Consider the following 72,089-nt stretch of genomic DNA (forward strand, 5'->3'; position numbering starts at 1 on the left):
ACCAAAGGGTGCCATCACTCAATTGACCATCCCACAGGGTCTCAACCATGCCTCAGGTAAGTATTAAGGGATATCAACCTCAAGTCCTATAAAATAGATTCGTTTTGTTGGATAATTGCAGTAGATAGTTTGCCACCCCGTTTGCCCCTGAACCTGCATTAACAACGACAGTGGGGCCTCTGGACTTAGTCAAATGGGTTGGCACGCATAGTCGGGTTGCAGTGAGATTTTGGCGTTTTCTTGTGGTCTTGTGTATTGCGGCAAATAGTATGCCATACAGAACCGTTTGCCACTGAACCTGCATTAATGACGACAGTGGGGCTTCTGGCCTTAGTCAAACGGGTTGGCATGCATGGTCGGTTGTGGTGAGATTTGTGGCATTAGAGATTGAGGTTAGGTCATGTCAAGGGTTTATGAACTGAGTTACGAGAAAGGAGCAACCTTAGGAAATGGAAGGGCTGAGGAGTAGTGTGGCAGAGGGTCACTCAATTAACCATCCCACAGAGTCTCATCGGTGCCTGACCTGATACAACAAAATAATTGATAACAATCAATCTATGAAAACCCAGCTACATTTATTTGTTGGGATTTACTGTTTTCTATATAAAATCATTTAGATAATGTAAAGAACATTCTGTGTGATAACTTTGATATTTATGATATTGACTGAGTAAGGTAATGTCAAAGATTGAAATCAATAAGTGAAATCAAAATCATTCAGTACATTTACATGGACAATAATAATATATATTAACTCGATTAAGACACTACTCTGATTAGGAGTAAATGCTAAAGGTGTAATTTGGGATTTTTGGTAGGGTAACCATACGTGCCATTCCTCCCGGACGCATTCTGTCCAGGATTTTGTGTTCGTCTTCCGGAAGTCTTATTTGTCGACCGCATACATCATAGAGGATTATTATTTTTATTACAGAAAAGCAACCGTTACATTTTAAGGTAAGAATGAAACTATGATTGTATATCTTATGTTTTTAACTGAATGGCGTATGCGGTCAACAAATACACACCGAAATCCTGGACGGGATGCGTCCGGGAAGAATGGCACGTATGGTCACCCTATTTTTGGTTACCATAATCTGACCAAAGTCAAAAACAAATTAAACACAAATTGAATTAAGACATGGAGTATTCCAATTTTAGTAAAATTATTAAAGTGCTATTAAAGTGCTAAAGTCTATACACCTTATCACACTATTAAACCTGTTTACCTGCATGTGGACGAAGTGGGTATGAAGCGTTCTTTATTTACATTCACTGTAAAAAAAAAATCTGTAAAAAAACGGTAAATCTCTGGCAGCAAAGTTGCCAGAGAAATTCCGTCAAATTACGGTAAAAAAATGTTTTTCAAAATTACATACAAAAACCGTAAAAAAACAGATAATCTTTTACAGTCCTAATTCATTAAATTACAGAATATTACTGTTAATAATTGTTATAAAACTGTAGAAAAACAGATAAATTATGTGAAAATACATGAAATACAACTACTTTTCAGGTCAATCCCTGTAAATATACGGCTTTTATTAGTTATTTTATTAAATTGCTCTGTACTTATACAGTAATATTATTTTAAAATACAGTTTATCTTTGTAAAATAACAAAAAAACACCTGTATAAAAACGCATTAAGTATGTGAAAATACATGAAGTACGCTGTAAAAAAAAAATCCGTAAAAAAACGGTAAATCTCTGGCAGCAAAGTTGCCAAAGAAATTCCGTCAAATTACGGTAAAAATTTTTTTTCAAAATTACATACAAAAACCGTAAAAATACAGAGAATCTTTTACAGTCCTAATTCATTAAATTACAGAATATTACTGTTAATAATTGTTATAAAACTGTAGAAAAACAGATAAATTATGTGAAAATACACGAAATACAACTACTTTTCAGGTCAATCCCTGTAAATATACGGCTTTTATTCGTTATTTTATTAAATTGCTCTGTATTTATACAGTAATATTATTTTAAAATACAGTTTATCTTTGTAAAATAACTAAAAAACACCTGTATAAAAACGTATTAAATATGTGAAAATACATGAAATACAACTACTTTTCAGGTCAATCCCTGTAAATATACAGCTTTTATTAGTTATTTTATTTAATTGTTCTGTATTTATATAGTAAAATCCTTTTAAAATAACTAAAAAAACTGTATAAAAACGTAATAAGTATGTGAAAATACATGAAAACCATCTACTTTTCAGGTTAATCTCTGTAAATGTACGGCTTTTAATAGTTACTTTATTAAGTTCTCTGTATTTATACAGGAATATTTTTTTAAATACAGTTTATCTTTGTAAAAAAATTAAAAAGACCCGTGTAAAAACGTAGCAAGTATGTGAAAATGCACGAAAAACAACTACTTTTCAGGTTAATCTCTGTAAAGGTATGGTTTTTATTAGTCATTTTATTTAAAAGACGTGTATAAAAGCGTAATAAGTATGTGAAAATACATTGTAAAAAAACAGTTTACTCTTAAATATAGCTTATCTTTACAAAACAACTAAGAACAATGTATAAAACCCAATAAGTACATAAAATCAAAGACTAAAATATTACAGAAATATATTTTAACAGAATTATTGGACAATAGAAAAATAATCATAGTATGTTAAAATACCTCAAAAGCTACATACATAATCTGGAAATTAAGGTATTTAGTTGTCGTTATATAAAACAGCCATGTCTACCAACAATAATTTTGTGTTAAAACATAGCTAATCTCATGCATAGTAACTAAGAAATGTTATTTCTTGCAGTAAAATAAAAACTATAAAAATGTAAAGGGTACCTCCTTTAAAACAGAACAGTCATTTAAGTGAATTGTAAACAAAAATGTAATGTTAATTGGACAGTAGAAATACAAGCAAAGTATGAAAAATAGCTACATTATGATAATTAATAAAATAATTGTGTCAAATAAAAAATTTTACTGGCAAAATAAAAACATTTCATTGAGGAAAACATTTCAGGACTTTTCTCCACTCAATGGACTTTAATTGCAACCAAAATGTTGAAGTCCAAATCAATGCAGTTTCATGGGCTGTGCACAGTCGCACCTGAGAAATAGGGTCTTACAGTATCTGAAACGATCTATCATTTTCTAAAATAATAATAATAATAATAATAATAATAATAATAAACATTTATATACTTTTTAACCACAAATGGTCATCTTGCCTGGCACATTGAAGACCAGTACATTCCGTCATCACGTTGGAAACATTTTAAATAATAATAAAATAAAAAACAAAGATGTTGAAATTGGAGGGAAAATTAGATGGAATTTGCTGCCCTTCCCTGACTTTTTAAATGGAGTACACAGATAAATATATTAGATAAATGACATGACGGGTGACAATTCCAACGTGATGACGTTATGCCTGGCGCATCGCAGACCAGCACAAGCTGAACAATTGTGATAAAAAAAAGTTTATAAAGGTTTTTGTGGGTTTTTTTAGAAAATGACTAAAGAAGATCCTATTCCTCAGCTGGGATTGTGACGTGTACAGCCTCTTGAAACTGCATTAATTTGCTATTGAGGTCCATTGTGTTGAAAAATCCTGAAATGTTTTCCTCAAACTTAACTTCTTTTACACTAAAGAAAGAAAAGACATGGACATCTTGGATGGCATTGGTGAGTTAAAGGAATAGTCTACTCATTTTCAATATTAAACTATGTTATTACCTTAACTAAGAATTGTTGAATCATCCCTCTATCATCTGTGTGCGTGCACGTAAGTGCTGGAGCGCGCTGCGACACTTTGATAGCATTTAGCTTAGCCCTAGGGCTGGGCGATAATTCGATAACGATAATTTTACCGATATAAACTTTTTCGATAAAACGATAAGGACAGTTCGATAAGTGATCGATAATGTTTAAGCACTGTGCGTAATGTTGCGCGAGCATTTCCGGATGCGGCACGCGCTCTTGGTTTACAATCACAGTGACAGTCAGACTTGAAGGAGTGGAAGATGAGGCAAGTTATTTATTTATTAGTAGAGACCTATGAATTTCGCGATGCGGATAACGCGGACGGAATCACGGAATCCAAATGCGCGGAAACATTTTCTTGTGTGTAATGTTGGACGCGCAAACAGGGTTCGTCAAACACAGCAGACACAGGTGCGTGCAGTATACTTTACTTTCATTCAGCGTCCGCCTTGCGCACGCACACGTCCGCCCAGCTTTAAAAGTATATTTACAGGACATTCACAAATTCAGGAAACTGAGGAAAAGCAGCAGATCCACCACTGCAGTGAATATAGTGTTTGCGTATGTGCGCTCCCACAGCAACGTGACACTCTTGACATCCATTTATCAGCGTGTATAGCTCGTATATGTATAACACACGCGTGATCACTGAACTAAGTTTTCTTTCTTGTTTAAGTGAACATAAACAGCTGTTACTCAGTATATTGAAACTTAAAGCAGTCTGTCTTGGGTCTTAAAGGGACAGTAGTCTGCTGCTTTTGTGTCAGAAATGTGTTGATTTCATAACAAATAGATTAACATTTAATACAGATGCATTAAAACAAGATTTTAGTATTTGTATTTGTCATGTTCTGAATAAAAAGTAGTTTAAAACCATTATTAACTGTCTGGTTTTTACAATTTTCATTCAGGAGCAAAAATCTGCCTTTAAATTTGACAGGAGTAAAGATTTGTTATTTATCATGATAATTATCGATATCGACTGATATGGAAAACATTTTCTCGATAATTTTTTGGGTCATATCGCCCAGCCCTACTTAGCCCCATTCATTCAATGGTACCATTTAGAGATAAAGTTAGAAGTGACCAAACACATCAACGTTTTTCCTATTTAAGACGAGTAGTTATACAAGCAAGTTTGTTGGTACAAAATAAAATGTAGCGCTTTTCTAAGTGGATTTAAAAGAGGAACTATATTTTATGGCGTAATAGCACTTTTGGGAGTACTTCGACTCTGCGCAGTAACACCCTCCCTCTCCCATTATGAGAGTGAGAAGTGGAGGGGACTTTTCAGGCGAGTCGAAGTACTCCCAAAAGTGCTATTACGCCATAAAATATAGTTCCTCTTTTAAATCCGCTTAGAAAAGCGCTACTTTTTATTTTGTACCACCAAACTTGGTCGTATAACTACTCGTCTTAAATAGGAAAAACGTTGATGTGTTTGGTCACTTCTAACTTTATCTCTGATTGGTACCATTGAATGAATGGGGCTAAGCTAAATGCTATCGAAGTGTAGCACAGGGTACCCCCAGGATTGTCAAACCTAAATTCAAGGCCTTTTTAAGACCTTTTTAATACCACTTCAAATGAAATTTAATACCTACATCGCGCCCATTCGAGTAGAATAAATTATTTTAAATAACGTAATATAGCTCAAATAATTACTATTTACAAGTGTTTGAACATTCATGACAACATGCCTCTGAAAGGCTGAGTCCAAGGCCCAAACGGCCTAACCCTTATCTTTACCCAACAATCAAAACCAACAATCAAATAGATTTAAATGTACATTTATTGTAAATTTGAAAATCCCTAAATCAGGGATAACTGGAGGGCCAGGGGCCACATGTGGCCCTCCTCTTTATCTTGTGCAGCCCGCCACGTTGTAATATGACCATTATGTCGGATAAGGTAATTTATGTTAAAACAATAGCCTTGTTTGATCCATGAAATAAGCTGCAAACCAAACAATAACACCAATTTTAAGGTATTAATTTTTTGCTGTTTAATATAGTTAAGATAATAACAACATCTAATACCACTCATCAGTAATGCTCCGAACCAGAACAATACTGACAAACAAAATTAACCATATTATGGCAAATGAAACAAAAACCCCTCAAACACAACAACAAATTAAAATGTAATGCTATTTTGACCCTAAAAAGACAAGAGATCTGTTCACTGCACCAAACAAAAAACTGGACACAAGCTCATATATAGATATATTTCTGTCAATCTTTTCTGTTAATCTTTATACAGGACCATACTAAAGTTTTCTAATGCTAACTTAGTATGACAATGTAAATATGTAGCCTATAGTATGTATTGCAAGTTGATATTATCTAATTAAACAGTAAACAAAATATATAATAGCTTTCAAATTTGCGTTATTGTTGCAGCTTATTATTGCATGGATCACACAAGACTATTGTTTAACATATAAATGATCTTCTCCGACATAATGATCATATTAAAACGTGTCTTCTCTACCTAGATTTACTAGAGACGGATTGTGGAACAGAAGATTGTGTGTGTCACTGATTAAATCAAACAACCGATCACAGGTGCTTGGACACCCGTCATTGTCCTGCCCCCACAGTCCCAAAGTCAACTTGATCGAGCAAGTGCGTGTTGTGTTACTGCAAGCGCATAAAGAGAGTCGAACGAGCGCTCATCCCACCCTTTACTTTATCATCCCAGCCTTTTTACTTAACTTTTTACTTTGCTCGCGTGACTGCATTTGTGCGCTTTGAACAGAGGTGCGCTCTCGGGAGGACGTTTTCCAGCGCGCGAATAGTGTTCTGTGAACACGCGAGAATGCTTTCCCGTGCGCGAATAGTGTTCTGTGCGCTCGCTAAGATGCTGTTCCAAACATGGATAGTGTTCTGCGCTCGTATCTATCACTCGCGCGTGGTTTTCGTGCACGTGAGTTTTGTCTCTGAATTAACAGCATATAAATCTATTGATCATTTGAAAAATTAAGACCTCCGTGAAAAATTCAAGACTTTGAGGTGAAATTCAATACCTTTTAAGGCCTTAATATGGGAAAATGAAATTCAATGCTTTTTCAAGACTTTTAAGACTCCGCGGGTACCCTGGTAGCAGCGCGCTCCAGCGCTTACGTGCACGCACACAGATGATAGAGGGATGTATCAACAATTCTTAGTTAAGGTAATAACATAGTTTAATATTGAAAATGAGTAGACTATTCCTTTAATGATCAGGAAATGTTCATTTTTAGGTGAACTAATCCTTTAATAAAGGCCTTCTGAAGCAAATAGATGCATGTGTAAAAACATATAACTTTATAATCTAAATGATCTAGCTTCTGCCAGACGACAGTATGCATTCATATGGTGTCAGAAGAATTGTCCATCTTAGATTACACAGATTTCAGATTAAAAACAGTCTAATATTTCCACACCTGGGTTGCCATGGTCATCCGATGTAGATCCACAAGCACAGGTTTTTCTATAATCTGAAATCACAAAAGGAGGAAATATTTAAAAAAAATTATTAACATTTAGGTTTAGGATTAACTATGAATAACTCTTGCATAGTGCACCTTTAAAGTGTAATGGATTAGTTTAAAGGGACACTCCACTTTTTTAAAAAATATGCTCATTTTCCGGTTCCCCTAGAGTTAAACATTTGATTCTTACCGTTTTGGAATCCATTCAGCCGATTTCCGGGTCTGGCTTTACCACTTTTAGCATAGCTTAACAATCCATTGAATCTGATTAGTCCATTAGCAATGCATGTTTAAAAAAAAACAAAGAGTTCAAATATTTTTCCTATGTAAAACTTGACTTCTGTAGTTACATCGTGTACTAAGACCAACAGAAAATTAAGTTGTGATTTTCTAGGCAGATGTGGTTAGCACTATACTCTCATTCTGGTGTAATAATCAACGACTTTGCTGCCGTAACATGGCTGCAGCAGTGATATTACGCAGTGCCCGAAATTAGTGCAAAATCCTTGATTATTACACCAGAATGAGAGTATAGTCCTAACCATATCAGCCTTAAAAAAGCAACTATTAATTTTCCATTGGTCTTAGTAACCTACACAACGTAACTTACAGAAGAGTCAAGCTTAGAATAGGAAAAATATCGAAACTCTAATTTTTTTAGCGCGATGCTAATGGTGTAATCAGATTAAATGGATTATGCTAAGCTATCCTAAAAGTGGTACAGCCAGACCCAGAGCGTTTAACTCTAGGGGAGCTGGAAAATTAGCATATTTTCAAAAAAGTGGAGTGTCCCTTTATGCATTTTTTTAATTTCCAAACTCATCATGGAGGAAGCATTGATACCCCTTTTCCACCAAGGGAGAGCTGGTGCTGGTTTGGAGCCAGAGCACTCCCAAAAGTGCTATTACGCCATAAAATATAGTTCCTCTTTTAAATCTGCTTAGAAAAGCGCTACGTTTTATTTTGTACCACCAAACTTGCTCTAAAACTACTCATCTTAAATAGGAAAAACGTTGATGTGTTTGGTCACTTCTAACTTTATCTCTAAATGGTACCTTTGGATAAATGGGGCTAAGCTAAATGCTATCAAAGTGTCGCAGCGCGCTCCAGCGCTTACGTGCACACACACAGATGATAGAGGGATGTATCAACAATTCTTAGTTAAGGTAATAACATAGTTTAATATTGAAAATGAGTAGACTATTCCTTTAAGCATTCTTTAAAATTTCCAAACTCATTAATGGAGGAAACACTTAACCTGTTATTATGATTGATATTAAGGTTTGACCACAATACTGTGGTGAATATATCATTTGATTTAAAGAAAAAAAAAGTTTACTTTAATGATACAAAATATTATAATTATTTGACCACAGGATCACTTAACAGTAGCTACGTTTACATGGACACATTTAGCCTCCTATCATAGTGTTTACATGAACACTTAATGTGATCGGAATGATGTGCGTGTTTATATGACACAAGATTTACCTCAGATTTGATCATTTGACATGCGCACATTGCACAAATATAGTTTCACGCTGTTTCAAGATTTGCTTTGTGCCTCACTGATTATAAAGCAGTAGCAAAAACACCCATTCACGTGTGCCCAAAAAACGTATTTCACTTCACGAGAGAAACACATTACGTTTACACCTGGTATTTAAATCCGTCTCTTTTGTCCACTTTCGACCGCTTCTGTCCTGAATGCTGTGAGGGGATGGTCTGTGAGACTGTGGGCGAGTGTCTCTGCTGTCATTCAAACCCGAGCGGGAGTAATTATGAGTTTATATGGACGCAAACTAATATTATGTCGGAGTCCGCTGCTTGTGTTTAAGTAAACATGCTGCACAGTGTTTTGTATATGTATATGTTAGAGCTTTCTCTGAATTTTCAGCGCAATTGATGAAATGGGATCGCGCAACTTTCACACGCTTTCAAAACGAAACTACGGAGATCACCCCCTTAAGTTGTATCAATGAAAGGCTAAAAATAGAGCTGTTCACCCTATGTTCACGCCAGAAGTAAAAAAAAAAAAAGACGTAAAACTTGTGTTTAGTATATTAGATTAGATGAATGGGCAGAGAGAAGGCGGTCGCGTGTGGCTGTTCGAACACATTCAACCACATGTGCGTTCCGCAACTCCAAAGAGATCCGATCGAAAGTGGTTCCGACTACCTCTGGATGTGGTCGAAAGTGGTCGAAAGTGGACGAGCTCAAAACGTTTTGAACACCGTTTACACCTGGCATTAACGTCGTCCCCTTGTGATCCGATCAACGAAAACGCATGTTAATGCCAAGTGTAAACAGCCTCTAAGAAACATCCACTAGAGAAGCAACGTGCATGCACTCGTCAGCCTTGCCCAGGTAAACTGATATTAACTTAGACAATAAAAAATAATAATGAAATGCATGCAAGTAAAGAAAACGGAATACAATATATACATCTCTTATCTTCCTTATAAAACATCACATTAACATTCGTATTAAAGAAGAACTCCAGTCAATTTTAACATTTAGCTCTGTTGTTTGCAGATGTGGAGTGCTGTCCGTACCGAGAACAATGAAAACAATCGCTGTTGCTTACAGTGTTATCCTCCTTTTTAGAATATGCCCCCTGTTTACTGAAACAGGGCCTGGGGCACGTTCAAGTTTAAAACAGTGTGCAACGTTTAGCTACAGTTTCCGGGTTGAACAACATATTTCCTGAAAACGGTGTGCACCGGTATGCAACGCAGTTTGAGATACATTTTCTCTTGTTTGGTGGGTGTGTCATAACTGCAGCAAACACGCGATACTAAAGAGACAGCTCGTACAATGGATTTAAAAAATAACATTTAAAAAGACATAAGGAATGACCTTCTCAGCTACCGTAGTTGCAACTCTTGCGTCATTAGAACAGGGTGTTGCAGGGTGCAACGTTTTGTCGGGGCTGAATGCAGCGCTGTTGTAAATGTGCTTTTAGCTTCTTAACACCGTTGAAATGTCATTACAAGTGCCCAGCAATGTGAAGGGATTTATTCTGTTAAGATATGCATAAAAATTATCAGCTGTCGACTCATGCAATCCACAAAAAAACAATTTGCAGTGGTTATGTATGTCCATAAGTTACGGCCTATTTTACTTGCTACATATTCATTACTATAGACATAACCACGGCAATAGCTTTTTTGTGGAATAAATTTTTTTTTTGACATATTGGATCATTCGAATTCAACAATCGATTAATGTGGACTACACTGGAAAACGGGAAGTAAACCGAGGTATGCGAGCTGGCTGAATTAACATCACTTTTATGCATACCTTTAACATATACTGCAGTCATATTTACAGTGTTCACTCAGAAGAAAACACTTTACATTGCTGGGCACTTGTGATAACTATTTCAGGGTGTTAAAGAGGCTAAAAGAACATAACTGGGCCCATTTTAGTCAACTGGGTGCAAATTTTAAAAGAGGATAACACAGTGTAGCCAACAACAATTGTATTAATTGTTCTCTGTACTGACAGCACTCCATTTACAAACAACAAAGCTAAAATGTTAAAATTGACCAAAGTTCTCCTTTAATGCAGTCTAATAGTGTATTATAAGTAACGTTATATAGCAACATTAAATATACTAGATTACATTGAAATATGTTATTAATTCATATTCTTATGATTTAACCTTCTAATGAAACAACTACAATGACATGAGAAACATCCAAATGAAACATTTACTACATTTAGCACCTACCTACATCATGTGCAGGCCTGACCACGTGCGTCACGCACAGCACAAAATATCATTCAAATGGATTCTTAAAACACGATGTACAATGCATGTTTATTAACAGTTAATCAGATCTATTTTCTTTCATAAAAAATAATTAAACAAACAACATACCTGTAAACAGACCAACATCATCAGTGGATCAACGGCTTCTCTCTCACTGTCTGTCCTGAAGACACAGAGCGTAACATGATTATTATAAGATTATGAAATTCATAATGTGCTTACACTTAAAAACTTCAACACTTCAACACTTCATCACAACCAACACGATCAAATGCTGTTGAGCCCTTGAGCAAAAATATGCATTTGAACGATAAAACTCAGCATACCAGAGACACGTCTACGAGAAAAGCACCATCACACGTTGTACATGGAGAAACCCGGGAGATGTTGCACCGATCCGATGACGTTCCCACCCTAAACGAAGACCCGAAGAAAAGTTCCCTTAATTCAACGTTATATTCTCTTCCTTGTGAACAATGATATGAACAAAATTGTTTGAGGTTCATTAACCCATTTTAATTATAAAACGGAGTATAACCAGTAAATTCAAGAAAATAATACAATATAGGGAAAAAAACCGATTCAAATAATTCACACCAGTTACAAATGCATACTTTTTATATTGAACTGAAAACACTCTTACCTTCGTTCGAAACGCAGGAGAAAACATATTCCTTATTCCAAAATGCAAATGCAGCTCCATGATATCCGAGGATGGCTCACCTAAAGCAGTGAATCGAAGATATCCGCGCAAACCCGTTGAGGAGTCGCATGACATCCGTTTGTGAATTCAAACTTCTAAAACACGTGACCAAATCATTGCTGCTCATTCGACTGTTACGACCTACGACACATTCGACGTTGTGGGCGGGAATTGGCGGCAAATTTGAATCTGTGTCGCACACATACACACACAAACAAGAGATGCATAAAGTGTGCTGTTGAATAAAATTGTGAATGTTAGTTGTATGGAGTTGAAATTAGAATAATGTTATTTTTATTATTCTGTGGAAATATTTTGATCTTTGTCAAAACAAAGTCTGAAAAGGCAACAAAAGTTACAATCACATATATATATATATATATATATATATATATATATATATATATATATATATATATATATATATATATATATATATATATATATATATATATATATATATATATATATATATATATATATATATATATATATACACACACACACACACACACACACACACACACACACACACACACACATACATACATACATATATATATATACATATATACATACATATATAGACCAGTTCAAATGATGTAAACAACACTGGTCCAGAAACACTTCCTGTTACAGTTTGTGAGTTATTTTTTATTTCACATGTATTATTATCTTTAAGATGTTTGTTTAACTTCAGTTAATTCAGGTTTATATGTTCTGTTGGTTTATTTTATCCCAACGTTTATCTAGTGTTAAAAAACGGAAACAGGAAGTGCTTCTGGACCAGTGTTGTTTACATCTTGTGAAATGGTCTATATATATATATATATATATATATATATATATATATACAAAGGTTCTGTTGGGGTTTCTCCTGTAGCCTATGACTGTTGACCCTATACTTCACTACATCATCCACCCTATTTTTCAACATGGACAAATCAATTTCATACAAGATAATTTCATGTATGAGACTTTTCATTAGTCACTAGGTAAACAGCCTGAAAAATAACAAAAGTGTGGTAAACTGTAAAAATTACTTGTGCTTTATGATTATTGTGTGTTTATGATTACACAAACTGTGTAATCACTTGCTGCACAGGTTAAATTAAAATCTCTGAGAACTGTGGGCAGGATAATTAAGTGTATTAGGGATGCTTTGCCCCATGCATTCATGTCCTGTATGAACTCAGCCCTGGTAGATGGTTTTACACCCCAGAACTTGCCTGAGCTGAAGGTGACCCCTAAAAATGGATGAGTTGTAATATAAACCAGACTGCATTGTTGACAGGGATTTGGTTTTTCATAATGTGGCAAAGAAAAACGTTTGTGTGTAAAATCTGTGCATGTTGGACATTTGCAAGGAAAAACAGATACTAAATGAAGGGATAAAATCTCTATTTGTGAAGAAGTACATCCATCATGGAGAGTATTGTGTAAACATTCTATCTCCAAGCGATGTGGAGATCTTCAGTGTAGAGTTGTATTATAGCCTCAAATAGCTCGGTATCAAAGTTTAATAAGATTGTTCTGTCCTGTAATGCTTATGATGTTTTTCATATATTTTTTGAATGTCCAAGACTTCCTTTATTTGTAATACTTGAAAGTTGATCACAAAATTGGGGTTTTCATATAACAATACCTTAGTTTATATTAGGATATAAATATAAAAGTTCATGGCAACAACAATGATTCTTGTAATTTTTTATTGGCCAAGCTAAGGCCTAGTCCACACAGACATGGGTATTTTTATAACTGGAGTTTTTCCTGCTGCGGTTTAAAGAAAATCCCCTCCACACATGCTCGCTTAAAGAAATCTCTGCCTACATGAACATGGAACAACACGAAATTACACGCTGTCAAGAGCATGCCACACTGGCAGGCGGTGATATTACTCAAATCATAAAGCCACCGTGGCCAATCAGAAGCCTAACACAAGTGACGTTGCAAGGCGGTTTTACTGTCTACACAACAACACTGCACTCGGCGTTTCTTAAAATACACACCCTGGCAGGGGTTTTCAAAAATGTTCAGTTTTAGTGACGTGATACTGCGTGTCTGTGTGGATGAAAGGTGTAAAAAAGTCACGGTTATAAAAATACCCGTGTCCGTGTGAACAAGGCCTAAGTTTGCCATTTTGAAATCCCGCCAGTGCAAAAATGCAGGAAAATAAGGCCTAGTCCACATGGACATGGGTATTTCTAACCTGAGTTTTTCCTCCAAACAAATCCTGTTCACACATGCTCAGTTTAAAAGAGATCTCTGTCCACATGAAAAAGCAAAAACACGCTATCAAGCGCTGTCAAGAGCATGCCACACCAGTAGGCAACAATATAACCTCTGATGTCAAATACAGCAGATAACGGTGCACACTCTGACGTCGCAGGGCAAAAACCCTGGTTTAACTGTCTAAATGACAATACTGCATCCATCGTTTTCTTAAAATCCTTACCCTGGCAGGGATTTTCAAAAATGTTTGGTTTTAGTGCCCTGATACTGAATTTTTGCGTGGACAAACGGCCGAACCACGTTTAAAAATGCCACGGCTATAAAAATACTCGGGTCCGTGTGGACTAGGTCTAAGTCTTTAATAGAATCGTGAGTGTCCATTGAGTTTACATATTACAAATACACAGAATGTTGCTTTGTTTGAATGCAGATGGGGTGTGAGAGAGGCTGACTTTTTAATAATGGTTGTTGTGGATCTTGTATCAAATTTGTCTTAAGCCCTGTTTCTCTCTCTCTCTCTCTCTCTCTCTCTCTCTCTCTCTCTCTCTCCTATATAATTTGAAAATTACATTGCTGTAGTTTGCAATGAATTGTGGGAGCATGCTAAATGCAAATTTTACAGTATGTCTGCAATATTGTATTTTTAAAATAGGCTAATATGTAAATGCTACAGGACAACATGTAATGACACTTATTATTTTATTTTATGTATTTATTGAAAATGTCAGCTGTGGTACTAGTTTGGAAATAAAAGCTTTGGCACTTTACAATAACTGCAATAAATGCAGCCTATTAAATGAATTATAAACATGCATGTAGATTCTTTTAATGTACAAATCTTTGTCAAAAATATTTGATAAGAAACACATTTAGACAACATGTGCATAGCGCAGTACGTGTGATGTCACGACGTCATCAGCAAATTTGCGCGCGGTGCACATGCGCATTGCGAGTATGCGCAGACAGGTGTCTACGGAGTGGAAAGAAGTTGTTGCATCTGATAATTCTTCAATCGTGTAAGTAATATTTTTATTTTGTCACATTGCAAACACAAGACGTTCATCAGAGTTGGGTATTAGCGTTAGTTTCTTTGCTGAATTTATTGGGCGAGTCTATAGCATATCATTAGCCTGGTTAGCCAGACCTACATCAAGATGTAAGGTCTGGCAACTCTTCACACAAACGGCTCAATGCAAGGGGCGGGATATAAGGTTGTCCCTCAAAATGCCTCTGCACGCAATAGGATAGCGCTATGACGGATCAGAGCAACGAAGAAGGTGACGTAGTTACCGTAACCAGTCGGCAAAACTCCAAACACATCTTTCTTGCTTAAAAATGACTTCAGTAGGGTTTATTTGCTCTTCTCTCAAAGAAAAACATAAGTCTAAGTCCTCCAGAGTCGCGGCCAAAGCCGCTTCAAAAGATAGCTGTTCGCCAGCAGCAGCAGCCATTCTCTGTTTTCAAGTAGGAACCGTTGCAGCTCTGTCGTCATCATGTTAATCCCGCCCCACAGACGCTACACACGATGTGATTGGCCTGACCAAATTTTGGTTTTTGGACCGGTTAAGTGTATTGTGAGTGCCTAGACTAAACCCTGGCAGCAAATATATTTTGCGGCCGCTAGGGTGCGTCTAGATTTCTAGGCTAGCATATCATTTGATGTAATATGCGCGTGTTAGTTTGTTGCACATGGCATGCTGGAAGACAGGGCTCTCAAGTCAAGTCTCACGCATTCACCGTGATACACACGCATTTCAGTCAGTTCACACGCTCACACGCCAAACCTTGTATTTCTCAGGCTGAAAAGTAATAGATAAATTGTCCTGCTTCGAGGTTTTTTGTGTACTCAACTTTACGCAGCGCCGCAAGAACTGACAAAGATGACATCAGAGTACCGCGAGAAATGTTGCGGAAGAGGCTGATTTCAAATCGCTCTCGCGTTACTCTGATGTCATCCATATGTCGTTTCTTGCAGCGCCTCGCCTCATGAAGTCAAGTACCTTGATCAATGACAAGTACAATTCTATAATCTACTCAAAGTGCTCTATTTTCATGTACTAATTTTGTACTTAATATAGCCTACATTTTTTGTTCCTTAGTACATATGAAATATGCTAAAATCTAATTTAAAAATGTATTTAGGTACCACTTGTAATACATTTGAACCCATCGTTGTATGAAAGATGAGTACAGCTTTACTTAAATTCATTTTGTAATACAAGATTATAGTATGTTAAATGCATTTCACTTCATATTCATGACATCTCAAACACGGAGGAAGATATTTTGAGGAATGTTTGTAACCCAATCTTTAATGAGCCCCATTCACTTCCAAAATAAGAAAAAGAATACTTAGTCCCTTCTAATTGAAGCTGCCATATTTAGTTTTTTTTATGTCCTGTTTATATGAAATATAGTTTAATTTTTTTTAGGTAGCAGCAACTGCAGCTTACATGGAATGAGGATTATTGGATTCATCTACACTCACTGATCATCCAAGGTAATTTGGATACAATGAATACAAACTATTTTTTGTTTTCTTTTGTAATGATTAATTTTTTTCTAGTGTTATCTGTTTTTTTGTTGTTGTTTACACAAGGTACATACACTGCAATAAAGAGCTCAAGTAAATAAGTAAATTTACTCTTCGTATAGTCGAATAATCCAAAAAAGATCATTTTAAATTATTTTTTATTCACTTAATTTAGATTGAAGCTAGACAAAATTTCTTGTCATTTTTCTTATCTTATATTCTGCATCTTGATTTAAGAATTTTAATATATTTAGACTGGAAAAAAGACAGAAATACTAAGCTCTTCTTTGCAGTGCATGCCATGAACCATACTGTCACAACCATTATTAATCCAAGTTTACTTTATATAGGTGAATTGATGACCTCAAGCAAATGGATGTTGTTGTCATCTGAAGAGAAGGTTGTCCTGGGCCCATGTTTAGAGGCATTTGGGGCATATCTGACACATATCAGAATCAAGCTGCATGCACACTTGAGTTTATTCAGAGGTAATTCAGAGCATAAACTCTTAACAAATATCTATTGTATACTTGCAAGTTTTTTTGACTTCTAGGTTAAGTTTTTTAGTTAGTGACTTCTTTTTTCAGGGGAGCAAATTCAAAATATGTGTTTGTTGCGTCATGTGAACCATGTGCATCATGTGTATTGTCAAAATGAGTGCCTGCTGAACACGCATCAAAAGGGTTTATGATAAAAGTGCAAACTCTAGAGCAGATACTAATAACTATAACACTACAACCACTGCATTATGGGTTGAAATTAGTCAAAATAACAAATACATGGACATTTCTCGGCGAACTTGATGCACGTTACAACTGTATTTTACCATGCACAAACAAATGCCATAAGATTTAAATATATGAAATTCAGAATTTAAATGAATGTGTATTGATTTGTACAAATGGAGACATGTATGTGAATAAAAATGTTAATTTTTTTTGTTATGTATTTATATATATCATAATTTGCCCATGCAAAAAAGGAGATGTGCATTTGTGGATCAGGTGACACGCCTGCATTTATCCCGTTCTGTTCATTTGGATTTTGAGATTTCCATTTTGCCGTTTAAAGCATTTTATGAGCCAAATACAAACAACTATCAATGAATGAACCAAACAAATGCGTTTCATTTTGTGTTGGAATTTAATTATGTGCATCAAACAGGATGAATGCACATGCATTGCCTGGTTCACAAATGCACATTAGTGGTTTTGTTTTTGCATGCACAAATTGGGATATTTGTGAATTTCAGTGATTATATTTTTTATTAGTTTATTACAATTTGTGTATGCAAAAACATCAATGTGCATTTGTGAATTAGGCGATGTACATGCATTCATCCTGTTTGGTTAAATACAAACCACGCAACAAAAGTCGCAAAATTTGAATAAACCAAACATGTGAATTTACATGTATCACCTGATTCACAAATGCACATCAGCATTTTTGCATGCACAAATTGTGATATAATGATACAAAATATAATCACTGAAATTCACAAATGTCTCTGTTTGTACAAATCTATGCACATTCATTGGAATATTGAATTTTACGGACACAAAAATGAAATGCATTTGTTTGGTTTATTCATCGATAGTTGTTTATATTTGGCTCATATATTGCTTTACATGGGGAAATGAGTCTCAAAATCCAAATAAACAGAACGGGATAAATGCAGGCGTGTCACCTGAACCACAAATGCACATCTCATTTTTTGCATTTTTATTCACATACATGTCTCCATTTGTATAAATCAATACACATTAATTTAAATTCTGAATTGTATATATTCAAATTTAAGACATTTGTTCGTGGATGGTAAAATACATTTGTACTGTGCATCAAGTTCACCAGTAAATGTGCATCTATTTGTGAATAATTTTCTAATTTCAACCCATACTGCATTGTTATAAACCCAGTATGAATTAAAGGAACTGCCCTGGACCGTTTTTATGTTTGGCAGAACTAAAACTTTAAAATCTTTTTCTAGCAAATTTTTATTTTATTGTTTTAGTATATGCTGATTTTTTATAATAAGATCTTCTGGTTGTTTTTTTTAACAGAGAAGTTGTGGGCATCAGTCCGGAAACTGGATCAAAAATTTGCTGCTGGAATGTGAGACAAATAAAGGCATGGAATGAACCCAAATGTATGAACACTGCTACGAAAACTAATGGACTTTGAATGGCTTGCCAGTTAATTCCAATGGAATTGAAGAAGAGACTCTGACAAGATTTTCAAGTTTGTGTTTAATTTAAAAGTTTATCTTCATAGATAAGCAATTTAAAGGTAGGCACAGTTAAAACTATTTCTTGTGTGTTTGTTTAAACTGTAAATTTATGACTGAAGTTTGGTCACTATGTAGTAATGTGTTCCTTTGTGGTTAATTAAATGCTGCAGTGCTTAGTGGTATTCGTTGTTGTATTTCCAAGGCTAAAGCCTTATTTTGTGATCTGCATTGTATTGGAGAGTTTTGGAAACTAATACTTATTATCTTAATGCATTGGAAAGTTTTGGACTATTGAACAATAAATGCATTTGGCTACATCTATGATTTTCTGTTATTTTAAGTGTTTTAGTTTACATTACATTAAATGATTTACAGCAGTTAAAAAAAATTACAGTAATTTTTTTTACAGTGTAGGCTACCATGACACAAGTTGCAGCTCCAAAAACATTTCTTAGTCAAGTTGTATAGCTACAAGCAGCACAAAACCAAAGAAGTGGATTTGATGAAGTCATGTTGTAGTATTGCTGAACAATGTTCACCAGTTAGAGATTGAGGTGGAATGTGAGTTAACAGTGGACGTGGTCTTACTTTGCAGCAAGAGCAAAACCCTAAAAGTTTCAATGCTGAAGAGGGATACATTTAAAACACTATAAATTTACTGATTTATGTAATTTTACTTACATTTCTACAGAAAAATAATCAATAAAACATTTACAGAAATTTTCTGTAAAAATAATTTTTAAATCTGTAAAAATGAACGGCAAATTTCTGTGAAAATTAACGGCAAATGTCTGTGGAAATTAACGGCAAATGTCTGAAAATTAACGGCAAATGTCTGTAAAAATTAACGGCAAATGTCTGTGGAAATTAACGGCAAATGTCTGTGGAAATTAACTGCAAATGTCTGGAAATTAACGGCAAATTTCTGTGAAAATTAACGGCAAATGTCTGTGGAAATTAACGGCAAATGTCTGAATATTAACGGCAAATGTCTGTAAAAATTAACGGCAAATGTCTGTGGAAATTAACGGCAAATTTCTGTGGAAATTAACGGCAAATGTCTGAAAATTAACGGCAAATGTCTGTGAAAATTAACGGCAAATGTTTGTGAAAATTAACGGCAAATGTCTGTGAAAATACATTTTTGATCTGTAAAAATAGTATGAATTGCCTTTAAAAAACATAATTTTGATGTGATTGTTAATTACAAGGAAATACTGTCATTTTAATGGTAAATCTTTAAATAACAGAAAATATCTGTAAAACAAAAGCATTTTACTGTTTAATGAAAAAATTGGAAAATTCTGTAAAAATATACAGAATATTACCTGTAAAAAAACGTTTTTTTTTTACAGTGTTAGTTAAAATTTACTGTTAGTTTAAATGTATTTACCTCAAACAACTATACATTATTAAAAAGATTTTAAGACTTTAAGGGCCAATATTCTGTTGCTAAAAAGCACATTGTTTTGTGTGTTTGGTGTAATGCAATGTGTTTGCGTGGTTTATGGTTCAAAAACTATTATTTTCCACATGCTGTACATTATTATAGCTCCTCTGTCCCCTGCCTTTTTGAAATGTCGTCATATCAAATTATGTGTTTGGCGCATTGTGTGAACCTATGTGCATTACGCGTCATGTCAATATACATGCCTGCTGCAGATGCATCAAAAGGGTTTATGATAAAAGAGATGCTCACAAAATACTGATTTAACACTAAACTCTGATTACACATGAGATTATGTGAGTATCTGGAAAACGCGAGCATCTCTTTTATCACAAACCCTTTCGATGCGTCTGCAGCAGGCATGCATTTTGACATGACGCACCGAACACATATTTTGACAAGACGAGCATTCGCTATCCCGTGAGCACCCACAAGAGGAGTTATCCAACGAAGAAGACAGAGGGGCGTTGTTTTATTTAAAAAATGCCCACAAGCAGTAACGGGGCTCTATTTAAATCCAAATACATATATTATACAGCGGTCCCGTGTGCTTAATTTGTGCTGTTTTAACGTCATTCCAGTTAACGACTAACTTGTTGTTATGACGACATATGTCACGTGAAGTATCAAGATGGCAGATGTAGTACGTCTGAATTAATTCATACTATCCATATTCGTACTATAAAGTACCTACTGTTTTAATAGTCGATGAGTAGGTACTTTCTCTAATTCAGTACCTACTGTCACAATGTGAGATTTTAGACGCAGCCATTGTGTCAGAGGTCACGTGGAGATAGTTATTTTGTTCAATAACAGGCAAATAAAGATGTTTTGACTTGATACATGAAGACATTAAACACAATTGAGATGATATATGGTTTATCTGTGTTCAGTTTCATTTAGTTTTTAGATATTTTACATATATGTTTTGTGGAGTTATTAAAATGTATTATTTGAGCTCCTTATAACAACTTTTTCATTATGACAGTAAATAATTTTGACTTCACAATAAACTTTCAAATGACAGCGATTTTAGACAAAGTAATTTGATATGTTTTACCGAGACCAGGCTAAAGGATGAAATCCAGGACATTGACATAAGTGGATATACAATGATAAGAGCGGACAGAAATGTAGCCACATCTCAAAAAGCAGTTGGAGGAGGACTGTGTATCTACGTGGATAATAGGTGGGCTACTCGATTTCGTATTTGTGAACAGGTATGTACTCCGGATTATGAACTCTTGTCTGTGGCTTTTAGACCTTTTTATCTTCCTAGGGAGTTTGGGCAAATAACAATTATTTTAGTATATGTTCCTGGACCGGATCATGTGAAAGCCAGGAACAAAATAGCAGAATGTTTTAATGAAGCACTGGCCCACTCACCTGAGCAACCAGTATTGATTCTGGGGGATATGAAATCATGTGATCCGTCAACTTTTTTACCTGCTCTACATCAATATGTTGACTGCCCGACTAGACTCTCGCGTATCTTGGATAAATGTTATGGCAATATTGCCGAAGGATACAAAGCCATCTGTCGCCCCCCTTTGGGGAAGTCGGACCACAATATTGTACATTTATTTCCCAGATATCGGGCTAAGATTAAACGAGAGAAACCGACTGTGAAACAAGTTCATATGTGGACTGAACGGAGTAAAGAATAACTGAGAGACTGTTTTGAACAGACGGACAGGCAATTGTTTTTTAATGCTAATGACAATGTTCATGATATCATTGAAAGTATTACGTCCTATGTAAATTTTTGTGAGAGCAACTGTGTTGAAACTAAAACCATACGTATATAACCCAAACAATAAGAACTGGTTTACAAAAGATTTAAAAGTATGCCTTAATGAGAGGAAGGTAGCCTTTACGAAGGGGGATAAGGGATTAGTTAGAGAGAAAAATTTAAGAAAGAACTTAGGGGAAAAATTAAAAGTGCTAAACTAGAATACAAAAATAAAATTGAAAGTAAATTCTTTAAAGCTGGGCGTACACGGTGCGAATTCTGACGGTCGGAACGTCGTGAGCTCTCGCACACGACACGAGTGAGTTTATACGAAAATAATTCGGACGCAGTCACACACGACAAGATTTTACTGTACGACTTGACGAGTTCTGACGTAGGCATTTTCACACCTGTGAGGATGAAGTAGGCTACCTTTCGTTGTGGCAGAATGTACAAAAAATAAAACAAAAACGAATAGGGTAAAGATATTGGCTTAGTATATAAAACAGCCTGGAATTTCTGTTCTTTAGAATTTCTATTTATGCATTCCGAAATTGCAATATAGGTCTGCTGTCAGTGGCGGTGAAGGAATTTCTCTCAGTGATTGTTCGTGCTAGCGCATATGCGGTTTTACCGTCTTAATATATCATGTTTTTAGTGCCAAGTAAATATCTATATTGCTATTATTAATGTTACATATATTGTTGCTTTTTTATAAATATGACCGTTCAAAAAACACATTCAGTGGGCCTATTTATTTATTTGTAAATGCAGAATGAGGAGCAATGAGGTAAAACGCAAGCTAACGTTACACGTCTTTCCCTTTATAATTAAATTATTAAGACAACACATCTAAAGCCAAATATTAATTTGTAAAACGAAAATAATTTAATTTAATATAAGCACACTGTCTAGGCTTGTTATGTGCAAATGTTCGGTCATACGGTGTCTTGAAGTAAAAGTGAGACCGCAGCATTTATGCTCCTGTAACTGCACAAAATAAAAGCCATACAGAAGGCATTGCATATTAATATAGGGCATTTTCACAGTAGGCCTATGTAAATTAATACATAGCAATACAAATATAGTATGAAAACAAATTAATCATTATTTAAATAAAGTTTCAGAGATAGCCTACATTTTTAGTCATTTAAATGTTCTCATCATTTCAAAACAAGCTAAGGCTACCATATAACTTACACTGGGCTATATCATTTGTTTCTTTGGTCGAAAATATGTAAAAATATATATATATATATATATATGTGGGTAAAAATACCGAACAAGCTCACTTGTTAAAGCAGAAGCTCCATAATAAGATGGGAAACATCGTCTCCGCATATGATCATCATGTTTATGTACTCTCTCAATAAATGCATATCTTAGCCTATTAAACATGGACATTCCGTTGCTTTTTTCTGTCGCAACAGCCCTTTTAATATCCAATCATTTATAAAACTACAGCAACTTTGGCACAGCTTGGATTACACAAAAATTGCGACATTCTTTGTACATCCTGTACTGTTTAAACCAGTGGTCTCTGCACGGAGTCTAATAATTTTTATATTTATTTATTACATAATTTAGTTGGCTTATTTTATGTTTACATTGTAAATAATGATAAAACATATTAACAAGTAAAGAAAAATCAACAAGTAAAACAAAAAAGTTTTAATATCAAAAAGCCTCGTTTAATGCATTGTGGTAGCACTTATCAGAACAGCGGTATAGCCTAAAACAACTACACTCTCTCCTGTTTCCACACACATCCAAAGCTGTGACCCGACATCACAAAAACACGTATGACAAGTTTTTTCAGGCAAATAAGCTGATCAAGAGGTCGTCACTGAAAGGACCTGTCATATTTGTCATGATGTCCGGTCACCGGAGTGTGTGTGTGCGCGAAACATAGCCAGCTATAGAGTAGTCATCAATATTTGAGGTAGCAGTGCTACATTTGTCTTTCTTCTTCTGCTTTTTGTACATTCTGATTGGTCAAATTCAAGTGCTTTGCCAGATCGTCTCGTACACCCGCACCAACACTACGAATTTATACCGACAGCTCCCGAACTTTTTTGACATGTTTAAAAATTATCGGGAGGTCGTAAGGTGCTCGTAACCTGCTCGGCTCGGCTCGTAATTCCTCTCACACAGTGCGAGCCGCGACCATACGAGCATGAACGATTTGCTCCCGAGGAAAAAAATCGCATGCGAGCCCCTACGACAGCAAAAATCGCACCGTGTACGCCCGCCTTAAGGGTAATGTAAAGCAAGCTTGGGAGGGACTGAATGTGATGATAGGAAGGAAGGGAAAGAAAACGAACCCCACTCACTTTCATAATGCATCTTTTGCTGATGAACTAAATGTATTTTTTGGCAGATTTGACACTGGTGAATGTAGCACCGAGGTTGATAGGATCTGTTCTGATATTCCCTTATATGAAAACATTACCCTTGAAGAACATGAAATTGCATATTGCTTGTCCCGCACAAAATCAAATAAGGCACCTGGACCTGATGGGTTGAATGGGCGTGTACTAAAGGATTGTGTTTATCAATTGACCGGGGTCTTTACACAGTTATTCCAGCTTTTGTTAAATACACGAACAGTACCAAACCTATGGAAGGTATCCACAGTTGTCCCAGTACCCAAAATTACTGAAGCAAAAGGGTTAAATGATTTTAGACCAATATCATTTACATCTGTTTTGGGGAAATGTATTGAAAAGGTAATTATGCGGCACTTAATGTATTTTGTGAGTGATATCTTGGATCCAATGCAATTCGCATACAAAAAAGCAAGAGGTACTGATGATGCAGTTTTAACATTATATAATTCAGTTGCTGAGCATGTACAATTTACTTCAAATTATGCCAGAATATTGATTTTTAGATTTCACATCAGCTTTTAACACGATGAAGATTCACATTTTAATTCACCGACTGATTGATCTTGGGGTAAATGGAGGACTTAACTGGTGGATTAAAGATTTTCTATCTAATCGCCCGCAAAGAGTTGCTATTAATGGCAAATTGTCTGGAATTATCACATTAAATACAGGAGCCCCTCAGGGAGCAATTTTATCACCAATACTATTTTCTTTGTATATTAATGAGTATAAGATAAAAAATGAGGGGGTTAGTCTCCTTAAATATGCTGATGATATGGCACTTGTGGGTCTTATGAAAGTGGGAGAGGTTGGTAGTGCTTCTGCATATTATGAACATGCTAAAGCACTTTTTGAGTGGTGCCAGTCGAGTGCACTAGTGATAAACACAAATAAGACAAAGGAGTTGGTAGTAACTGGAGACAAGCGTAATATTTTGGGGTTGGAACCTGTAGTACTAAATGGAAATCCAATAGAATTTGTCATTAATTTTAAGTATTTGGGGACATATACTGTATTGATGCCCAACTTAATTTTTTAGAAAATACTGATAGCATCTGTAAGAAGGCTCACCAGAGGTTACATTTAATTAGGAGGTTGAATCACTTTGGTGTGAGCAAGATTATACTTGAAATGGTTTATAAAAAATTTGTGGAAAGTATTTTGGTTTTTAATATGACATCATGGTATGGCAACCTGACTGTTGTGAGTAAAGGTAGACTTTCCAAGATTGTGATTGAGGCAAGCAAGATAATTGGCAAGACACAGAGACACTTGAATGATCTTTATCGTGGAAAAAGTAAGGAAAAGGCCTTAAAGAAAGTAGGGGATGTTTCTCATCCTCTACATAGCAAGTTTCAACTGATGCCGTCGGGAAGACGTTATAGGTAACCACGAGTAATTAGGAAGGTTTACCAATTATCCTTTGCGCCAAATGCTGTCAAGATTTTAAATGGTAATGAATGATGTGTACTTTGTTTTTTATTCTCCCTTCTTATTGTATTTTATGTGTTATGTGTTGTTGTATTGATGTATGTGAAGCCAGAGAGAAATTTCCACTACGTGGACAATAAAATAAAGTAAAGTAAAATGTCTGCTTTCAAATGAGACCAAACTTCATAAACTGTACTAGTTTGGCTATGACATTTCTTTTCTTTAAAAAAAGTGGGTGTTCGGCCTAACATCATGTGGGAGTTTTCGTCACATTCTGCAACAGTGTTTTTATGCATTAACAAGTTTACATTAACATGTAATCAATAGGATATAAGATAAAGCATATTTGCCATGCTGTTAAAGGGGAGGGCTCTGAGCTCAGAATTTAGGACCAAACCCAGAGTACTCCCCCTTCTTTAACTGGGATAGATGAGAGTGAGGCGATGGAGTGGAGGAGGGATACTGCAAAAAGTGTCAATGGACAGAGGTAATGCTGCGTTCCAGGCAGGTTTTTGAGCACATAAATTACGACTTCAAAACCACGACTCACGACTCTGAACTGGGAGTACATCGACTCGGGAAGTCACGGGTTTGACTGCCGTTCCAGTGCACTTTCACAGGTAGAAGGTTGTAAATACACGAGTTACAGGCTGTCTGGTATGCATATTCCAGTTCAGAGTCGTAAGTCATGGTTTTGAAGATTTACGGGTTACAAGTTGCTTGAAAAGCAGCATAAGGGACGGCTATATAACGTATAGACAACTCTTTGTGCTGATTGGCTGGATAACATGACCATGCTCCTCCCGAATTTAGGCGGGCATATGCACACAGTCGAACGCACAGCCTTGCAAAGCAAAGTTCATTTGACTCATTTTGCGCAATGCGATAAATTGCAATTTTAAAAATACCAATATTATTCATAGATAGGCTACTGGGTAATTTTATTTTATTTAACCTTTATTTTTCCAGGAAGGTCCCATTGAGATTAAAAGAAATCTCTTCTTCCCGGGAGTCCTGGCCAAGATGGCCTTATTAAAGTTTTACATTACACACAAAACAAATTCTATACAAGCAAAGCTAAAAAAAAGCATTAATTATAAATACAAATGAATTAAAACAGCAACATACTTCACTCGTTTTACATCGCAATATATTTTTAAACACATTCAAAGAAGGAATTATTTCTAGTGGAGAAATGGGTTGAAATGTGTTCTGAGTGTACTCTAGGTACGTCTAGTGTAATGCCAATTGACGATCTGGTGCTTTAGTTCTTTTAACACAAGCATAAAAGCCTAGTAATATAATGTGGAAGCATACAAAGCAGTGCCTTCACAGAAATATATGCATTTTACTTCTTTGATATAAAGAGGTCCAACCTACACAGTTATATAACAAACAATGATGAGTATGTGAACAAGCATTTGCTATAAAATGCAATGCATAAAGCAATATATAAACACAATCTAATCTTTTTAATAAATATATAGAAGCATGCATATATAAATGATATCACCAAAATCTAAAATGGGTAAAAAGTACTCTGTATAATTTTTTTCTAGCTCCAAATGAAAAGCATTTTTTTTTTGCAAAAGAGAAAATCCATTCTTGTTTTTATAGTTTTTACTATGTAATCAATATGAACATCGAATGCCAACTTTTCATCTATCCATATTCCTAAATATTTGTAAGTTGTTACTCTTTTTATATGCACATCATTAATAGTAACGATAGATGGAACAGTGATTATAGAACGACTACGCAAAAATAAAAATAATATTTTTGCATTTAAAACTAATTTTAATTGGAGTAAATTATGCTGAAAAGTTTAAAAAAAATGCTGGAGAATTTCAATAGCTTGTGATAAAGAGGATGCAGTTGAGTAAATAATTGTATCGTCATCATAAAAATGTAACTTTGCAGATTTTATACCCTGGCATAAATCATTTATAATAATAGAAAATAGAAGTGTGGCCAGTCAAGAACCTTGAGGAACACCCTTCTTGACTATTAACACCCTTTTTGACTAATAACACAGATGAAATATAATTATCTAAAGCAACACATTGCATTCGATCAAATAAATAATATTTAAACCAACTTAAAGCTGAATTACAGAGACCTTTGAAGTTTCTATAACAATTAGTCATGATCCACTAAGTCTCATGCTTTTGTCAAATCAACAAACAAGGCCACACAATGCTGTCTTTCATGGAGAGCAGTTATTAAATAATTTGTAATAAGTTGTAGTAGCTGTTATTGTACTATGACCCACTCTAAAACCTGACTGAAATGTGATTAAAATATTATGACTAACTAGGTATTCTTTTATTTAGTCATTTACTATAGATTCCAAAACTTTTGCTAATATTGTGTGATATTGTATTTTGTCTAAAGAAATCTAAAATTATCAATGTTTTCTTTCACTGGCTTTCACTCATTCCCCATCAGCCTTTTTTGTAAAAGTTGCCTTCCAGCCCTCCAAAGTTTCACAAAATGCATTCCAGAAAAAAACTTTAAAAAATATATAAACATACAAATATATCAAATGAAAGAACAGACCCTCTGCTTTCAAAAAAAGAAAAAAAAACTAAACAAAGAAACAAACAAAATGGGAAATAATTCATCATATCTTTCTTTTTTCTTTTTTAATAAACTCTTAAATATGGGTATTTTTCTTAAAAAATACAAAACTTTTAACAAAAAGCAGAAATAACTGCATTTTTATGAAGGAATTTTGTTAGAGATCAGATTCAGAATGATTATCAAAACATACACGGAGTGTAAAATGAATAAATAATAATAAGAGTTGTGGATAATCGCGGTATTACAGATTACCATAAAAATTTATCAGTAACACGTTTTTTTCATGCAAATGTTTTCTCTTAATTGACGAGATAACTTGTCAGTTGGGTGTTTCATTTAAATTTCAGAACATTTCAAAAGAAACACCCAAAACTACTCTGTAAAAAATATTTGTTGATTCAATAAAGTAAGTTACCTAGTTGCCTTCAAATTTTGAGTTAATTCTACTTAAAAATATTAGTTTACTCAAAACAGCTGTGTAAAATGGTTGTGTCGCCTCATATTTTTAAGTTGAATTAACTCAAAATTTTAAGGCTACCATGTAACTTATTTTCTTAAGTTGAGCCAACTTCATTAAGATTGTGTGTGTATTTGGTACCATAATGAAGACAAATGTTGATACGTTAAATTCTGAAGGGAATTAATTGATTTATGTTCTCTAACATGTAAAATGAGAAAATGAAAATAAGGTCAATAATTAGATTTCTGCTGTCCATGTTAACAAAGTAATTGTTTCTTTGTTTTTTATATATTAAACTATTTTTTATAACAGTAAAATCTAGCTTTAAAATAAATCTGCTCATATAAAACAGACAACATCCTGTTCACCGTGAAACTTTATATAATAATATAAAATTATTGTCATATATATGTAGTGAGTTATTTACTTTATATATTACACATTTCACATTGTTGGATTAACAGAAGAAATTGTCATTGTATCTGAATTATTGATATCTCTGTTGACATGAGGATTAAAATATGGACATATTGTTCCATTGAATCTACACTGAGTGAATGTGTAAATATGTGACTGATAGTTCATATTATAGAAGGAGATGAGAGCGTTGTCATAGTCAACAAACACTCCCACCTTCTGAGGTTTGGTGGAGAGATGCAGATGAATGGGATTTTCTTCAAAAGCTCCATACGTGTTTGGACCGCAGAACACAATGGTCCAGTAACCTTCACTGGGTTTGTAGAAGACCGTTCCTCTCCTTTTTGCATTTTTTCTCACTACGCCCAGTTCCCAGCCCGTTCTCTGTCCTACCTCCACCAACCAGAATTCTCTTCCAGATGTGATATGAGACCTTCCCAGGACTCCAGCCACCAGATCAGATCGTCTGGGGCTGATCTGGATGCCTTGAGTGTTTCCTCTGACTCTTACAGATTTGCCATCTTGAGACACTTCCAGAGCTGGATGTGCGGTTTCTTCATCCAGAGTCACATTCACTGTGGAAAGAAAAGAATCTCAGTTAAGAAAAGTTTGAGAGCTTCATAAATCAATATAATGATTCAGGAATTGATTCTTACCTAAAAACCTCTGAATCCTGTTCATTTCTGTAAAAAAGTTAAAAGACTTTGAAGTTACTTTAAAAAATGCCATGACACTATCAGTGATATTTAGATCAGTGAACCCGACACAAAACATCACTACTGTCAATCATCATCATCTCTCACCAATAGAGTGAAGATTCTCCACTTGAGTTCTAATAGAAGTCAAAACAGATGTGGTTATATTTCTCATGGAGCCAAAGTTTAGTTCAGTGTCAATAGAAACTCTCAAATCATCTCTGAGTTCAGCAGGCACAGATGAATACGACTGAAAGAATAACAAAAACAGTACATGACATGTATATACAGTATTATAATTCACATTATATGATTGGTCTGATCTGATCTCTCTGTTGCTTGATGACATGAAATCCTGATTGTTTGAAACAGAAGGAAACCAACAGCAAATCTTGTCTCAAACGTAATGCCAAGTTCAGACTGCATGATTTTCAAACTAGTTAGGTCACAGATTTTTTTCACACTGCGGGACTTTCTGGGGAAGCGTTCAGTCACTGCTATTTCAGACTGCACTCTGGATCGGCGACATGGGGTTTCATGAAACTACGTCTCACAACCAAACTACGTCTCACAACCAAACGCACGTGAAAAGTGACATGATGGAAACAACGCTGATGGAACAGACAACTTTTTAAAAATGTAATTATTTTTTATACCAAAACTTATAGTCATATAATAGTTAACCTCTTAACATTATAAATCAGCATAAATGACAGCTTAATGTATTTTCATGTTTTTACTACATTACATAAAAAAAGTTTGTGCTGCTTTTTTGTCACTGGTGTTACCTATATTTTAGATGACAATTCAGGCTTCCCAGAATGTAATTTGACTATTTAATTTGCATACATAATTCAAGAAAGAATAAGTTAATGTAATATTAAGAAATTGTCTTGATTAGTAATAATTTACTTTAAACAGGCATGTGTAAAGTTCTATTTGTCATGAGTCTGGTTTTCTCTGTCTCCCTCTCTCTCTCTCTCTCTCTCTCTCTCTCTCTCACACACACACACACACACACACACACATATACACACACTCACTCACACACCCCTCATTGCTGGCTCTCATTGACCCGGGAGCCGAGGGCAACTTCATCGATGAGGGGTGGGCCCACCAGCACAAGATCCCATTGGTCGATTTGCCGGATGCTGCTTCTGTTTTTGCCCTGGATGGCAGAGAGCTCACCACTGTTCGCAGCGCCACCTGTCCGGTTAGTCTTACTGTTTCCGGTAATCATCAAGAGACTGTTTCTTTTTTTGTTTTTCAATCTCACTATACCCCCATAGTATTAGGACATCCCTCACTTGTTCTTCATAATCCTCAGATAGACTGGGTCAAGGGGGCCGTTCATTCATGGAAATTGTCTTGTCATACTAATTGTCTGGTGTCTGCTGTGTCTCCCGTTTCCTCCGTTTCTGTTTTTCAGGAGGAGCCAGGTGATTTGTCCCGGAGGAGTACCATGATCTGCGATCAGTCTTCAGCCATTCCCGGGCGGTTTCTCTACCACCTCACCGTCCCTACAATTGCGCTATTGAGCTCCTTCCCAACACCACGCCCCCCCCACGGCAGACTTTACTCTCTCTCTTCGCCCTAGCGAGAGGCTCTGGAGAAATACCTCACAGAGTCTCTTGACGTGGGTATTATTGTTTCCTCTTTGTCTCCCGTCGGCGCTGGGGTTTTTTTCGTCAAGAAGAAGGAAGGGTCTTTGCGTCCGTGTATCGATTATCGGGGGCTGAACGACATAACAGTGAAGAATCGCTATACTCTTATGTCGTCTGCTTGCGAGATCTTACAGGGCGCAAAGATCTTTACTAAATTGGACGTGCGTAACGCCCACCACCTAGTATGCATTAAGGAGGGGGACAAGTGGAAGACCACATTTAACACCCCTGTCGGTCAATTCGAATATCGGGTTTTACCGTTCGGGCTCGTCAACGCCCCCTCCGTCTTTCAGGCTTTAGTTAACGATGTCTTGAGAGACATGCTGAACGTCTTTGTATTTGTGTATATTGATGACATTCTAATTTTCTCACCGTCTCCTCAGGTACACGTACGACACGTTCGCCGGGTCTTACAGCGCTTACTAGAAAATCCCCTTTTTGTTAAGGCTGAGAAGTGTGTCTTTCACGCTCGATCGGTTACGTTTCTCGGTTCGGTCGTTTCTGCGGAGGGGATTCATATGGATCCTGATAAGGTCCAGGCGGTTCTAAATTGGTCGGTTCCCGAGTCTCGAGTCGTGCTTCAGAGATTTCTGGAGTTTATTGGGGTGGGGGCTGTATTGTCGCACCGTCTTTGCCCCACGCAGCGCAACTATGACGTTGGTAACCGAGAGCTTTTGGCGATCCGTCTAGCGCTCGGTGAATGGCGACACTGGCTCGAGAGAGGATCATCGCAACCTGGAGTACATTCGCTCGGCTTGACGTCTGAGCACCCGTCAGGCCCGTTGGGCTTTATTTTTCGACCGTTTTGACTTCTCGATTTCTTTAAGACCCAGCTCGAAGAATGGTAAGCCCGACGCTCTTTCCCGGCAGTTCGACCCTTCATAGGGTGTCCCTACCTACGAGGAGATTTTACCTCAACACTGTGTGGTCGGGGCAGCCATCTGGGGGGTGGAGCGGGCGGTTAAACAAGCGCTTTCTCAGATCAAGACTGAGAACGGAGCATTATTTGTTGTGTATATAAAAATGCGTATTTTGCAGCGATTTTTGTGTGAGCATACCAGTGAACACCCCTGACCACTCGGTGAGTTTCACGTCTTTGTAAACGAAAGTTTAATGCATTTTAGGAAGGATTGTTCCAGTGCACCATTAAACCCATTGTAAAGGTGGGAGGTGAAACACAAACCCCCAAAATTCTCGGGGCAGCCGCATATGTCGAAAATTTCAGTCAAAACCGTTCTATTTCATCATAAACAATCTGAAAACGGCTTTAAGTGTAAAATACCGAACTTGTCCTTTAAGTCCTCGCATGAAATTATCAAATTATTTATCAAATTGCTAAAAGATGAGGAGAAAGTGCACACTCACTATGTGCTTTTCAAAACAGCCATGCCTACAATGAATGTTTGACCCAGGAAGAAGTTGGTAAGGATGTTGATTTTTTCAAAGTGGTGGTTTTTATAAATTGTAACACCAGTGACATGGAATTAAGGGACAGGTAATCCCTGTAAATTATTTATAATATTTAGTTGATATTTTCGTTTTTTAAGTAGTCCACTAAATAACTGTACTACTTCCCTTTCTATTAAGACACTTAAAGGGGGAGAATAATATTTTTTTTCCTCAAAATATGTCACTAAACTACGACTCCTGACCCGAGGGACAAGCCAATTTCATGGTACTGACCGTGTTCTACAATATATATAAAAAATGGTTTGCAATATAGCTGTCTTACATATGGTTTTTTAATAATAAAACACTTCAATTAAAACAAAAAAACATATATTTTGTGTCATTATCTGACAATTTTAAGTGTTTTTCCTGGTGGTTGGGGCTGGGACAGGAAAGCCACCATTTTCATAGAATGACCCTTGACTGTGATTTTGGCCATTTGTCTACGATTTCTCAAAACCTGTCGGCGAATTAAAATCAGGGCTAAAATTATGCAGTATGCATAACTCTCTGTATATGAACTCAAAGCTGTTATGTGAATAAAACTCATAATCAAGCTATAGTATAAATCACTGTCCTGATATTCAGTATAAAAGCACTCTCTCTTGTGTGAAAATGCTTTACACAATATTAGTGTCTGACCCGAAGAAAGAGGACGTCGTCGTCTTCATTCTGAGTTTGATTCAGATGATTGATGGTTTCTCTATGATGTAAATTGTTTCTTAGTATCTTCTGTGTCTTCTCTTCCATCTCTCTCTCCAGACTCCTCCTTCTACTCTCTAGAGGAGCAAGCAGCTCCTCCTCAGCTCTCCTCATAACATTCATCACTGCAGCAAACACCTTATTTATCTCTGTCTGCTCTCTGTTTATCTCAGCCTGTAAAGAGTAGAGAAACGAATGATCATTCTCTGTGACTTTATATAGACTCTTGTTCAGACAATACAGCTAGCAGCTTTCAGAGCTTGTTTCCGAATGTCTGATTTGCATTGCATTTAATTTCATTAGATCTATGACAGTGAAATACCCTAGCAGTTTTACTGCAAAGCTATTACTATACTATATTACTATAGCTTTAACTATAAAGGTGACAACATGTAATCATAGAAATAACTACATACAGTATGTTTTCTTTAAGAGGTGGTTTACATTTGGCATCTTATGGCACTAATATGCTATTATAAATGTAGCCAGGGGGCAAGCACGCTCAAAAAGAAAGTGACGTGGTCGCATCGCTCTTTTTTCCAGGTGTATTGGCACCACAGCGAGTTGAAAATATTTCAACTTTTCACATCTGCACCACATCATGTGACAAGAACCAGACAGATCGGCTTACCCATCCGTCTGTTAGCTGCCTTGACATGTCAAGATCACATATATTCCAGCACATATACACTCTCAGAAATAAAGGGACAAAACTGTACCTTTTCTGTCACTGGGGCTGTACCCTTTCAAAAAATACAGCTTTGCACCTAAGGATTTCATTTTAGTACCTCAGAGGTACATACTGGGACCAAAGAGAGCTTATTAGTACCTCAACAATACATATTAGTATCTCAAAGGTACATATTGGTACTAAATGTTTACATATCTGTACCTAATGGTCCATACAAATACCTTTTTAAAGGGTGCTGCCCCACTGACAGCTAGGGTACATATTTTGACTTTTTTCTAACAATGTAGGTCCTTAAGGTACGGTAATCTACCCAAAATTGTATTCTGTTTTGTAGTCCTGTAAAGGTATCAAACTGAAACTTAGGGTACAGCCCCAGTGACAGAAAAGGACCAGTTTCGTATCTTTATTTCTGACAGTGTAGAGCCTTTTTTACCAGAGTACCAACACATCTCGACTGTGTCTGTTCCTCGAACAAATAAATACAGAGCACCGTTTACCCCGTCTCGTACAAATATTATTAACATAAAATTAGAACATTAACAGATGAAACTCAAAAATTAAAATTAACATTAGATCGCTTACCAACAGTGGTGGACGAATTACACAAATCGTGTACTTGAGTAAAAGTAAAGATACCCAGGGTAAAATATTACTCAAGTGAAAGTAGAAGTACTTGCTTAAAATTTTTACTTGAGTAAAAGTACAAAAGTATCTGCCTCAAAATGTACTTAAGTACAAAAGTACTGTGATTTATTATGGCCGTATCATTTTTGTCACAAAACTCAAATAATGTGAAATAACTCTCTTGGCTTACCAATCAATTAATAAAAGGACATTTATAAATCAGACACTGATGTCTATTAAAATTATCATAATCCTAAAACCTTAAAAACAAAAAATTTCCTTTAGCATCAAATGAAATAACAGGATTTGAGAGCAGTAAGTCTAATTTCAAGATTTATTTGTTAAATAATTTATCAGTTTAAGTGTAATAAAAACTTGACTTAAGCACAGGTTCACAATAGTTTTCAAACATTAAATACATAACGTTATCTAGAAATCAGTCTCCCTTTCTTTGACAAATAAAACAAGCCTTAAAGAATATAATTTCAAAAATGTTTCATGTGCTTTAGCATGTCATATGTATATTGTAATACATAATTAAATGTATTTATATATTTTGGAAGCAAAACTATTATATGAAAATATTAATAACAATAGGGAGCACTCCAATCCACCTGACTGTTTAAGCATCATACACTGCATGGCTAGTCAAAATGTCATTTATATTTTACAACAGTGTTGATAGTGATTAATTGTCATTTCAAAATAACAGAGCACTGAGCTTAATCAAATACAATGAACTTAAGTGAAACAGCTAACTATACGGCTAAAAATAGCTTCAGCCTGTATAGCTTAAAGTTCATTCATGATAACGTCGTATATATTTTAGCAACACAATTAACAGTTTTCTGCAAGCTACTGTTAAGATTGCTCATTTAAAAATATAACCAGAATAAAAATGGCTTACCTCTACGCGTTTCCTTAGATTTGAAAGAGTATTATTTTAAAACGAAATAGCACAGTTTCAAAGCAGGCAGAGAAGACACGAATGACTCGTTCTTTTGTTCAAGGACTTAAAAAAACTCGCGTTAATAAGGCCATTGTTGTTGTGACGGGTCAGTTATCTCCTCCGTTGTTTTTGAATGCAGTTTCATTCTCCAAACGATGCATTGGCTGGCTGCTGCACTCGCGTGACTCGCGTAGCTTACGTGAAACAGCGCGGCAACCAAAACAAGTTCGAAACTAAGCGCATGCTGTACCCTTTTGACGCATCACGTGTGCATCTTAGTTTTTTTGTGCAGCTTTAGTTTGCCCAGTTACGTTTTTTATCCACTGATAAATAAAAAGGAACGACCGATTTTTTAAAATGTAGTGGAGTAAAAAGTAAGATATTTGACTTTAAAATGTAGTAAAGTAAAAGTAAAAGTCTCCCAAAATAAAAGTACTTGAGTAAAGTACAGATACGCGAAAAAACTACTTAAGTACAGTAACGAATTACATTTACTTCGTTACTGTCCACCACTGCTTACCAATAAAGAACCTATTATCAATGAAATAATTACTGACCAAACTTAGATGCACTCTGTTTAACAGAGACCTGGCTTAAAGCAGACGATTACATCAGTTTAAACGAATCCACCCCACAAGACTATTACTATTAACACGTTCCTCGTCTAAAAGGGAGAGGGGGTGGTGTAGCTACAATATACAACAAAATATTTAAAGTAAACCATAAATCCAAACAAAAATTTAATTTGTACTACTATTAAATATGGAAATAATTGATCATAACAACAAACAGCTTTCGTTCATTTTAGCTACCATCTACAGGCCTCCAGGCCACCACACAGATTTTCTTAAAGAAATCTGAGATTTCCTATCTGAGCTTACAGTCACTGTAGATAAAGCTCTTATCGTTGGTGATTTTAATATCCATGTGGATAACCCAAAAGATGCATTAGGAAGTGCGTTTATGGATGTTCTAAATTCTCTCGGTATTAAACAAAACTTGTCAGTGCCCATGCATACGCGTAAGCACACATTAGACTTAATTCTGTCACTCTGACTCAATATTAATGACATCGAAATATCACCTCAGAGCGATGCAGTTTCAGACCATTGCCTTGTGTGTACTTCTAAATAGGATCACTCAGTCTACAACATGCTACAGATTAGCCAGAACAATAATTTCCACCACTAACGATAGCTTTATTAGCACTCTTCCAGACCTGTCTCAAATGAAACATGTAGCAGATAAGCGTGAAGATCTGGATATTATAATAGAAAACCTGCACAATGTTTGTTCTAGCATGTTGGATGCCGTTGCTCCCATTCGAAAAAAGAGAATCAAAGAAAAACGCCAGCTCCATGGTATGACCATCATACTGCAGCCCTTAAAAAAGTAGCTAGAAAGATGGAAAGAAACTACCAAGGCACAAAGAGGTATGGCGTTCAGCATGGAAAGAGACTGTTCAACACTACAGACAGGCTATAAAAACCACCAGATCTACCTATCTCAGTACGCTTATTAAAGAAAATCATAACAACCCTCGTTTCCTCTTTAGCACAGTTGCGAAACTGACTAGAAACAAAGAACAAACAGAAACCAATAGTAAACTCCAACACAATTGTAACGACTTCATGAACTTCTTTACTAACAAAATTACAGTTATCAGGGAAAACATAGAAACTACGCAAGCAGCCACCATTCTACCCAATAGTTTAACACATTTAACACTAGACTACCATACGAACATCTTGAGTCATTTAAACCTACTACAATAAAAGAGCTCTCTAAACTAGTAACATCATCAAAATCATTGTCCTGTATATTAGACCTCGTTCCCACAAAATTACTTAAAGAGGTATTTCATATAGTGTCAGACACAGTACTAAATAACTTTAACTCATCTCTAGAATTAGGATACGTTCCAACAGCTTTCAAACTAGCAGTTATTAGACCGCTCATTAAAAAACCAAACCTTGACCAGGGAGATCATAATAACTTTAGACCAATCTCAAATCTACCTTTTCTTTCCAAAATATTAGAAAAAGTAGTGGCAAGCCAGCTACGCACATTCATAGCGAATAATAATACATATGAAAAGTTCCAATCAGGATTCAGGCCCCACCATAGCACAGAGACAGCGCTGCTTAGAGTTACAAATGACCTCCTTTTAACATCCGAAAGTGGTGAAATATCAATCCTTATATTACTAGACCTTAGTGCAGCCTTTGACACAATAGATCACAGAATCTTACTCAATAGACTAGAAAACTATGCTGGCATCAGTGGGCAGGCGTTAGCCTGGTTTAGATCATATCTAACCAATCGATATCACTTTGTTTATGTAAACGAGGAAGAGTCATATCACTCCTCCGTTAAATACGGGGTACCACAGGGATCAGTTTTAGACCCTATCCTATTCTTGTTATATATGTTACCTCTAGGAGACATTATCAGGAAACATAACATAAGTTTTCACTGCTATGCGGATGATACCCAGCTTTACATCTCGTCACATCTTAGCGAAACCCACCAGTTTGCTAAGCTAACAGACTGCATTAGTGATATTAGGGACTGGATGGCACATAACTTTCTTATGCTAAACTCCAATAAGACTGAGATACTTATTATTGAACCAAATCGCTCCAAACATAATGGGCCCTATTTTAATGATCTGAAACGCAAGTGCTAAGCGCAAAGCGCAAGTGACTTTGTGGGCGGATCGTGGGCGCTGTTGCTATTTTCCCGGCGGGAGAAATAACTCTTGCGCCAGGCGCAAATCAATAAGGGGTTGGTCTGAAGTAGGTTCATTATTCATAGGTGTGGTTTGGGCGTAACGTCAAATAAACCAATCAGAACGCTATCCAACATTCCCTTTAAACGCAAGGGCGCAAGTTCCATGGCGGGTTGCTATTATTATGATGGATTTACCAGGCGCACGGACCCAAGAAACGCAAGCAAGGTCCAACCCGAAAGTACACTTACAAATCAAGTTCATATACATTAAGGTTTCTTATGAAAACATTTTAATTATTATTTACATAAAATAAACGTAATACAGCCACACAACAAACTTATGAAAATATTTTAATAGTTATTTGCATGAGAATTTTTTAACGCAGCCACACAGTAAATAAAAACTATCACCACAATGCTCACCACTATGATTCCCCTTATCTCATGTGTTAATATTTTTTATTGTAACAATTTATGATTTGCAAAAATAGCTGTTGCATCTGTGTAGATTAGATAAGCAAATTGTGTGCACGTTGTGCACGCTATACATTATGGTCAAGCATGCGCCCTTAAAATAGCATAATAGAATAGAATAGAATAGACTTTATTTGTCATTGTGCAGTAGTACTGTACAACGAAATTTACGTGTGCAACCTCTAAAACAATACTCCCTTACATAAACACACACTCACACAATAAATAAAATATAAAATATATAAAAAACATATAAAAAACAGGGCATCCAACTTTACTCTAAAGTCCCATTAAATAAAATCCCTATTTATAAAGTGCAAATGTGCTGACAGGTTGGTAGGGGTACATGGTTATTCAGTTCTGTGATGGCCCTGGGGATAAAACTATTTTGCAGCCTGGAAGTACGTGCTCTGAGAGCACGATACCGTCTGCCAGATGGGAGCAGAGAGAAAAGATGTTTTGAGGGATGTGTCTCATCTTGCAGAATGTTATGTGCTCTGCGGAGGCAGCGGATCGTGTAAATATCGTCCAGTCGGTGGAGAGGAAGTCCAATGATTTTTTCCGCAGATCTTATAACTCTGTCAAGAGATTTCCTATCTTTCCCTGTGCTGTTGGCATACCATGCAGTCATCCCATATGTTATGACACTCTCAATGGCACATTGGTAAAAGACTTTAAGAAGCTCAGCAGACAGGTTGTTCCTCTTAAGTGTTCTTAAAAAGTAAAGTCGCTGTTGCGCCTTTTTAACAATAGCGATTGTATTCATCTCCCATTTGAGGTCCTCTGAGATCAGTATCCCCAAGAATTTAAAACAAGATACCTTTTCCACTTCCTCACCATTAATGATGAGGGGTTGGGGGGACTCCTTACACCATCTGAAGTCCACTATCATCTCCTTTGTTTTTTTGACATTCATAGTCAAGTTGTTGTTTTTGCACCATCCTGTCAGTCTGTCAACTTCATCTCTGTAGGCGTTCTCATCATTATTTGAGATTTCTCCCACCACAGTTGTATCATCTGCAAATTTTATCGTTGTATTTGAAGGGTGGGTGGAGATGCAGTCATACGTGTAGATCAGGGGTGTCAAACATGCGGCCCGCGGGCCGGATACGGCCCGCAAAGGTGTTCAATCCGGCCCACATGATGATTCATACAGTTTTATTAAATATTAAATACATATTTTAAAAACCCTTTTAGGCGGGTGTCTAGTTCGTTTTTAATATGAGAGACTTGCGGAAAGCAGCAAAACGCGGAACATAGAGTAAACACGGTGCCCAAAAATCTTGCCGTTTAATTGTTACCGCTCCCCTAAAGATCCACTGATTCCAGTGATCCACTTCGTGTTTTCCCGCCCGCTCCGCAGCATCTCTGTGTCCACTCTCTGCCTGGAGAGCGAAGACGACAGTTTCCGAAGTTCGTTGCATTAACAGGTAGATTCATTACATTATATCAGTTGTTAAACCGCAGAATTAGTAATTTGTAAGTATGTTTATGTATTTCTTCCGGTAATGATTTGCTGTCAGTGTTCTAAAAGTGCTAACAACTTAGCAAGCAAACAACAAAATATCCACATTCTTATTTACGTTACAATGCTTGTCTAATCGATTTAATGTTCCCGATCAGATCTAAGTTAATATAAACACTAAATTTGCTGTTGTTGGCACACTTTGTAGACAAAAAATACAAAAAACACCAATGCCTTCACAAAATAACGACAGAGAACGGAAAGAGAGGCTTTTAGAAGCAGTTCAACATTGCAAACATGGATTCAAAGCTCCATCAAGCCAGCAGGTAAATCATATTGAATATTTAGCAGATTGTCACACTTTAATTCTTATTATATTTCCCATTATTATCACTTGTCTAAGTTGATGCTAGTAATATAACACATAATATTTATAATACTTTATTAAAACCATAATAATAGTACCACCACCCATAGTGCCATTTTTGGTTTGGGCCACTGCTCCATCTAGCATTTTCAAAATGACTGTTCTCATTACAAATATATTCCAAAGAAAAGTGAATGGTTTATAAATAATTTTGTCATTAAGGCAAAAGAAGTTAAATTAAAGCTTTTCAACCTATAAGGCCAGTGGGTTTTGTTCAGATGTAAATTTGTGTGTATAATATACAGTATGAGTGTGACCTTATGAAATGTAGTTTTCACAGAGCTGCGTGTTTCTCTGGTTTTCTTGCTAAACAAACTAATTAAGTGGTTTGTTTAGTTATTTTTAACACAATTATCAGCACACTAAGGTTTAAAAAAATTATCCGGCCCACACTTCATGGCGTTATTTACCATCCGGCCCACAGCCTAAAATGAGTTTGACACCCCTGGTGTAGATGGAATACAGCAACGGGCTCAACACGCATCCTTGTGGTGCTCCAGTGCTGGTGTACAGGCTTGAGGATTGGTGTGGGCCCAGTTTCACTGTCTGTGAGCGATCTGTCAAAAAATCCTTGATCCACATACACAGGCTGCTGCTGAGGCCCAAGTCAAGAAGTTTGGTGACCAGCTGGTTAGGAATGATAGTGTTGAACGCTGAGCTGTAATCTACAAAAAGTAGTCTCACGTATGTCTTCCCCTTGTCAAGGTGTGTCAACGCTTTATGGAGGACTGTAACGATAGCATCTTCTGTAGACCTATTTTCTCTATAGGCATACTGATGCTGGTCCAAGTTGATGGGAAGGACAGATTTAACGTGCTTCATCACCAGTCTCTCAAAGCACTTTGCGACAATGGGGGTGAGCGCCACAGGTCTGTAATCATTCAGGGTGCTGACGTGACTCTGTTTGGGCACTGGAATGATAGTTGCTGTTTTAAAGCAGGTCGGTACGGTTGATGTGGCCAGAGACATATTAAATATGTCTGCAAAGACATCTGCGAGCTGGTAGGCGCATTCTTTGAGCACTCTCCCCGGAATCGCATCAGGTCCCTCAGCCTTTCTAGTATTTACCGACCTAAAGCTGCATCTCACTTCCTCTACCGTTACCATCAATTTAGGGTCTGTATCAGCAAGGAGAGGAGCAGTTCCATTATCTGATCCTAATGTTTCAAAACGGGTATAGAAATGGTTGAGCTCTTCTGCCAAGGAGGCATTAATGTTTATAGGTGATTCACGACTGCCCCTGTAATTGGTGATTTGTTGTATTCCTTGCCACATACGTGTTGGATCTTTATTGGTAAAGTGGCCCTCTATCTTTTCCTTGTATGCTGCTTTTGCCCGCTTGATGCCCTTTTTCAAGTTGTACCTGGATGTGTTATATAATGCTCTGTCCCCGGATTTAAATGCTGTGTTGCGCTCCCTCAGAAGGACATGGACCTCTGCCGCCATCCAAGGTTTCCTATTGGGAGGGATCCTAATGCTTGTGTTAATAGTGATGTTTTCAACACAGGACCTAATATAACAGAGAACCGTAAAAGCATATTCATTCACATCCTGATTAAAAAACAAAGTCCAGTTTGTTCGTTCAAAACAGTCTTGTAACTGTAGAGATGCATCCTCAGACCACCTCTTAACAGTTCTCACAATAGTCTTCTGCTTTTTAATAACGGGGCGATACGCTGGAATCAGGGATAGTGACAAATGATCAGACTGTCCCAGGTGTGTGAGGGGGAAGGCTCTGTATCCCTTTTTAATATTAGAATATACACAGTCCAGTATATTATTCCCTCGTGTTGCACATTTGACATGCTGATCAAAGCTGGGTAACACTGTTTTAAGATTAACATGGTTAAAATCACCAGCCACAATAAAAATGCCTTCTGGATAATTATTTTCACGGCTCTTACCCGAGTCCTCTGTTCTGTCGCTCCGATGTAATGAGCGACCCGCTAGCTCAACTGCTGCGTCCGGGATTTTCTGGGTTTAGCCAACTTTCAGTAATGATTACCACAGAGCTATCCCGTATGTTTGTCCGGTTTGACAGATCTAGATGTAATTCATCCATCTTATTCACCAGGGATCGCGCATTTGCGACATAAAGGCTAGGAAGTGGTGGTCTGTTAGGAGCCCTCTTTAGCCTAGCCCAGACGCCCGACCTACAGCCACGCTTTTGTTTTCGTTCCCTTCGCCGCCTTCGGTGCTTGACATTTGGTGAAACAATCCATGTAGACGACGGTGCTCTTGCTATTCCTGGTAAGATATTATGCGAGTGTTGGAAGGCACTCGTTATAGGTACTTTGAATGTTCTCCCGATATACAGTAATTCCTCTCTGTTGTAGAATATATATGGTGTAGCCCGAGTAGACTTGACAACAAAAAATATTACAAACAGCAACCACATACAGCATTGTTTTAAGGAGCACTGAGCCGCTGCGACTATGCGCGCCGCCATCTTGCAAATACATTGAAAATAATGAACCACGCGCCACTGACTTTAGACTAGTTTTTTTTGGTCAGTGGCGCAATTGTTTTTTGAAACTGCAAAATAGCATCAGGTATGGTTTGCGCTGCAACACGCCTCCTTTTTTGCGTTGAACCGCCCAGGGAGCGCAAGTTCATTCCCTAGTTTGCCGACGTGCGTCTGTGGAGGGAAAAACCCGCTGTGCGCCGGTGCAAAATACGAATGATACATGCGTCACTGACAAAGTCAATTGCGCTGGGTGCAAGATAGGGCCCAATATGTCAGATTACAAGTTGCCCATAGATGGCTGCACGGTGGTGCCATCTTCCACAGTTAAGAATTTAGGCGTAATGTTCGACAGCAATCTATCTTTCAATAGTCATATCTCCAACGTCTGCAGCACAGCATTCTTCCATCTTAGAAATATCTCAAAAATATGCCATATGCTGTCTCCATCAGATGCAGAAAAGCTTATCCATGCTTTTATGACCTCTAGAATAGACTATGGTAACTCGTTACTCGGGGGATGTCATGCAAATCAGGTAAACAAGCTACAGCTGGTTCAAAACGCCGCCGCAAGAATGCTTACTCGATCTAAAAAGTATGACCACATTAGTCCAATTCTGGCATCTTTACAGTAAAATATCGCATACAATTTAAAATACTATTAATCACCTACAAAGTATTAAATGGCCTAGCACCCTTAAAGTATCTTAAAGAATTACTATCAGAACACAATCCACCACGTAAACTGCGATCACAAAATTGTGACCACTTAATTATCCCTAGACTATCAAAAGTGTCTACAGGTGGTAGATCCTTTTAATATCTAGCCCCTAAGCTCTGGAATGATTGACAAAATAATGTTCGAGTATCAGACACAGTCGATCAATTTAAAGCTAAACTTAAGACATTCTTCTTTAACAAAGCATTCACATAAAATGTCCAGTAAATGTACTTATCCCGCAATAGTTATTTTGTCTAGAACAAAGCACTCACATACCTTGTATGGGAAATATACTATTGCTGCAATAGGTAGCCTGTCTGGAACAGAGCGGATTTTAAACCACAATACTGTATGACACTTGCATTACATGCAATCCGCCCCTATGCTAATAGAATTCTGTTTTTTCTCCCTGCTCGTCCTCGACCCCGAGGACAATGAGACAAACAGACCCAGTTCCTGCTGCTGTGAAGGTCATCTCACCACTGATCTACTGGCTGTCCTTCTATGACCAGCCAATGCGCGACCAACGACCACCGGCTGAACTAGTTTAATCCGCTTACCCGCTTCCTATCCCTACCGTGTTTATATATATAAATATATATTAATCTCTCCCAAGGGGTTTTGTCCTTCTAAGAGTTTTTCCCACTGGGTTTTCTCCTAGGGTTTTTTTTTTACATTATTACTACGCTCACTTGTACGGTTTATCCTTAGCCGCTATATTCTAATTATTATATTATCTATTGATTTTCTGTGTTTTCCCCTACATCTACTCATGTAAAGCTGCTTTGAAACAATTAACAATTGTGAAAAGCGCTATATAAATCAAATTTAATTTAATTTATTTGAAGAACCAACAAATCAGCTTCACTCTTTACATATTACCATTGGGCCATGTAAACATTGGATCATTCTGTATTAACTCAAGATGAAGAAACAGCTGATCATAGCTGTACAGGAATACACAGAACGAATGAATTGTCAGTTTTGACGCAAATAGAAAAAACAATGAATGGTGGAGAGTGCGGAGAGTCACACGCCATCGGAGCGCAACCGGCCAAACGAGTTGGAAAGGACAAAAAGCAGTGCGGTTTTAGACATAAAATGGAACCGTCCCTACAGACACGTTCTCATCCATATTTCGCTATACAGTATCTGTACCGATATACTGACCTGATAGTTTGTCACTGTGTTCTGAAAATCCCCAAGTTGGTTTTCTCTTTGACTGATTATGCTTTCCAATCTTTTAATAGTATTTTGCTGTTCGGCATGTAGAAACACACACAAAGCTGTCAGAATACATGAATACCAAACTCAAACATATATATATTTTTTAATTATTTAATCAGATTTACATAAATTCACATTACTTCTGTGTTTGACGTTTATTAGATTTTATAGGTAATACCATTTCATACATTGAGACTATGTGCAATTAAAAGGTTCAACAAAGATGCTTAAAAAGTATAAAAATAAAAGAATGTAGACAGAATTATGCTTTTTTATATTTTTATGGTTAAAATATGGTTAAAAATTTAATCCAGGGGGCCATATATTACCCACTGTATTATTTTATATAAAAGTTTGTTACCTCTCTCCTCTGTCTCTCTCTCTCCACAGGTATGACATCTAGACCAGGTTTCACACATAAGGCACAGATGCAGCGTTGGTCTCGGGTTGAGTAGAAATCCAAGGGTCTGCCGTGGACACTGCACAATCTCTCATCCCATCTCTCCACTGGTTTTACCAGTCTATGACCCTTCAGCCTCTCCAAAGACTGATGCGGCCTCAGATGATGCTCACAGTATGAGAGTAAACAGGTCAAGCAGGACTTCACAGCTCTGAAAGACTGGTTTTCCTCACAGTTGTCGCAGGGGATCTCACCTCTTTGACCAGTGTAGAAATGCAGGTCAACCATCTGTGCCCGCTGAAGAACCTCGAGACTCATGTTTACGTGCTGATCCGAACAGCTCTGGATTAACAGATGGGGCACTGAAGTTGGTGAAAGATTGGGATTGTGTGAAAAGTTAAACCTGATGATTTTAATACTATACTATACTATACTGTACTATAAAACATACTGTAAAGTTTTACGATTCTCCTCTTTAGTTTAAAACAACTTTTACGCAACGCTGACTAATCATACAGTAAACCTTAAGTACTCTTGTCATTTGAATGTGTTCATTTGCTGATGGCTCATAGCAAGCATGCTGAGCTACAAATATTCTTCATTCCTCTCACTGATAGACTTTCCACCATGAGCAGGGTTGCCAGGTCCAAGAAAAATTTCCAGCCCAATGACAACTTAAAACCCGCCCCAAAAGGAATGAAAACTAGCCCAATTTTTACATTTGTCCAATCACAGTTGAAAACTGTGGGATTACAACAAAAGTCTGTAAAATAAACTCTTTCTATTGCTTTTAATGTACTTTCCAGATGAAATTTTTCTTAATGCACTTAAAGTGCTCTATTTTCACACACTATTCTGTTCTGTTCATACAAAAAAAATTAGTACTTTAGTACTTCTAAGTGTACCTAACCGTGCCACTTTGAGACAGTTTATAAACTCTGCCCTTTTAACTATCTCTGTATTTAAAAAAATATTTAACTTAAAAAAGATCATACAAAGATGGGTTCACAGGGTCTGTAGACATCCTCTCAGTATAGATGTAACTTCTCACATAAAGTAATTTCTTGTTTCTGACGTGATATTAAGAGCAAAATGCGCCCCTCTACTCACTTTTCCACTGACTTCCTGACGTTGCAGCGGTCTTTGGGTTGACAGGTATTGCTTATGGGATTAATGCACATTAGGAAAATAAAGAATGTTCATTTTATAAGTCTACAGATAAACATTTTCGCGGCCGCGGCACATTATAAAACTAGCCCAAAAAAACGCAACCCTCGGCTCCGAATTTTTTCCCGCAACTGTATTTTCAAAATAGCCTAATTGTGCAGGAAACCGTGACCCTGGCAACACTGACCATGAGAATTTTAACAAACACATCCTTTTTTTACTCTCTTATTTTAAATGGAAAGTAGCTTTTTAGTTAAATATGCATTTAAAACGGGTGCTGTTCTTTCTCTCTCTCTCTCTCTCTCTCTCTCTCTCTCTCTCTCTCCTTCACAATTTACTTTCAACTTTGCTCCATCAAACCTGGTTGCATTTTTCAAGTAACCATGAACAACTTTATAAGTTGGTTTTGATTGGACTGAACTCTGCAGGACCAGGAACAGGGCAGGAGATCCCTAAGGCTATTGCAATAAAATTGAATTTGGCAAATGTTTGCGACATCCTGTTATCGTTAGGTTTTATGTATTGGAATATCATCATAGCATTTTAAAACTTTTTTAGTAGGATGTGTAGTTAATTTTAATTCTTTTAAACCAACAAATATTTCCTAGACATTACAAAGGTAAATGTTTCTAGAAAAATCTGATGCACAATTGGTAAAACAATGAGCTGGGTCAACGAAACATTCAGAATGCCACAAAGGATTTATGCCAATCCATTCATTTTAGAGACTGACTTTAAGAAATTCAAGATTTGGCATTGCACAGGGAATCCAGATAAGTTGATTGTTTTATATACCACACATGTACTATAATAAAAGTGATGCATAATTCAGACTTACCTTTTCAAAGGTGTGTATTCTTCAGGTTGTGCAGTATCTGATTGTCATATGTACAGTGGTTATTTCTTTCTAGTATTGTTAAGTTTCAATTCCAAAGACAAAAGCCACACCTTATTTACGCAAAGTCATTTGCATGAATTTGCAAACCAATGCTCTAGGCTTTTGTGCGACCAACACTGATTATCAAAAACACCAGGTAGTTACTAACCTACATACTTCACAGTAAACATTTCTTAATAAGCATATTTGTGTTCTTATGAACACTCCTCAGTCGCTGCCCAAGTAGACAGTAAAAATCCCTGCATGTATTCTTGCCTAGCTCCTTTAATTGGACATGCAACGTGAGGTGACATCTGTGCTGAAAAGTCAAGCCAAAACATTTTGATTCCCCCTCTTCACTCTGTACTGCTACCCATACAATATATGCAGGGTTTCAATTGGGTGCACGTACAGTTTGTGCGCCCTCTTCTGGTGCGTATGCATAAAAAGTGGATTAGAGGTCTGCGCGGGACACAATTTTCAGTCCCGCTCCCCACCCGCACCCGCAAAGTTCAGTCCCACTCCCGCATGCTCCCGCAAAGATTTGTAATTTTTAGTCCCGCTCCCGCCCGCATCTGTGATATTTTGTCCCGCTCCCACCCGCAAATGCCCGCAGGCAGGATGGATGGATGTTTACTTTCTGTCTCAGGTAAAGTCTTAAAAAAACGTGCGTGCATATATAATTCCTTACCAATACTTGGTAACAGGCCAAGATGGCTAATTGGACCAGGAGAATTCCCGGTGGGCCGGTCTGTTTTTTGGCAACGAGGCCGGTTGTTGTCATGCCACCAGGTTGAAGGTTGATGTCATAGGCTGCCTGCAGTCACAGCAGCCCCACCACTTTATGCCCAAATTGATTGTGTCCCGAGTCCCGACCACTTATTGAAATAATTTTTGCATTCGAGTCCATTAACCTAACATCTAAAATGAATGGAAAACACAGGACGCGCTGAATTTCTTATTCTTTTCAAAGCGTTCGCCTGTAAATACGAGTTTTGTTTCAGACGCGTCCATATTTGAGTGTGCTTGCCGCGCATCAAGATTTAAAATAAACTTGGCAACTTGATGCGAACGGTGTCTAAAAAGAAAAGGATATACAAATCGGAATGTTTTTAAGTCATAGATGTAACAATGAATCGTCTGGAATCGTCATATATAGTCTATTGCAAGAGTATCAAAAATCTATTTGATGCAAAACTCATCCGTTTATTGGAAAATTAAGTCAGTTTCATATATGATGTCAAGTTAAAAAAAATTCCACTATATTTATTCTTTTTGGACACAAAGAATGCCTATCTTATGACGTTATTTACCTGTATACATGAAAAACATGATATAATTACTAATAAAAAAATTAAAAAGATTTGATAAAGCTTTGATCAATCTTGCTTATGTATTGTATAGGAGTTTGCAAACTTTTTCAACCCAACAGGTAATCTCAAGACCCACCATTTAAAAAAATAGAAACAAACACATTTATTTCCTTTCAGTAGTTTTTGAATAAGTTTAATTGAATAATATTTTAAAAAGTTATGAATTTATATATACATTTCATAGTGTGGCCAATTAAAATACACTTGGTGAATAGAGCAATAAAATAAATCAAAATCACCCGCTCCTGCAATGACCATTCAAAATTTGTCCCGCGCCGCACTGTTTTGCATCGCGACCCGCGGGCATTGGTCTAGTGCAGACCTCTAAAGTGGATCATACTTCGGCCTTTTGTTAAGTTCAGGTGTATTATAAAATATCTACTACATTACTGGACCTATTTCTAATAAGTTGAAATGTTTTGCTAACTCAATGGTCTTTTGTCAGAATAATAATTCAAATTTCCCTGCCCTGCAAATTTTTAGTTTTCAAATGTTTTTGTTTAGGTAAGCATTCAATATATCAAACATTATTCATTTACCTGGAGTTCAGTGGCTTTACAGCATATCTTTAATCAAGTAAACCCAGTTTTAAGCAGGCAGCAATGCTTAAGCTAGACCCATTAAGGTTAATTAACCTAATCATGACCGCCATTTTTCAAATGCCACTCCTGGGCTAATTGGAATAAATCAGAAATGTACTTCATTACCATTTTTTTATTAATATAACCATTTTGCAGTGTTGGCAATGTTACTTTAAAAAGTAATTAGTCATAGTTACTAGTTACTTCTCAAAAAAGTAACTGAGTTAGTAACTGCTATACATCATTATAAAAGTAACAAATTACCAGGAAAAGTAACTATTGTGTTACTTAAAAAAAGTTCAAATATTTCAAATAACCTGTATGCCTCCAATATAAAATTTGTTAAATGAATGAATCGGACACTAATTTTGTGGCTTGTTGGGTTGTTGTTATTCAACAATGGGATATAATAACCCAGCAGTTGGATTAAAACAATCCAGCATTGGGACAAATTTTACCCAGGGTTGTGTTCTACTTACAGTCATTTACATTTAGTCATTTAGCAGACGCTTTTGTCCAAAGTGACTTACAAATGAGGTAAACAATAGAAGCAATTATAGCAACACAAGAACAGCAATACATAAGTGCACTGAAAATAGTCTCATCAAGTCCAACACAGTATACAAGGGATTGTTAGTAATTTTTTTGTAGAGATAAAGAGAAAGGAAAACAGAAAGATAGTAAGTCCGTTATTAGGAACTGAGGTAATGGCGGAAGAGATGGGTTTTTAGCCGAGTCTTAAAGACAGCTACAGAGCTAGCAGATCGTGTCACGATAGGAAGATCATTCCACAAGTTCTGGAACAGCTCCTGAGAAGGTACGCGTTCGTTTTTTTTTCCCCTTTTTGAGATGGCACCACAAGCCGTCACTCTGTGGCAGAGCGTAGGGATCGAGAGAGTACATAAGGCTCTTTAAGTAAGCGAAGGTAAGGGGGTGCTGACCCAGTGGTGGTTTTGAAGGCCAGGAGCAGAGCCTTAAATTTGATGCGAGCGGCTATAGGAAGCCATTGTAACTTGACAAAGAGAGGAGTGAAGTGCGCCCTGTTTGGCTCATTGAAGACCACTCTTGCCGCTGCGTTCTGAATCATCTGTAGGGGTTTGGTAGTGCAGGCTGGAAGCTCTGCCTGTAGCGCATTGCAGTAGTCCAGCCTGGACAGGACAAGAGCTTGGACTAGGACCTGCGTTGTAGAGGATGAATCTACAAGAGCGAGCGGTGCTGGCAACATGCTCCCTGAAGCGAAGCCATTCCCAGGTTTTTGGCCGTCCTGGAAGGCGTGATGGTCGAGGAACCTAGGTGAATGGAAATGTTGTGCTGAATCTTTGGTTCAGTAGCCTAGAAATCTAGACGCACCCTAGCGGCCGCAAAATATATTTGCTGCCAGGGTTTAGTCTAGGCACTCACAATACACTTAACAGCTCCAAAAACCAAAATTTGGTCAGGCCAATCACATCGTGTGTAGCGTCTGTGGGGCGGGCTTAACATGATGACGACAGAGCTGCGACGGTTCCTACTTGAAAACTTCGTTCTTCGTTGCTCTGATTGGTCATAGCGCTATCCTATTGCGTGCAGAGGCATTTTGAGGGACAACCTTATATCCCGCCCCTTGCATTGAGCTGTTTGTGTGAAGAGTTGCCAGACCTTATATCTTGATGTAGGTCTGGCTAACCAGGCTATTGGTTCAGATGATATGACAAGCAGTTCTGTCTTCGCAAGGTTAAGCTGGAGATTGTGATCCTTCATCCAGAGTGAGATGTCCCTCAGGCATGCCGAGATGCGGGCAGAAACCATGGGATCATCAGGGTGAAACGACAAGTGGAGTTGAGTGTCGTCCGCATAGCAGTGGTACGAAAAGCCATGCTTTCGAATGACAGAGCCCAGGGATGTCATGTATATCAAAAAGAGCAGCGGTCCAAGCACAGAGCCTTGAGGCACCCTGGTATCGAGACGTTGTCCAGTATGGTTCTGTCCATTATGGTTAAAAATTACCCGGCCATTTTCAGAGTGCAGTTTTATTTAAAGGAACACTCCACGTTTTTGAAAATATGCTCATTTTCAAACTCCTCCAGAATTAAACATTTGAGTTTTACCGTTTTGGTGGTGGTACCACTTTTAGCATAGCTTAGCATAAATCACTGGATTTGATTAGACCATTAGCATTGCGCTCAAAAATGATGAGAGTTTTGATTAGTGATGGTCGCTTTCGAAGCACTGCTTCATGAGGCTTCGAGACATTTACGAATCTTTTGTTTCGAATAATTGATTCAAAGTGATTCACCACTAGGGGGAGTTGATCACAAATGACCAGTGTATTTGGTTAGGTGAACTTGGGTGAGTTTTATTATGCAAGTTCATAAAACATTCATCCTTCTGACTAATAACACTACCATTTTGCCTACTTTTTGTTTATAGAGATATTTAATGACAAACATTTGCATAATTAAAAGGGGTATATGTTTTTAATGATTAGTTTGCCCTCAATAAAACTAAAAACCGAGAATACAGTTTTAAGTATTGCTTAATTAAGTTAAATAATTTATTTTTCTTAAAAACATATTTAAAAAAAGTCTTGCTATTATTTTGTAAAATGTTTGGTCAGATCTTGTTGCTTTTACACTATTTTGAACAGCAGGTGTCGTCAGCGTGTATGGTGTTTCAAACGCTTAAAAAACTAATCAATTTGGGAAGCAATTGGTTTAATTGATTCAAAGCTTCGAAAAACTTTGTTTCTCCCATAACTAGTTTCGATAACCCTATTTAAAACTTGACTCTTCTGTAGTTACAACATGTACTAGGACAGATGGAGAATTAAAGTTGTGATTTTCTAGGCAGATATAGCTAGGAACTATACTCTTATTACTTTACCTTATTACTCTGGTGTAATAATCAAGGAACTTTGCTGCCATACCATGGGTACAGCAGGTGCAATGATATTACGCAACGCCCGAGAATAGTCCAGTAACATTGAAAGTAGCTGGGGACTACTTTTGGGCACTGCGTAATATCAGTGCGCCTCCTGCAGCCATGTTACGGCAGCAAAGTCTTTGATTATTACACCAGAATGAAAGTATAGTTCCTAGACATATCTGCCTAGAAAATCACAACTTTTAATTTTCTGTTGGTTTTGTAACTATAGAAGGGTCAAGTTTTAAATAGAAATCTTAATCTATAAATTTTTTTTAAGTGCAATGCTAATGGTCTAATCAGATTCAATGGATTATGCTTAGCTATGCTAAAAGTGATACCACCAGACCCGGAGATCGATTGAATGGATTTCAAAACGGTAAAAATCAAATGTTTAACTCTAGGGGAGCTGGAAAATGAGCATATTTTCAAAAAAAGTGTTCATTTAAGATAAAAGTTAAGTTTAAAAGAAGTAAAATCACTGTTTGTGTAAAGTCAGGTGTGAAAACTATGTAAACTAATTAAAATGTGCATATCTGTGTTTAGTATTGTAAAATTGTTGTCCTAATTAGAAATATGTAGTTTGTAAGCAAAAGAAAATGGCTTAACCATAATCTGCAAAAGAACATTAAAAACTTTTACAAAGTTTATTAGCATGTTGTTTATAAGCATAGGTTGTTTTTAATACATAAATATGTTCATGTAAATTTGACATCTGCAACTTCTTGGGGCAATCATGTTTGATCTCGTGAAAGCAGGAATATTTATGGTCATATTCGCACAAATTCCTGAGCGGCTTATGCTTTTCTTATAGTTTAACTTTAATAAAACACAGCTGACTAAAAATTATTTGAGCATTACTTACAGTCCCTTTTGCAGGTCGCCACTATGCCTCCTATAAAGAAGTTATTTTCATGAACACGATCAATCCTGACAGTAAATGTCATCAGACGTTTATCCGCCACAGTCACAAAAACATAAACTGAAGAATACGTGCCAATTATCAGAATGAAGAAAAAACTAACAGAAACATGCAGTGACGTACCAGAAGAAACTTTGTATTTCGAATGAGCCTGTGTAGCAAATACTTTGGGGGTTTCGAAGATTTTGTGGGGTAAATTAGAGCATTCTAGGAAATAAAAAGTGCTTTGGTCTGATATATGAAAGTTACTTTATTAAACATGATGATATCAAATAAATGTCATACTCACTTCATTTAAAATGTTTCTTACATATGTTGCTTTAGGATAACAAACTAATTTCAAACACATATAAAATCAATAAAGACAATAATGATTTTAAACACCCCAATCATTCATCTACACAACATCCTGATTTCAAGATCTTTCTCTGACGTGTTGCCATGTGTGGAGACTCCAGAGAACTGCCTCAGAAAAACAAATTTTTTATGGCCATCCAAAAATATCATTCAAATGTACCTTGTGTATTTTCTTAAATTGTATATTAAAATAGGATAAACAAGCCAGCTAGAATAACATACAAGCATAGCTTTAAAAAATATTTATTTCAGAGTATTTTAAGTGTTCTGACACCAACACAACATATACCCACACACTTTTACTACAAAAAAATAATAATAATAATACATTCTGAGTACCCCGATCACCATGATAATTTTGATATACTGTATTCCATGATATTTAAAAAAGTATGCAGTGTGTATATGTTACACCTCTCACATTTGAATATCAGTTGGAATAACAGAAGAAATGACCATTGGATCTGAATCTTTATTGAGAGAAGGATTAAAGTACGGATGAATCGTTTCATTAAATCTACACTGAGTGAATGTGTAAATATGTGACTGATCGTCCATATTGTAGAAGGAGATGAAAGTGCTCTCATAGTCGACAAACACTCCCACCTTCTTAGGTTTGGTGGAGAGATGCAGCTGAATGGCAGGATCTTCAAAAGCCCCATATGTGTTTGGACCGCAGAACACAATGACCCAATAACCCTCACTGGGTTTGCATGAGACCGTTCCTCTTCTGTTTGCATTTTCTCTCACTACGCCCAGTTCCCAGCCCGTTTTCTGTCCCACCTCCACTACCCAGAATGCTTTTCCAGACGTGATCTGAGGCTTTCCCAGAATTCCACCCACCAAATCAGATTGCTTTGGGCCACCCGGGATGTCGTGAGCGTTTGCTTTGCCTCTTACTGTTTTGCCATCTTGAGAAACTTTCAGAGATGGATGTGCAGTTTCTTCATCCAGAATCACATCCACTGTGGAAAGAGAAGAATCTCATTTAAAATAAAATTTTAAGAGCTTCATCAACCAACATAATGAACAGGAAACTTCTTCTTAAACGTACCTGAAAATTTCTGAATTCTTCTCATTTCTGCAACAAGTTAAAAGAGTTTATTCTTACAGAAACTGTGAGACAGTGATGTTTTTAATGATGCATTTATCAGATAATATATACCAGTATACACTGATAAGCATAAACATTATGACCAATTACAGATAAAGCAAATATCTCCTAACAAATCCCCGTATATTTTAATGTCTGATAGTAATCAATGTTTTGGATGCTAAAGAAATATGAGAATCTGAGAACAAGGACCAAATGTTTATTGGTCAGAGATTCTATAAAATGCATAGCATTGGGTTGCTCCCGGTCTGTGCTGCATCTCGCTTTGCTGTGTACTGTATGAGGTTGCATGGCCACAGACCAATCAGAGTTCCTACGATGACCTGCCAAAAGCAACCACAGGGGCAAGCGAGCATTGGAACTGTACCTTGAGACTGTAGAAGGAGGTCACCTGGTCTGATGAGTCCAGGTTTTTTTTCGTCACATGGACGGCCGTATTCATGTGTGCCATTTACATGTAGAAGTGATGGCACCAGGATACACACAAAAGAACAATGACAAGCCAGCTGGTTCATACACTGGGCAATGTGCTTCTGGAAAACCCTGGGTCCAGCCTTCCACGTGGACTTAAATTTGATGTACTACCTACCTAAGCCAAGTACACCCCATCTTGACAGTGATGTTTCCTAATGTCAGTGGCCTCTTTCAGCAGGACAACACACCCTGCTACCCTGCACATTTTTTAGGAATGGTTTAAAGGTACAATTTGTAAGATATTTGCAGTAAAATATCCAAAAACCACTCCGGTGTTATATATTTTGGCCAGCTGATTACTAACAATATCTATAATGTTTTCAACTATTTGTAAATTATGAGAAAATTGCTGCCCTAAACAGTGACACGGGGCAGTGCAGTCACCTGTAAATGATGTTAATATCTACGTTACCCTTTGTTACCTCCTTTACTGACGTAAAAACCACATGACAACAGTGTCGTGGACAAATGCGGAAGTAATAGCGTCTGTCGGGCCACTCGCTTTTTTATGGTAAGTTTGTTCATCTGAACACTTAATTCTGTGCTGTGTTAACAAACCATCGTATTGGACTAATACTGTAACATCTATGACTAACAATTGCGTTTTGAAAATTAAATGAAACCTTACATAATGAAAAAAACGATGTCATCAAGCGCAACATTTATAAAACTTGATTACTTTACCTCATGTGTAACAGATTTCTCGTTCCCGTCTGATTGATTGCCATCAGCGTTTGAGTTAAAGACAACAAATCCCATCAGTCCACGCTGCTTAAGAGCATCATTAATCTACGTCATTGTTATTGATTTGATCTGGTGCCATCTAGTGGCATGGATTATACAAATTGCATCTTTAAGGAACCAATAAAAATAATGAAAGGTTCAAGGTGTTGCCCTGCCCTCCAAATTCCTCAGATCTTAATTCAATTAAGCATCTGTGGGATGTGTTGAAGCAACAAGTTCAATCCACGGCAGTTCCATCTCACAAGCTAAAGGATCTAATATCTTGGTACCAGATACCAAAGACATGAACAGTGGTCTTGTAGAGTACCTGCCTTAGTGAATCGGCACTGTTTTGATAGCACAAAGTAGACCAACAACATACTAGTAAGGTGGTCTTAATGTTTTGGCAAATTAGTGTATATCAGTATATTTATAGTATAATAACTTTATTTACATTCTGCGGTATGTAAGTGTCATGACACAATCAGTGATATTTACATTAGTAAACCCAACTCAATACATCACTACTGTTAAACATCATTATTTCTTACCAGAACAGCAAAGATTTTCCAGCTGAGTCCTAATAGAAGCCAAAATGGATGTGTTTGTATTTCTCATGGAGCCAAAGTTTAGTTTAGTGTCAATGGAAACTGCCCAATCATCTCTGAATTCAACAGGCACACTAGGGAATGACTAAAAGAAAAACAAAAAATTACATTACAATTAAATTAATATTCAACTAGTAGATTATATATGTTCATGTCACAGTTAGTATTGTCACTTACTAGAATCAGATAGGCACATCTGATCTGTCAATTGACTGATTTTACATTTAAATTTTTGACAAACTGTTCCTTTACAGTATATAATATTAGTGTCTCACCTGTAGAAATCCGATGTCGTCGTCTTCATTCTCAGTTTGCTTAAAACGGTCAATGATTTCTCTATACTCTTGGATGTCCTTGTGTATCTGCTGTGTCTTCTCTTCCATCTCTCTCTCCAGACTCCTTCTTCCATCTTCCAGAGGAACAAGCAGCTCCTCCTCAGCTCTCTTCACAACATCCATCACTGCCTGAAAAACTTGGCTTATCTCTGTATGCTCATTGTCTATCTGAACCTGTAATGATTGGAGGAGCAACTGATCAATTTATATGATTCTGATTCAGACACAAACACACATCCACCAAGCTCACAAAGTCATAAACCTATGACCTTTAAATCCCCAACAGCTTCACTGTAAAGAAATCACAGCGCATTCACAAAGTATTTGTGAATCCCTTTACTTTTTTCAATTTTATGTTGCTGCCTGATTTCACAATTGTTTAAATAATTTTCCTCTTATTCATCTACACTGTCTATAAATTTATTTGAAAGAAAGAATTCAGACCCTTTAGTCATTACTAAGTTCAAGCACATTTGGCAGCAATTACTTTTAAAATTAAAAAATTCAGGTGCTGTAGCAAATGGTCTGAATACTTATATAAATGTGATATTTCTGTGACACTTCAGGATACCTAAGCCCCTCTTTTCCCCTATCTCTTTAAACTCTTTATTTTTTACTTTCGTCAAATGATACTACCGGTCAAACGTTTTGCAACACTTGACTATGGTCTTGATAATCCTTTCAGCTGAAGGTATGGTTAAATGCTTGAAATTACTGTTGTAGACAGAAATATAGCTGTGCCAAATAGATACAGGTGAGTGTTTCAAAACTTTTACCAGTTGTGCATGCAGTATTAAACTGATCACAGCAAGTGTTGCTTTAAGAGTTTTCAGTTTTAAAGTTTGACCAAGACATTTTATGTAACTGAAATACAATCAAGCTGAATGAAAGGCCTCAGGTGGGAAGTACATTTTTGGGCTGTCTTGGTTTTTCCCAACTGTTTTATAAGAAGAGCTTGCCTTCCATCTTTGATCTTAGGTTTCAAAAGGTTGGTGAACAATGCAGTACAGTTTGTTGTTTTTGCACAGATATTTGAGAGAAACAGACTGACCTGATAATCTTTGACTGTGCTTTGAAGACCCTTTAGTTTGGTTTGTCTCTGGTTGATCATGGTTTTCAACTCATCAATAGTATGTTGCAGTTTGACCTGTAGAAAACACACACATGCACACACACCAAGCTATCAGGCTACACTTAATACCAAACAACAAACCTTCAAGATATAACCAGACTGATTGTCCTGTACAATATGTACAGCCACTGTTGACTGAATTTACAGGTAATATTATTTTGTACATTGTGAATATTTGCAAATAAATATCAAAATATTGTTAAAATAGGATTAATTAAGAAGTGTAAATAAAAAGAAGAGATTTAGGTCCCTAGTTGTTATGAGTAAAATTACAATGAAATACAATCCACTTTTTTCATTTTCTATAAAAGTTTAATACCTCTCTCCTCTGTCTCTCTGTCTCCACAGCTATGACATCTCCAGCATTTTTCACACACAAGGCACAGATGCAGCGTTCCTCTCGGGTAGAGTAGAGCTCCAGGGGTCTGCCGTGGACACTGCATGCTCTCTCATCCAATCTCTCTTCTGGTTTTACCAGTTTATGACCCCTCAGCCTCTCCAAAGACTGATGCTGCTTCAGATGCCGCTCACAGTATGAGAGTAAACAGGTCAAGCAGGACTTCACAGCTTTGAACTTTTGGTTTTCCTCACAGATGTCGCAGGGGATCTCACCTCTTTCACCTGTGTAGAGATTCAGGTCGGGCATCTGTGTCTGGAGAAACTGCTGCAGAAGGTCTCTAAGAGCAGCATTCACGTTTGGTTTGGTGGTCACAGGCTCTTCACACTGAGGACACTGTGGATCGTTAAGGTTTATTTTCCGGTCCAGACAACTCTTGCAAAAAGTGTGCCCACAACATATGGTTACTGGATCTTCAAACAGGTTCTTGCAGATGGGGCACTGAAGGTGGTGACACATATCTTCAGCTGTAGCCATTGTGATTGTGTCAGCAGTTAAACCTAGGGCAAATAATGTAATTGTTATTAATATTTGATATTTAATAAATATTAATTAGGACAATCAGTAATGATACCAACTTAAGGTATGTCTATGTCCATCGAATGTACACTTAAAAATAAGTAGTAGGTCAACCAGGTACTTTTCACCTACTGTTTAATGAATACTATGAATTCAGACATACTACTCGCCTCGCATACTATAGAAATTAGATTCACCTTCATTGTCTTTGTGTAGAGTACAAGTACAGAGTAAATGACATGCATTGTTGAGTGAGTTTCCTGTACAACAACAAAGCTTGCTGCTTAACTAACATAGTACAATGCATTGTTAAAGAAACTAAACTTATGACCGTTTCCCAAAAAGATACTTTTTTTGTCACAACACCATCTTTATTTGTGCATTATTGTGCAAGCATTATTTGTGTTATTTTTAAATGTTTCCGGAGCTGAAGAAATTGTTATAAATACGTGTAAGATATCCGTAATGTTACAGTCACTGCCCTTGCTGTCCAGTATGAAAGACTACATTCCAACTTTAACCCATTGTGTCAGCTGTCTCTTTGGTACCGTGTGGTTTATTTACATGTTGCTGCTGATTGGACTGCAGTACTGACACACCCAGGGGCGGACTGGCCATCGGGCAAACCGGGCAGTTTCCCGGTGGGCCGACGTACTTTTTGGGCCAATACATCTCAAACTAAGTTTGTCTGAGCAGCCCAGTTAGCGTCTTTTTTTTCTAGACAGACCGGCCCACTGACATTTAAGCAGCAGCCCATTGTTTTTTTTTTAAACGACATTAAGCTGGCCCAATGACTGACCAGCACAGTCATCATCCTTTCTTTTCCTAGATAGACCGGCCCACACACATTTAAGCAGCAGCCCATTGGTTATTTTTTTTTTGACATTAAGCTGGCCCAATCACCGCTTTGGTCTCTGTGCAAGCGAGCGTGAATCTACGGTCAGTTCACGTGTCAAAACAGAGAGAGAGAGAGAGAGAGAGAGAGAGAAAACGCAAGGGAGGCGCAGAAAAACTGCGCGACAAAAAGAAACAGGCTCTTCAGGCAGACGCTGCAAAATGTGTTACAAAATAACAAATGTTTTCTGCGGCAGCAGGACCTTCAGATCGCGTCGCTGGTGATGATGATGATGGTGGCGGCGGTGGCACTGTCAGCACCAGCACGCAAGGGTCAGTGAGGAGAGGGAGAGAGACGAGGGAGAAGTGAGTGTAGTGCCTGTGGTAAGCAGAACTGCTTTCAAAACACAAGTTTAGATGGATACCCCTTGATAAAGCTGAGTCAAAAACACAAAATATGGTGATAAAGCTGCAATAAAATAATTGCACTCTTTGCTCTGTGACTACGAGAGTGTATCTGATTCGTAGATTTTTCGTTGATTGTCTGTTTCAAAACGTATCATTTCTCTTCAAGCAAAATCAAACAATCGAGGAGATCTGCTTACAGGAAAAGATATGTTTATTGTATAACAACACACTTGACCGATAATGTTAAAAATCTCTATTACTGTAATCACACTAGTTTAGTTCAGTAAATGTAGTGAATACTTTCCTGTAAGTACAGCAAGTTATAATCAGTTTTCAATATTACTGTAAGCAGCACTTGTATTTTGTAATAAGTCAGCAATCCAATGGCAAATTTTGCCAATTGCATGAAGCTTGTTTTAGGATTCATAAGTGTGGATTTTACAGTTTTATTGCATTAATAAATAACACGTTCTAGCAGTGTTTGTTGTGTCAACTCTCACTCTTTTCTACCTGCTATTAATTGGGTTTAGTGCTTTTGTGGAATTGGAGTTGCTATTGCTATACATATTTAAAGGCGTGCAAAGATGGGTGGTATTTGTAATTATACACTGCAAAAAAAATTTTCAAGAAAAAAAATTCTTTTCAGTAAAAATATCTAAACATTCTTAAAATAAGATGTTTTTTCTTGATTAGCAAAATGACCCAAGAAAATAAGCTTTTAGACCAAAAATTTTAAATTTAAGTGATTTTGTGCATAAAACAAGCAAAAACATTTGCCAATGGGGTAATTTAGTGTTTAAGAAAAATGTTCAAGAAATTTTTGCTTACCCCATTGGCAGATTTTTTTGCTTGTTTTATGCACAAAATCACTTAAATTTGATATTTTTGGTCTAAAAACTAGACTTATTATCTTGGGTCGTTTTGTTCATCAAGAAAAAGCATCTTAATTTTTGAATTTTTAGATATTTTTACTGAAAACAAGACAAAAATACTAAGAACATTTTTTTCTTAAATAATTTTTTGCAGTGTATGTAGTGTGGGCCGGTTTGGGCCAAAATGCCAGGGCCGAATTTTTGTCCCAGTCCAGCCCTGGACACACCCATCAAACAAGAGAAAACCTATCTCAAACCCCATTGCATACTGGTGCACACCATTTCACGACGTTGTGAACTTAAACGTGCCCAAGGTGAGATCAAGAGATGATCACAGTGACTTCACACCATCCTCATACTGTGATAATCACAGTATGAGCTATATGTGATATAAGGATACTGGAGGATCACAGTGACATCAAACCATTCTCACACTATGAGATTCTCACATTGGGAGTAATATGCAAGCTCATTCTGAATTCAGAATGTTAAGTTCATGTTATGCACAATGTGTGTGCCATGACCTCACATAGTGACCATATTTTGAGCTCACAGTGAGTGTGCAGTGACCTCATATTGTGAACTTAATATATGAGCACACAGTGAGTGTGCAGTGTGGTTACACTAGATCACTGTGACCCCCGCATTGTGACCAAATTATGAGGATCTTGTGAGCTCATGGTGACTTCACTGAGAGATCAAATTGTTGACTGGGTTGTTTAAGGCCCCAGTGTGTTCTGTCCATTGTTGAATCGTTTAGGTTTGTTTTTCACTGTTACCGTGAGCTCTCTGTCTAAAGCTTTGCGATTCCTTGAGCTATGTAATCTTGAGACTTTGTTAGGCAATTCTGTTATAGTTTAGTCAAAGTCAAATAAGTCAAGTTCATTCTCATCATAGTGTGATTGTCACGTCATAGTCTTTGTCTGGTATTGTCATCAGTTTATATTATGTTTTTTTCCCCCACGTGGGCTTTTGTTTTTCTGAGCTAAAATAAACCCTTTTGAGTTTGCCAGTTACCTGCATTTGGGTCCTGTTCCTTGCCCATCATGACACCAGGTTCACAAATCACCATGCTTTGATTCCAAGACATCAATCTGGTTATCCAAGTTGTCATTCTTTTAATCCAAGTCTTCATCCTTTATATTTAAGATGTCAGTCTGTTCAACCAAGTTGCCAAAATGTATCCAAGCAAATCAATCTTGCTACATCAGCTAGCCTATATCCTTGTTGCTGCACCCCTTTGTCTTCATTGACTGTCTTTTGTGTGTGAAGTATAGAAACCTGGAAAACACATCATCATTACCACCCCACTTGTCATCTGCCAAGAAATACCATTACAACCATTACAATACCATTATCACAACTCCTGTTGTATTTGAATAAACAAACCCTTCCTACATCTTTTCATCTAGGTCAATTCAAGACAGAGGACAAGAAATAAAATGGTGGACTTAACAGGAGTGTTCTCATTTGATCAGTTTTATCCATTTAAGGAACTAGTTTACACATTTCAATAATTACTTATAATTATTAAAAAATTACTAAATCCTTTGCGCACTCCCTCTATTCCTCCTTGGGACCTGTCCGTGGTGCCGAAAGCCCTCCAGGATGCCCCCTTCGAGTCTCTGCATTCTGTGAGTATCAAATTTCTCACAATGAAAACTTTAACATTATTCGCATTGTTTTCTGTTAAAAGGATAGGGGACCTTCATGCATTTTGGGTCAACGATTCGTGCCTTCAGTTCGGACCTGCTGACTCCAGTGTAATACTGACACCCAGGCTCGGCTACGTGCCCAAAGTTCCCACCACTCCTTTAAGAGTTCAGATGGTGAACTTGCAAGTGCTGCCTTTGGAGGAGGCAGACCCAGCCTTGACTTTGTTATGTCCTGTGCACTCATTGCGTAGGTATGTGGACCAAAGGACCTTAGAGCAGTTACGGTGGTCAGCAGAAAGGGAAAGCTGTCACCAAGCAGAGGATGTCTCATTGGATTGTAGACACAATCACCCTTGCTTACGAAAAGCAAGGCATCCCATGCCCCTTTAATTTGAGTGCACATTTTACTAGAAGTGTAGCATCATCTTAGGCATTGGCTTGTGGTTCCTCGCTAACAGACATTTGTAGAGCTGCTGGCTGCGCGACACCTTACACGTTCACTAGATTTTACAGTGTTCGCATTGAGCCGGTTTCCTCTCGTGTTCTCTCCTCAAACCGGGAGAGACACTCAGAGTCGACTCCTGTGTCGGCTTGCAGCCTCAGTTTTATTGCTGCACAGTTGCACCACTATGGAAGGCAAACAGGTCAAAACTTTACAAAATAATGTTTTTGACTGTCTTCCATCGCCTTTATAACAGATGTTGCGGAGCATCAGGTTTCAGCCTCTCACTAGCTATATTCTCTGAAAACCTGTGTTTGGCTAGGCCTCCATATAGTGCCCCCTTGAGGTGTCCTATTATTTGTATTTTCTGTGGAGCTAATCTACCATGTTTTCCCCTAGCAGAGCCCCCTCTGCGCTCTCTCCAGTATGTCATGCAGTTCAGAGAGTTACACTTTTAGACCTATTAGGTATTTAGCGCCACCCAATCGTTCAACTCCTTAGGGTTGGCTCAATAGTGTTTCCTAGCTCCGCCAGGCAGGATTCACTTCCCAGTTTGCCTAGTTCACTATCGTGGGTTTAGGAACAAGTAATGACCGGCCTTCTGCTGTAAGTCCAGGTTCCGCCTCTTTAAGATAGAAGTCAGAAGTTTTTACACAGACTTTGGAAGGGTCAGCCGCGGTGGCGCTTTGGTAGGGATTCCCAATTCGAAAGGGAACGTCTTGGTTATGTGTGTAACCCTCATTCCCTGAAGGAAGGGAACGGAGACGTCACGTCCCTTCGCCACAATTTGCTGTTCCAATGCTGAGTATGGGATCTTCAGAGGAGCTCTGGAGGTATGAACAGGCTCATAACCCATCATACTCCTCTTCCTCTATCACCAGCTGATGCACCGAGCGGCTTGGGACCCTCACAACAGAGTCTCACCTTTTCAGCCACCCATCTGCAGAGTCAGGTGAGTCTTACATTACCCAACGGCATAGCACAGATAGATCTGTTTGCATCTCCAGAGACTATCCGTTGTCACCTGTTTTATACATTAACAGAGGGCACACTTGGTTTGGATGCACTGTCACACAACTGGCCGCGGGATCTGCGCAAATATGAGTTTCTCGAGTGAGCCTTCTCGCACAAACACTGTGCAAAATCAGGGAGGATGAGGAGCTAATTATATTAGTTGCACCTTATTGGACAACCAAGACACTTTAAACGAAGCTTAGACGCACCAGATAACACGTCAGAAGCGTCATACGTCAGCAGCGTCATTGGACAGACGAATTCACAACAGACCCGGAAGAGAACACAATGCTGAATAAAGTAGTTTTTGTTATTTTTGGACCAAAATGTATTTTTGATGCTTCAACAAATTCTAACTGACCCACTAATGTCACATGGACTACATTGATGACGTTTTTATTTCCTTTCTTGACATGGACAGTATACCGTACATACATTTTCAATGGAAGATCAGAAAGCTCTCTGACTAAATGTAAAACATCTTAAACTGTGTTCCAAAGATGAACTGAGGTCTTACAGGTTTGAAACGACATAAGGGTGAGTCGTTAATTACAAAATTTTCATTTTTGGATGAACTAACCCTTTAAGATGATGCTGTGGAAAGGATGCAAAGATTGACAGGAGTTTGGTCAGCACCCGTCGCTCTGCCACAGTTATTTGGCTGTCCAGCTCTATGCCCAAGACAGAGCCAGCCTTCCTCACCAGCTTATCCAAACGTGATGCATCTTTTTTTTATGTTACCCCCCCCCCCAGAAAAGCACTGAATAGAAAAGGCCACTCGCCACCACAGTCTGATAGAACATCTGCAATCTGCAACAACTTTTTACAGATGTTAAAGGAAGCCAGCCTTCTGGGGAAGTACAAACAGCTTTCCTAGAGCATCTGTGTTGGCAGTCCAGTCAAATTTCTCATCCAGCTGCACACCACGGTATTTATAGGTCTTACCCAACTCCACACAGTCACCATTAATAATCACATTCTCATGTTGAGGCCTGGGCCTTCCTGGACCTCCACCACCATCTCTCTTGTCTTGGTGGTGTTCAGGTGTCAGGTGGTTGTTGTCACACCATATAACAAAATCATTGATTAGTTTCCTATACTCCTCCTCTTGTCTATTCATGATACAACCCATAATAGCAGTGTCGTCTCCAAACTTCTGCACGTGGCATGACTCGTGTCTGATGTTTAAAGAGTGAAGAAAACCAGAGACAGCACCATCCCTTGTGGCACTCCCGTGCTGCTCTTCAACGTGTCAGACTTGCAGTCCCCTAGTCACACATACTGAGGTCTGCCTGTCAAGTAGTTCAAGATCCACGCTACCATCTATAAGCCACTTTCCTCTAAATAAGCTTATCTCTGAGGAGCAGTGGTTGAATGGTGTTAAAAGCACTGGAGAAATCCCAAAAAGTTATTCTCACTGCCCAGCTGCCCCTGTCCAGATGAGTGAGGGATCGATGTAGTATAAAGACAATAGCATCTTTCACTTCCACCTTCTCCTGATATGCAAACTGTAGAGGGTCGATGGCGTGGTGGACGTGTTAGGGCGACTGGTCTAAAGTCATTTAATCCTCCAGGGTGGGATTCATTTGGAACTGGGATGAAACAGGACGTTTTCCATAGCTGAGGGACCCTCTCCTGTTCCAAGCATAAAGTTAAAGATGCGCTGTAGAGGGTCTCTCAGCTCCCAAGCACAGACCTTCCGCAGTCTTGGAGATAAGCCATCTGGAACGCTGCTTTACTGGGACAAACTCTGTACACACCTGAGCTGCTTGGATCAGAGGAGGGGGATTATTCTCCTCTGTGCTATGGTTGGTGTCTGGATTGGCAGAAATAGCAGAGAGGGTAGGAAGTGTGCAGCGTTATGAGATGTGAATGAGTTTGGATGGTCAAACCTATTAAAAAAGGTGTTCTGCTGGTTCACTCTCTCCATCTCCTTCACTAGTATCACCCCTCTTTGAACTGCACCCGGTGATTATTTTCATATCGTTCCATACCTCCTTACTGCTGTTGTTCTTCAATTTCTGCTCCAGATTCATTCTGTATTGCTCCTTTGCTTCCCTAATCTGGACTCTTAGTTTCTTCTGCACACGTGGGGGGGCACTGTATGCATCCTTTTTCCCCTGGTGTTACAGTCCACATATTGTGTGAAAACATGTTGTGTCTAGAGTCCTGTGAATAAAATCCCCCGAGATTATCAAAAACGCTTTAGGGTGCTGTGTTTGTAATTTAGCAACAGTGGAAAGGATGATGTCACACGCTACTTCCATGACAGTGCTTGGGGGGATGTAAACAATGGCCGCAATAGTGAGTCCAAACTCTCTGGGCAAGTAATAGGAACACAAATTTACTGCCAGAAGTTCAATTTCCCTGTAGCAGCTGGAGATTTTAATGCTCACATGTCCCGAATTACACTATTTTGTGTTCGCATTCACATTTAGGTTTGCAACATTGGGTGTTAGGGCAACATAAACAAATGTCCATTGCAATCAGAAAAGACTGATAATGGCCAGACACATTTCACTGCTCAGAAGGAAAGGTCTCAGTACCTGACTGTGATAAAGAACACATCCATCAGCCCTTAACTCTTTCCAGCCGTTGACAAGTTAACTCGACAATTACGAGAAAATGCTAACCCCTGCAAATCAGGAGTTTTTCCGGCAATCCGTAATACCACTCTTATCTAACTCTTACAACACCTCACGTCAAACAGTTCAAACCATTAGGCTAAATTTCTGTGTTAATAAATCTGCTAATACAATGGATCAAGCTACACATTTTTGAGTTCTGTGAAGTATGCTGTGACCACAATGAAGAGGGGATGGTTGAGTGTTTTAAAAGTATAGACAAGAAGTGGGCCAAACAACTGAAGATAAATGAGAATCCAGAAGCCGCTCTCTCACCTTCTACATCAACTGCTAGTCTAGTGCCTCCCATGGCCACCCAGAATCTGCCAACAGTCCCATTGCCCCAACCACTTGATGGATAGTCGAGAGAGCAACAGATGGATAACTCTCTGCCATATTACTAGCAGGGCCAAACCTTGACTCCATCTTCTCCGTCCTCCCTTTCTCTGAAGAGGATGATAAAATCATGATCCAGGAACTGACCATCTTTTCAACCACATCCCAGACCACCAACATCAGCGTGAGGAGGAACCAGGGCCTCTATTCAAAAACTGGAGAGGCATCACAGATTGTAGAAAACTCTCATCAAGATCCTAGAGATGGCTGGGTGGCCTATAGTCTGATGTCTGGGCCTTTAATGGAAACTGCAAGTTATGTAGTATGGAGTGTGAGGAGAATGTTGTCATCAACCCTAAAAAGAAATCACTTTCACAGCTTTATCACCTTTGTTCACCATCACCTGTTACAACTGCTCACCTTCAGACTGCCTATCCTGAAATAACAGGGGGAGCTAGGCTATACCATGGGTACTTTACAAGCTGGGTACCCAGGACCCTGAAAAGAGCAGCACCAACTACCCAGGGATTCCCAGTTTCTTTTGACAATATACATTTGTTTAGCAATATGCTATTTATAGTAGGTGAAAATAAGTTTTATTTAAAAATCAAATATTCAATTACATTTTTTTTTATTAAATATCCTGACGACCGGAGTGACTGTGACCAAGTAGACAATGTTGTAGAAGGAGCTTACAGCCACTGTGGCTGTGAGGATATAGACCCCCCAAAAAGTTATTGGGAAAGTCTTGGGTGGTGTAAGCAGGCACTGGGCTGCAATCAGGGATAACAGCGGGAACAGGGCTGTATTCAGGGATAATAGCGGGTACTGGACTCCATTCAGGGACTACAATGGGCACTGGGTTGCATTCAGGGACCATAGCAGGCACTGGGCTGCATTCAGGGGCTAAAGTGAGCGCTGGGCTGCATTCCGGGACTACAATGGGCACTGGGCTGAGTACAGAGACATCAGCGGGCACTGGACTGAGTACAGGTACGTCAATGGGCATTGTGCTGAGTAAAGGGACGGCAGCAGGCACTGAGCCGAGTACAGAGATGGCAGCGGGCACTGGGCTGAGTAAAGGAACATGGGGCTGGAGTAGGGTTACTGGTTTTGGGTGAGCTGGAGCACTGTACTGGTTTCGGGTTTGAGCTGGATGATGATAATTTTTTCCTCTTGCATAATATCAACCTCGAAAAATAGAGCCATTTAATTTGAGGGAATAATTTAAGAAATCCATGAAGGATAAATTGTATTGATAATGCCCCAACCGAAAGCAGCAATTCAGGATTTCATCACTCCAACTCACCAGATGGGCATTGTCCACAAATTCCTCCACATATTTTATTAATTGTTGTTTTTACAGTACAGTTTTTAATAAGTTGCCATCAACGGACTGCTAGTGTGACCACATATTCTACGTTTGTGTTACAGATTTTCGCAAAACTATATTTTATAAATGTCGATAAAACTTTTGTGAAATGACAGCGTTTCTACAAAATAATGATATGCTACTAAAACGTACTTTAATTCCAATCATCGCGTCAACTGATTTGATAGGTTTACTAATATCACATCCACCTCACCAGCCAGTATTTTTAATAAATGAGACATAGCATTATTATCAAAACATTTATGAAAAGCCCCTTATACATTAGAGTGGACCTAATGAGGTGTTTCTTGAAGGCAATAGTACATTATTTTAAATCAAAAGAAATAAGTGTTATCCAAAAATTATTGGCAAGGAAAGCCTCTTATATTTTAGAGCAGTCACTTAAATTCATGCATTTCATCGACTGGCCACTAGAGGCAGGCTCCAAAAGGGAGTCAATTCCCATATACCCCCATGTTAAAATGGCCAACTTTACAGTAGAAAATAATATGTTTACAGCCTGGTACAAAAATAGTTTTTGGTCTGTATAGCTAAGTTTGCCCTTCATGACAACTGTGAGGGGGTGAATTGTTTTGTAACTCCTCCGTTTAAATTATATTAAGCTTTAAAGTTCTGCATAATTAAGGGCGTGGCCACTTAAGTGAGGGGTGAACTGCCACTGCGGTCACTAGAATCGAGCTAGGCGGGCGTGGTTTCAGCAACCAGACACCACAGCTTCACCCACATCCCGCCTCTTTACCCATTTTCGGATATCAGCGAGTGATGCACGATGACGCGCGGCCAAGATGGCGATGGCAGGCAACGCCTACTTTAAGCTTCAAAAACCATCTTCAGAAATCAATGGGTGACGTCATGGACACCCCGTCCATCTTTTTTTTACAGTCTATGGTTTTTACCAACAGGTGGCGCTATATTTAGGTGTTTTGAACACTTTGAAACAGTGAATCGTTTTCCTAAGCAATTGGTTCAGCTGATTTGAAGCTTCAAAAAGCTTTGTTTCTCCCATCACTACTAAATATAGCGCCATCTGCTGATGAAAACGTTGTAAAAGCAAGAAAATCTCAGTTCGAACATTTTATACTTTTTACAAAATAATTGCAAAGGATTTTCTAAAAATATGTTTTAAATAAAAATAAATTATTGAACTTAACTAAGTCAATAAGTAAAAGTGTATTCTTTATACAGTTTTTTTGTTTGTTTTTAGTTTTATTTGAGAGCAAACCGATCATTAAAACTACCTCCCCTTTAAATTATGCACATGTTCGTTATTAAATCTGTCTATAAACAAAAAGTAGGCCAAATGGTAGCGTTATCAGTCAGAAGGATGAATGTGTTATGAGCTTGCATAATAAAACTGACCTGAGTTCACCTAACCATATTAGACTGGGCAGTGGTGATCAACTCTCCCTAGTTGCGAACCATCAGATTTTTAAAACATTTAGAAGAAGAATTAAGAAATTAAGATTTGTAATTGGTTTGAGGCTTTACAAAGCAGTGTTTCGAAATCTCTCATTACTAGTAAAAGGTGGGAGAGAGACTGAACACCTACACAACACATTTTAGGTGTTGTGGCAAAAACCTGTTTTGAGTGACATGCGTGCGGCGTACTTCATTATTAGTGTTCTGTGTATGAGCCATTGCATTCAAATTGATAAACATTACATTAATAATAATGACACATCATCATTCTCTTACCACAGCAAACCCTGAGATGAACTCATTCAGATCATCGGCTCAATACTTTGACTTAATAATTTTACAGTTGACATAATTGCTGTATTGCACAGATGTCTACAAATAGCAAACATCTCTTTTGTTCATTAAATAATCATTATGTTAATGTGTCAGAGGAAAACTATTTCGTGTTTTTTGTAAAACAAACGTCCATCAAATGTGTCAAAAATACATTCATAATGTCAATGAAGAATTAAATGAATCCATAAATGTTTGAGAAATTGACATAAAGAAATTCAAAATTTGGCACTGCTATGTACAGGGAACATATACTGTATTCTTTAATATACTGCCTGTAAATAATAGTAAAAATGATGCATAAGGGATCAAAAATCAAGCTTACCTTTTCAAAGCTGTGTATTCTTCTTCTTAGTTTATGTGGTATCTGCTGGCTGTCTCTATGATTAACTTAAGTTTCATTTCCTTGCAGCTTTCGTCCCTCTCTAGTGTTGTGTTCACTTTCATTTCCATGGAACAATGCCACACCCTCTTTGCTCCCAGTTTTTTGCATGTATTTGCTTACAGCCATATTGTAACTCAATGTGTGCCACCTGCATGTACAGCAGAAGACAATACACATGAATTTATTTATTAAAGTTTCTATAGGCCTTTATTATTTTTATGCAAAGCGTATTATAAGCACTGTAACCGAACCCATGCGCACTTAAATCTGTAGTACACATTTGACACCGTATGGTTAAGTAAACTCTTACATTACACAAGTCTCCCATCAGTATTAAGCAGACAGAACAAAGTGGTTTAGGGTAATTTGGTTTTCACAGGCCTTCATTTATTGGTGTAAGGCATAATATTAAAAGACTTTGAGATAGTTAAAAAGAAAAATGCACTGAAGAGATTTTTATTATGCCACACATTTACATATTTTAATGTCAACAGTACTGGCCTTTACATGTGTCTCTTGCTGTATAGGATTTTTCACAATCTGCTCAAGAAACTGTACCTCATATTTCTATTTGTAAGCATAACAAAACAATGCTATAATTAATTACAGTCATTCTTATGTGAGCAACACTTTAAAATGTTCAGTGTAACACTTTATGTGATTTATTTTATTTCCTCTTTGCTGACCCCTAGATGCTTTTAAACAAAATATTTTGAGTTATTATTATACATTAATATTATATTTTTATCGCACCTTGACAGTAATAAAATAATTTGGGTTGAAATAAATAAATTGTTGATATAATGACACACTGTCATAAAACCCTTTGTTTTCTGTGTTCATTCACTCTTCAGTTTAATCTCAACACAGAAATTCTACTATAAAAACATTCATTGTGTTTTATTAAAGCAACACCAAAGAGTTTTGGCTCTTTGCTCCCCCTACAGGTTAGAAGCGTAATTGTCCATTACCCACTGTCATAAATACTGAGGCATAGCTGGCTCTGATTGGATTGTAGGTCTGCCGTAAAGCAAGTTTTTGTAGTATTCACTCGGACT

The 72,089-nt window shown here is 37.4% G+C and overlaps 2 protein-coding genes and 2 long non-coding RNA genes across 5 annotated transcripts; 1 reads left to right on the forward strand and 3 right to left on the reverse strand.

The window, feature by feature from the left end:
- Positions 1 to 6,990: 6,990 nt before the first annotated feature.
- On the reverse strand, positions 6,991 to 11,987 carry LOC135783686 (uncharacterized). Its single transcript, XR_010545737.2, has 3 exons — positions 11,637 to 11,987; positions 11,102 to 11,156; positions 6,991 to 7,221 (listed from the first exon to the last, which is right to left on the reverse strand). It is a non-coding gene; the product is annotated as an uncharacterized lncRNA (long non-coding RNA).
- Positions 11,988 to 15,746: 3,759 nt separating this feature from the next.
- On the forward strand, positions 15,747 to 19,004 carry LOC135783431 (uncharacterized). The gene is made up of 3 exons (XR_010545629.2): positions 15,747 to 16,428; positions 16,812 to 16,949; positions 18,525 to 19,004. It is a non-coding gene; the product is annotated as an uncharacterized lncRNA (long non-coding RNA).
- Positions 19,005 to 29,148: 10,144 nt separating this feature from the next.
- On the reverse strand, positions 29,149 to 46,160 carry LOC135731363 (E3 ubiquitin-protein ligase TRIM21-like). Its single transcript, XM_073811781.1, has 6 exons — positions 45,798 to 46,160; positions 45,380 to 45,475; positions 33,602 to 33,835; positions 29,955 to 30,096; positions 29,808 to 29,834; positions 29,149 to 29,726 (listed from the first exon to the last, which is right to left on the reverse strand). The coding sequence occupies exons 1-6, from the start codon at positions 46,152 to 46,154 to the stop codon at positions 29,179 to 29,181; spliced, it is 1,404 nt and encodes a 467-aa protein (XP_073667882.1). The 5' UTR covers positions 46,155 to 46,160; the 3' UTR covers positions 29,149 to 29,178.
- Positions 46,161 to 53,894: 7,734 nt separating this feature from the next.
- LOC135783432 (nuclear factor 7, ovary-like) lies at positions 53,895 to 71,093 on the reverse strand. Of its 2 annotated transcripts, XM_065294149.1 has the most exons (8): positions 70,972 to 71,084; positions 62,448 to 62,711; positions 58,720 to 59,297; positions 58,320 to 58,415; positions 57,209 to 57,442; positions 56,877 to 57,018; positions 55,069 to 55,095; positions 53,895 to 54,979 (listed from the first exon to the last, which is right to left on the reverse strand). In XM_065294149.1, exons 2-8 carry the CDS (start codon positions 62,563 to 62,565, stop codon positions 54,432 to 54,434), a joined length of 1,743 nt encoding a protein of 580 aa, XP_065150221.1. In that variant the 5' UTR covers positions 62,566 to 62,711; positions 70,972 to 71,084; the 3' UTR covers positions 53,895 to 54,431. The 2 variants fall into 2 exon arrangements, with proteins under 2 accessions (XP_065150221.1, XP_065150222.1); XM_065294150.1 differs by lacking the exon at positions 62,448 to 62,711 and having other exon boundaries at positions 70,972 to 71,093.
- Between the last annotated feature and the right edge of the window lie 996 nt (positions 71,094 to 72,089).

This window comes from Paramisgurnus dabryanus, chromosome 2 (genome assembly GCF_030506205.2).
Source record: "Paramisgurnus dabryanus chromosome 2, PD_genome_1.1, whole genome shotgun sequence".
Classification (NCBI taxonomy): Eukaryota; Metazoa; Chordata; class Actinopteri; order Cypriniformes; family Cobitidae; genus Paramisgurnus; species Paramisgurnus dabryanus.

Excerpts from the sequence above, each read along its gene's own strand:
- LOC135731363 (XM_073811781.1), bottom strand. The coding sequence starts at position 46,154 with ATGAGTCTCGAGGTTCTTCAGCGGGCACAGATGGTTGACCTGCATTTC. Across the intron at positions 30,097-33,601 it reads ACGACGTCCTCTTTCTTCGG|TCGTATTCATCTGTGCCTGC; the intron begins GTCAGACACTAA and ends TTATTCTTTCAG. Across the intron at positions 29,835-29,954 it reads GGAGAATCTTCACTCTATTG|AAATGAACAGGATTCAGAGG; the intron begins GTGAGAGATGAT and ends ACTTTTTTACAG.
- LOC135783432 (XM_065294149.1), bottom strand. The coding sequence starts at position 62,565 with ATGAAGACTTGGATTAAAAGAATGACAACTTGGATAACCAGATTGATG. Across the intron at positions 59,298-62,447 it reads GGAACAGGACCCAAATGCAG|GTTTAACTGCTGACACAATC; the intron begins GTAACTGGCAAA and ends TATTTGCCCTAG. Across the intron at positions 57,443-58,319 it reads GCACAGTCAAAGATTATCAG|GTTCAGATAGACAATGAGCA; the intron begins GTCAGTCTGTTT and ends CAATCATTACAG.